The sequence below is a fragment of the Scyliorhinus canicula genome, chromosome 1 (genome assembly GCF_902713615.1).
Source record: "Scyliorhinus canicula chromosome 1, sScyCan1.1, whole genome shotgun sequence".
Taxonomy (NCBI): Eukaryota; Metazoa; Chordata; class Chondrichthyes; order Carcharhiniformes; family Scyliorhinidae; genus Scyliorhinus; species Scyliorhinus canicula.
Window position 1 is genome coordinate 293191516 of NC_052146.1, and position 72089 is coordinate 293263604.

Below are 72089 nucleotides of genomic sequence, written 5' to 3' on the forward strand. Positions count from 1 at the left end.
TTTTAAACAGTTGTGTCACGTTTGCTAATTTCCAATCCGGGGTAGAAATCTACCATGCGGTTTAAGTGTAGTCTCGTATACACTTTGAACTCAGTAGAAATTGAAGTTACACTTCTCGGGTGTGAAATAAAGATCTTTTATTGTTTCTTCTGATTATAATTGAGAGTTTGAGGTCATCTTGTGGTTACAAATCAAATGTTCTCAATAAGGCCTGCCAGCAGAAGACTTAAAGAGATATAATCGACTTAGTGGTTTACAAACAGATTTAACTTTCAAAATACAGTAATGGTTTCTTGCTTAAAGCAAAAATAGCTTGCGCAGACTTTAAGAGTTAGAGTGGAAATCTGAAAATACAAAATAAGGATAGCGAATAGTTAGGTAAAAGATTTAGAGTGATCCCGTAATGGAAAATGTCTGCCTGGACCTCTGTGTTTAAGGAGAATGTTATCAGTCTGACTCCATCTGTTCCTAACCCTGCAATGTGCTGATTGGCTTGGATGGGTCTCAAATGCATTTGGTTGGATAATCAGTTGTCAGTCATCAATATGCAACATACCTACAGATATGTTGCTTTTTAGATGTTTGTCGTGTGCTGGAATGTAATATATACTTTTAATCAATTCTGGTTTCTACTGGTTTTTCTGCTGACTGCATATTATCTATATTCTGAACAATGGTGGATTCATGTTGTCATGGTGCTTATTTTGACCTTGATCAGATTGTGGTATAGTTGAATAACCTCTGCAATTTTGTTCATTAGAACAATGGATAGTTTTATAATGTCAATTTAACCTTTCAGTAAAAATGTTGCATAAGCTGTAGCTGGCCTGCAGATGTTTCAAATTCTGTGCTTTTGTTACTGCAAGCTGTGTGTTTTTGTAATCTAAGTTGTGCTTGAAGTTTTATGATGAAATCCATTTTAAAATGGATTTCAATTTGGGCTTTCGCATTTACATTAAAATGGCTAAATCAATAACCCTTTTACCTATCAGAAATAGCTGGTTCCCTTCAGCCGGAACCACCCCAGAGTCTAGTGAATTTTGGTAAATTATCACAAGTGCATTTTCAATTTCCCTAGCCATCTCTTTTAGTACCCTGGGATATATTCCATCAGGGCCAGGAGACCTGTGTACCTTTAGCCCCATTAGCTTGCCCATCACTACCTCCTTAGTGATAACAATTGTCTCAAGGTCCTCACCTGTCACAGACTCATTTCCATCAGTCACTGGCATGTTATTTGTGTCTTCCACTGTGAAGACCGACCCAAAAAAACTGTTCCATTCCTCAGCCACTTCCTCATCTCCCATTATTAAATCTCCCTTCTCATCCTCTAAGGACCAAAATTTACCTTAGCCACTCTTTTTTGTTTTATATATTTGTAGAAACTTTTACTATCTGTTTTTATATTGTGAGCAAGTTTACTCTCATAATCTATCTTAGTCTTCTTTCTAGATTTTTTAGTAACATTCTGTTGCCCCCTAACGATTTTGCAATCCGAGGGCAGCACCTCACTGCGCGAGGTCCCAGGTTCGATCTCGGCTCTGGGTCACTGTCCGTGTGGAGTTTGACCGTTCTCCCTATGTTTGCGTGGGTTTCACCCGCTCAACCCAAAGATGTGGAGGCTAGGTGGATTGGCCATGCTAAATTGCCCCTTAATTGTAAAAAATGAATTGGGTATTCTTAATTTATTTTTAAAAAAATTCCCAATCCTCTAGTCTCCCACTAATCTTTGCCACTTTGTATGCTTTTTCCTTCAATTTGATACTCTCCCTTATTTCCTTCGATATCCACGGTCGATTTTCCCTCTTTCCAGCATCCTTTCTTTTTGTTGGTATAAACCTTTGCTGAGCACTATGAAAAATCGCTTGGAATGTTCTCCACTGTTCCTCAACTGTTTCACCATGAAGTCTTTGCTCCCAGTCTACTTTAGCCAGTTCTTCTCTCATCCCATTGTAATCTCCTTTGTTTAAGCACAAAATACTAGTGTATGATTTTACCTTCTCACCCTCCATCTGTATTTTAAATTCCACCATATTGTGATCGCTCCTTCCGAGAGGATCCCTAACTATGAGATCATTAATCAATCCTGTCTCATTTCACAGGACCAGATCTAGGATCGCTTGTTCCCTCGTAGGTTCCAAAACATACTGTTCTAGGAAACAATTGCGGATAAATTCTATAAACTTCTCCTCAAGGCTGCCTTGACCGACCTGGTTAAACCAATCGACACGTAAATTAAAATCCCCCATGATAACTGCTGTACCATTTCTACATGCATCAGTTATTTCTTTGTTTATTGCCCACCCCACCGTAATGTTAGTATTTGGTGGCCTATAGACTACTCCTATTAGTGACTTTTTCACCTTACTATTCCTGATTTCCATCCAAATGGATTCAACCTTATCCTCCATAGCACCGATGTCATCCCTCACTACTGCCCGGATGGCATCCTTGAAAACAGGCCCAACCTGCTCAACCTTGCCACATAAAACAACCCCATCATCCTGGGAATCAGTCTCGAAGTGAAGCTTCTCTGAACTTCTTACAATGCAAGCATATTTTCCTTGAAGCAAGGAGACCCAAAACTGTACACAGTACTCTTGGCGTGGTTTCACCAATGCCCTGTATAGTTGTAACGAAACTTCCCTGCTTTTATATTCCATTCCCCTTCCAATAAAGGTTAACATTCCATTTGCCTTCCTAATTACTTGCTGTACCTGCATGCTAACATATTGTGATTTCTGTACATGGGCGCCCAGATCCCTCTGTAACACAGCGTTCTGATGTCTTTCTCCATTTAAATACTATTGTTCTTCTTGCCAAAGTGAACAGCCTCACATTTTCCCCGCTATAAATTCCACCTGCCCCAAATCTCTGCCTACTCACCGTCTATTTTCATTCCTTTATACACGCTTTACATCCTCCTCGCAATTTCCTCTCCTATCTATCTTTATGTTATCACTAAATTTAGCCACAACACTAAGTCCCTTCATCTAAGTTGCTAATATGAATCGTAAATAGTTGAGACCCCTGTGGTATTACACTCATTAAGGTTTGCCAACCTGAAAATGATCCATTTATGCTGACTCTGTTTCCTGTTAATTATTCAATCCTCCATCCGTGCTAATATCTATTTCCAAACACCATGGGCTGGGTTTTCCGTCGGCGGGACCCTCCGCTTTGCCGGCAGCGCGCTCACACCCACGGATTTCCCAACAACGTGGGGCTGGCCGCAATGGGAAACCCCATTGGCCAGCTGCTGGGACGGAGGATCTTGCCACCGACGGGGAATTGCGTGCTGCACGAGAAAATGGGTGAGGTTGAACGGAGAATCCCGCCCCAGGAGTACCTTTTTATGTGGAACCTTGTTGAATGCTTTTTGGAAATCCAAATGCACTATAGGATATGTCTCCTGATGTCACCCTGCTTGTTACATCCTCAAAGAACTTAACAAGAACAGTTTCCTTTTCACAAAACATATTGACTGCCTGATTATATTATGGTTTTCTAAATGTCCTGCTGACACCTACTTAATAATGGATTCCAGCATTTTCAAAATGACAGATGTTAGGCTAACTGGCATATAGTTTTTATTTTCACAGTAACTTAATTGCAGTGTTAATGTAAGCCTACTTGTGACACTAATAAAGATTGTTATTATTCTGCTTTCTGTCTTCATTCTTTCTTGAAGAAGTATTACATTTACGGTTTTCCAATCAATCTGCTTGGACTTTTCCAGAAGTTCAAAGATGTTGGACATACAATCAATGAGGACATTTTGAAGACACTAGGATGGAGGTCCAGGGGTATTTGGAAGCCTTCATCCACGAGTTGTCCTATTCCTTTTCTCTAGTGGTTGTGATTGATTTAAATTCCTCACTCCCTTTTGCCCCCTTGCATTTTCTACTGTTCTTGGATGCAGTACTTCTGCAAAGTTTCTGCCTTGATTTCTATTTTTACTTTCCCACTCTCGCCCTCTAAAGGGACCAATGTTCACTTTAGCTACTCTTTTCTATATGCTTGCTGAAGCTTTCATTGCCTGGTTTGATACTGATTCGTAGTTTTTTTTCTTCTACTCTTACTTTTTTCCTCTTTATTATTTTTTAGTCATCCTTTTCTAAGGAGAATTCTAAAATAATTCTCCCAATCTTTGCAGCATGCATGTCCTTTTTTCAACTTGATACCATCCTTAACTTCCTTAGTTAGTCATGGGTGATGTACCTTTCTTGTATAGGTTTTCTTTCTCAATGGAATGTATCTTTGTTAAGAATCATGAAACATATCCTTCAATGCCTTTCACTGCTTCTCTACCATTTTTCTTTTTAACCATTTCCCCATTCCACTGCAGCCAACTGTCTTCATACTCTTGTAATTGCCTTTATTTAAGTTTATGACCCTAGTTTCAGACCCACATTTTTTTTTTTTTATTAAAAATTTACAGTAACTAATTCGTTTTTTCCAATTAAGGGGCAATTTAGCGTGGCCAATCCACCTACCCTGCACATCTTTGGGTTGTGGAGGCAAAACCCACGCAAACACGTGGAGAATGTGCAAACTCCACACGGACAGTGACCCAGAGCCGAGATCAAACCTAGGACCTCAGCACCGTGAGGCAGCAGTGCTAACCACTGTGCTGCCCTCGCCCACATTTTTCACCCTCATTCTGATATACTGTATGTTATGATCACTCTTACCAAGATAATCCTTTATCATGAGGTTAATTGATCCTACCTCATTACAAATTACCAGGTTTAAGATGGCTTGTTCCCTGTTTGGTTCCAGAACATATTATTCTGAGAGGTTGTCCAGAATACACTGACAGGATTGGCCAAGCTTTGGCTCATGAGTTAATTTTCAGGAATAAAAGAATGACTAGGGTAAGAGTAGGGCCAGTCAAGGACAGTGGTGGGAAGTTGTGTGTGGAGGCTGAGGAGATAAGCGAGATACTAAATGAATACTTTTCGTCAGTATTCACTCAAGAAAAAGATAATATTGTGGAGGAGAATGCTGAGACCCAGGCTATTAGAATAGATGGCATTGAGGTGCGTAGGGAAGAAGTGTTGGCAATTCTGGACAAGGTGAAAATAGATAAGTCCCCGGGGCCGGATGGGATTTATCCTAGGATTCTCTGGGAAGCCAGGGAAGAGATTGCTGAGCCTTTGGCTTTGATTTTTAGGTCATCATTGGCTACAGGAATAGTGCCAGAGGACTGGAGGATAGCAAATGTGGTCCCTTTGTTCAAGAAGGGGAGTAGAGATAACCCCGGTAACTATAGGCCGGTGAGCCTAACGTCTGTGGTGGGTAAAGTCTTGGAGAGGATTATAAAAGATACGATTTATAATCATCTAGATAGGAATAATATGATTAGGGATAGTCAGCATGGTTTTTGTGAAGGGTAGGTCATGCCTCACAAACCTTATCGAGTTCTTTGAGAAGGTGACTGAACAGGTAGACGAGGGTAGAGCAGTTGATGTGGTGTATATGGATTTCAGTAAAGCGTTTGATAAGGTTCCCCACGGTCGGCTATTGCAGAAAATACGGAGGCTGGGGATTGAGGGTGATTTAGAGATGTGGATCAGAAATTGGCTAGTTGAAAGAAGACAGAGAGTGGTAGTTGATGGGAAATGTTCAGAATGGAGTGAAGTTACGAGTGGCGTACCACAAGGATCTGTTCTGGGGCCGTTGCTGTTTGTCATTTTTATAAATGACCTAGAGGAGGGCGCAGAAGGATGGGTGAGTAAATTTGCAGACGACACTAAAGTCGGTGGAGTTGTAGACAGTGCGGAAGGATGTTGCAGGTTACAGAGGGACATAGATAAGCTGCAGAGCTGGGCTGAGAGGTGGCAAATGGAGTTTAATGTGGAGAAGTGTGAGGTGATTCACTTTGGAAAGAATAACAGGAATGCGGAATATTTGGCTAATGGTAAAATTCTTGGTAGTGTGGATGAGCAGAGGGATCTCGGTGTCCATGTACATAGATCCCTGAAAGTTGCCACCCAGGTTGATAGGGTTGTGAAGAAGGCCTATGGTGTGTTGGCCTTTATTGGTAGAGGGATTGAGTTCCGGAGCCATGAGGTCATGATGCAGCTGTACCAAACTCTGGTACGGCCGCATTTGGAGTATTGCGTACAGTTCTGGTCGCCTCATTATAGGAAGGACGTGGAAGCTTTGGAACGGGTGCAGAGGAGATTTACCAGGATGTTGCCTGGTATGGAGGGAAAATCTTATGAGGAAAGGCTGATGGACTTGAGGTTGTTTTCGTTAGAGAGAAGAAGGTTAAGAGGTGACTTAATAGAGGCATACAAAATGATCAGAGGGTTAGATAGGGTGGACAGCGAGAGCCTTCTCCCGCGGATGGAGGTGGCTAGCACGAGGGGACATAGCCTTAAATTGAGGGGTAATAGATATAGGACAGAGGTCAGAGGTGGGTTTTTTACGCAAAGAGTGGTGAGGCCGTGGAATGCCCTACCTGCAACAGTAGTGAACTCGCCAACATTGAGGGCATTTAAAAATTTATTGGACAAGCATATGGATGATAAGGGCATAGTGTAGGTTAGATGGCCTTTAGTTTTTTTTTCCATGTCGGTGCAACATCGAGGGCCGAAGGGCCTGTACTGCGCTGTATCGTTCTATGTTCTATGTTCTATGGCTCTTTGATAGAGTGCAGCGCATTCCTTATGCTGTGAAACCTGTTAAATCACGCATTGGAGGGAAGTAAACAGCCAGGTGCTGCCTCGGCCATGACCAGTTTCATAGAGGGAAAGAACTGAAGAGCAGGCAGCAGCAATTGGGAGGAGGGTTAACAGCAATGATTTGCTCAAATGCCATTGTGGGATTTCTTTCACAGTTTTCTGCCAGTTTTACCTAAAGCCATGTCATTTTTAATCCCTATATCAGAATGAGGCCATTTGGCCCATCATGTCTGCACCGATCCTCCGAGGGAACACCCCACCTGGGCCCACGCCACCAACCTATCCCTGCAACCCCACCTAATGTTTTTGGACACAAAGGGGAAATTTAGCATAGCCAATCCACTGAACCTGCACATCTTTGGACTGTAGGAGGAAACCGGAGCACCCGGCGGAAATCCACAGACACCCAAGGTGAGAGTTGAACCCGGGTCCCTGGTGCTGTGAGGCGGCAGTGCTAACCATTGTGTCATCACACTGCCCTAAAATCATTGTGATCCTCAGCACAATTTCCTCTAGGTGGGGGGGGATGCTGGTGATGTCTATCCCCCAAATTATTCATCCTTGCCTTCCTGCCTTTTAACTAGGTGGGTTAAAATAAAAGCACCTTCCCACTCCCACCTGCAAGCCCACACCGACCACTTTATTGCCACCCATTTAGAGCTCCAGGGAGTGTCTATTAGACAGCATGTTGATTTAAATTCATCGATATTGCTATAAAACACCCAGCGTCCCTAGATGAAAGCGTAGAATTTTGTTCAAATTAGGGCTGCTTCAACATTTTATTTTAGCATCTAAATACAAATAAAATAATTGCAGCTACAATTCAATTGAAAATACACAAGAGTCAACATTGAAATGGTTACATTCAACAAGTTTAATTACTATTAGAACAGAACACAAGAAAGTGTAATTTTGCTCTGAATCCTCAAGAGCTCTGAAACTATTTATCACTCTTGGTCATTATATTGCGATATGGGCACACTGCTGCTAAAAAGCTGTTAATTAAATGTTTGTTATTGAGTGCAACCCTGACATTGTCGTAAATAAGCAGGTCTGTGGAGCGCCACGCTCAACCGACTCAAAACACGTGGAACATTTACGCTTCAGGCTTGCTGATAACAGTAAACTCAATGCCATGTTTGTTCAGTCTTTCAATCAGGGTGGTCTTCGAGAATGCTGCTCCAGGCGAGTACACCCCACCCCTACATTAAAATAAGGTGGAAAATGGTAAGTTTGAAACAACAAATGACCCAAGCCTCATTCAGAACCTTCAATCTAAAGACACCACTTCTGTCCTCAAACCTACAGCAATTAGTGCATTTGCTGAAGAAGCAGGTAATTACTGGAAGACCGTGCAGTACTTTCTAGGAAACTACACAAATCAATGCAATATTTTATGTTTACGAGGGATAGTGCCAGTGATGCATTTTAAAAAAAAATTAGAGTACCCAATTCATTTTTTTCAATTAAGGGGCAATTTAGTGTGGCCAATCCACCTAGCCTGCACATGTTTGGGTTGTGGGGGCGAAACCCCCGCAAACATGGGAAGAATGTGCAAACTCCACACGGACAGTGACCCTGAGCCAGGATCGAACCTGGGACCTCGGCGTCGTGAGGCCGCAGTGTTAACCGCTGCGCCACCATGCTGCCCCTGCCAGTGATGCACATGTTGAGATTTTTTTTTATAGCACAGGCAAATATTATTTCATTTGTAGCTGACTTGGAGACGAATAATAAATTGCTGTTTGGTAGTTCAGAACTAGAACACTGCTCAAAGGAGAGACATGTTGCTGAAGCTTTTTATCTTGCACACATCTGAACAAATGCAAGAATGCTAAATTTCAAACAATCACAACAATTTATACTACCTGAGGAAAGGACACTAACTGCTTGGCAGGTCAACTGATTGGCTGCGATGTTGCCATGGAAGAAGGAACGGAGAAACTACAGGCTGTCCAAGCTCCCAGGTAATTCAGAACAGGCACAATGCCTGAACATATTCCCATTGTATAAATTGTGATTGTTTGAAATTTGACATTCCAGAGGTCGCCCTGATGATTGGAGTACAAAAAGCTTCAGCAACATGTCTCATTTTCCAGCAATAATAAAACAGTTGGAAAAAATACAAAAAGCATTTTCCCTTGGAAGAAATAAGCTGTGTCGTGCAGCCATTTCTCTTGAAGAAATACGCTGTGTCGTGCAGCCAAAATGGAAATGTTGCCAATGTGACACCAACACTATAAATCATTGCAAAGTGACACACAGCAGAGAAGGGAAGGGAATGGGTCGCAGTGGTTTAGACATTCTCAGTGCTGAACGATCAAATTATCAGGAACACCAGTTACAAATAAAGAAATACGGTGAAATATTTTCACCCAAAGGAAAATACACTGTGGACCATCAACAGGGAAGAGAGTCAAAGCAAGAGATATGTTTAGTCATTAAGGAGATAATTGGTATATTTCAAAAGGGAAGGAACTGAGGCACATATTGAGAAAGGTTAAGTGAAGTTGATGCACGGTGATGGGAGTGAAGTTGATGCACGGTGATGGGAGTGAAGTTGATACACGGTGATGGGAGTGAAGTTGATGCACGGTGATGGGAGTGAACTTATTTTTATTTGATGGACCTTCTCCAGTTCTCATCTCCTGGCTTTCTTTTGTTTATTATTTCATGAGATGTGGGCCTCTGTGACAAAGCCAGCATTTGTTGCCCATCCTTAATTGTCCTTGTACTGAGTGGCTTGCTAGGCCATTTTAGAGGACTGTTAAAGTCAACCACATTGCTGTGGACCTGGAGTCACATGCTGGTCAGGCCGGGTGAGGATGGCAGATTTCCTTTCCTAAAGGGGAATTAACAAACCTACTGAGACGAATTTGCTATTCAAGATTTTATTGGTTGAATGTAAATTCCACCAGCCAACGTCTCCCCGAACATTCTATTGGACAGGATTGAATTTACACAATTAACTAACAGTGCCCTTTTCTCGTAGAAGACCGACGTACAGAATCCATTTCTTGTACAGACAGAGTCATATGTAGCTATGCAGAGTAAGAGAAAGGGGAATGTTGTAAACATTGGCACCTTTTTCCCCCTTGATTGAGCTTTCACAATCAGCAAAAGCATGTCAAAACTTCAAATATTTCACTCTAGACGCAGTGCTGAAACTCACCGATTGGGCAGAGACTTGTGCTCCCAAAGTATTGTGACAGCTGCCTGCACCAGAGCTATCGGGGTAGCAATATAACCAGGTTCTGTGAAACAAAATAACATAACAGCAAGCTCTGAAATAAGGCCACCAAAAAAAGTAAGGCTGTGCACTACAGAAAGATAAGAATCATGCTCTTCAGCGGACGTACATTGTTTTCTTGAAAAACATACATTTGCCACATCATGTTCTAGTCACCAAAAAAATATATACTCCATGCAGAAAGGGAAACTGGCAAAGTCAATACAATCACCAGATCGGTGGAGCAATATTTTAGATGTGTAACTTCTACTCCAGCCTCTTATTTGTGGGATAATTTGCTGCATCTATTCTTGATCTCAAAAGTAGTTCAATTTTTTAAAAATCACCAAATAACAGAGAAACTTTCTTTTTAAAATAATCTCGTCATGTTTTAATCACTTTGAGATGGTATATTAAAAAAGTGCAAAATGTATTTATTTAGAACAAAACAAAATCATAAAAAGAAATTCCAGATCTACTTGAAAGGATTTACAAGAATTGATTGATCGATTTGTCACAAGTACCGAATTACAGTGAAAAGTACTTTTCCAGTGGCCAAGGGAACGTACACAGTACGTACATAGTAGACAAAAAGAATAATTGACAGAGTTCATTGACAAATAATACATCGACAAATAGTGATTGATTACAGTGTGGAGCAAGGGCCAAACAAAGCAAATACATGAGCAAGATTAACAGGTAGGAATTAACAGACTGGAGCCAATAAGCTCCATTGTGGTGGGTCATTTTTTCAATGTGTTACCAACTGAATTGCTGGATAATTAACCATAAATTTAAAGAGTATTTTTATCTAATGGTAAGGGCCATTAGTGAAGGGTGTCACAGATGCACACTTACAAAATTAAATATAGAAATAAAGAGTTTGCATTTCCAGCGCTATCACCTTCATGGAAATCTCAGTTTCTTCACTAGGGTAACCTCACTGATGCCTTAGTGTGGATCCCTGTCCCACCATGGAAAACAAGATATGCAGGTAAAGACTTCCCAAGATTGCCTCATCTGTGGATTGCCAGTGTCAAAGGCAACTGTTAAGAAAAGGGCCACTATTTATTGCCGTGAGATGCAGGCATCAGGAATGAAACAAAAAAGGTGAAAAATGATATAATGTTGGGACAAAAAGGACAAAGGCACAACAGAGAATTCCGGAGCAAAACTAACATATAAGAATCTAATAAGCAATGGGGAAGTAAACCATGGTAAATATGAATTCTTACATATTAAGGAATTCCCGAAGAGAGAGCATAAACTTTCATTTATGCTTTAACTCGTGAGAAATAAAAACACACAGGTAAAGGAAAATAATGTGCTGTGCAGAAAAGTCAAATTGGGTTACAGGAGCAATCATTCTACTTTCGTGAATCTATTCAGTTCCATCACTCATTTGACAGCCTGTTTTGATCTTGGAGCAGAGCTGCTTTCTACTGTAACAAGAAAGGAAGGCTTAGATTTGCAAAGTGGCCTCAAAGATTCCAAGACATTTCACTGACAGAGGGTTAGATTGAAGTGTACGTGTAAGCCTCTACAATTTAATGATAATTGATGTGTTTTCAATGGTGGTGCTTGGTGTGGCAGGATTGTTCACTAAGAGAATTCTCTGGGTGGATCAGCATCCCAGCTGTGTGCAGTTATTTTTTTAAATAAAAAACACATAGTTCCAGTGGGGGGCCCTGTACCCCAATTGTATTGATTAAGAAAATGCAAATTATCAACTATATTTGCGGCTGAGAGCTCATTCAACATAATCATATTTAAAATACATATTCTCATCTCCCTCTCTCCATCCTGTGGTCTGCCAAATTGTTGTCTTCTTTTGTCCTACTGCCTACAAGCTCACCACAAGCTACTGCAACCACCCGTATCAAGTTAAATTTATCATCCTCGTTTTCAAATCCCTCCATGGCCTCGGTCCTTCCCATCACTCATTTACTCCAGCCTCACAGTCCTCTACAATGTTTATGCCCCTTGAATTCTGGCCTCTCGGGCACCCCGATTTTTATTGTTCCGCCTGTTACCTGGCCACCAAGCTCTGAAATCCCTTCCCTTCATCTCTCAGCTTCTCTTTCTTCCTTGAAATTCCACCTTAGAACCTCTCCTCTTTAACCAAGCTTTTGACCCTGTGCCCAGATATCACCTCAAGGTGTGGCGTAAAACTTTGTTCGATCAGGTTTCTGTGAAACACCTTGGGAGATTTTTATTATGTTACGGGTGCTTTATAATCACAAGCTGCAATTGTTTTTGAATTTTGTTCGATTTACGCTCTGCACTGTGCCTACATCAGGAACAAACATCCCAATTCTCTGTAGTGGTAGTTACCTGATGCACACCCAAGTCAACTAACATTTCAAAGTCACGCGGCTGGTTTGAATTAAACATTACCCATACCTGGCCCTTTCACTTGAGTGCAGATTTTTACTGAAGGTTGGCCTTGTTGAGGATTTTGACCTTCCTGATACCCTTCACCAAAGAAGGTCATGCTGAAAGAGGTCCCTTCCATCTGCAAAATACAAAATCTTTTTAAACACCGTTTATTTCACTTCTCTGCAGATTTTCCTATTGTTACCAGAATCCAACAGCTGCTTCAGACTTCAATGTACTTTGCTGCTTTCTAAGAAGCCACTAGGGTAGCTTGGCTTAATTCATTTAAGTGCAATGGAGTGAAAATAAAACAAACACTATGGAGGGAAGTACTGGAGTCTGAATAATTTGCTAGGGCAGAGTCTGAAACAGTTTTTAACACAAATTACACCGACATAACACGTTCAAATTTTCACATGTAGCAGGGCGTCAGAGTTTCAACTTTATAAATCTTTGAAAGCGATAGAAGTTGATACAGCTGTTAAAAACATGGGATCCTAGATTTATAAATAGGGATACAAAGTATTAAAACAGAGCAAATGATAAATTTATATAAATCATTGATTTGGCCTCTGATAGAACAGTGCGTCTGGTTTTGGGTGCTTTATGACAAAGGTACAGAAAAGATTCATTATCACTGCTGCCTCACAGCGCCGAGGTCCCAGGTTCGATCCCGGCTCTGGGTCACTGTGTGTGGAGTTTGCACATTCTCCCTGTGTTTGTGTGGGTTTCGCCCCCACAACCCAAAGATGTGCAGGCTCGGTGGATTGGCCATGCTAAATTACCCCTTAATTTGAAAAAATTAATTGGATACTCTAAATTTGTTTAAAAAAAGATTCATTAGGATGATATCAGGATTAGAGGTTTCAATTATGTGGAGAGACTAGAAAAATGTTGGCTTTGTTATTCCATTACAACAAGGGAGTTAAGACAAGATTCTGAAAATTGCGAGATCTTGATGAAGAAAAATCATGTCTTCTGACCACTGAGCCAATAACTGAGGCACATAAATTTCTTGGCAAAAGACAAGGTTGCAGGAGGCTTTATTTCATAAAGATAGAGGGTTACAAGGACCTGGAATGGTCTAACGGTACCAGTAACAATGACAGGATAAAAATCCATAACAGCTTTTAAAAGTTAATTGGATAAAGGTTTCAAGATACTAAGTTGACAACTCTTTCGGAGACCAGGGTCATCAGCGTCAGTGGTAAAGGTTTCTTCTCCTGTTCAGAATTCTAATGTCAAACATCCTTTTTACTTCATTGAACATTTCATTTTTTTTCAGGAACTTGGATTTAATTTTAAGTAGATTAATAAAATAAGGTAGTATAATATGTTTTAATAGTGTCACAAGTAGGTTTACATTAACACTGCAATGAAGTTACTGTGCAAATCCCCTAGTCGCCACATTCCAGAGCCTGTTCGGGTACACAGAGGGAGAATTTAGAACGTCCAATTTACTTAACAAGCACGTCTTTCAGGACTTTTGGGAGGAAACAGGAACGCCTGGAGGAAACCCACGCAGACATGGGGAGAACATGCAGATTCCACACAGACAGTGACCCAAGCTGGGAATCGAACCCGGGGCCCTGGCACTGTGAAGTAACAGTGCTAACCACTGTGCTACCCTACCGACCAATACATACACACATTATCAGGATTTCGGGGTTGCACTGGGGTCTCCCTTGGTTGCAAAGTCTTGTGCTGTATGGGTAGCACGGTAGCAATGGGCAGTATGGTAGCACAGTGGTTAGCACTGTGGCTTCACAGCGCCAGGGTCCCAGGTTCAATTCTCGGCTTCAGTCACTGCCTGTGAAGTCTGCACGTTCTCCACGTGTCTGCGTGGGTTTCCTCTGGGTGCTCCGGTTTCCTCCCACAGTGCAAAGACATACAGGTTAGGTGGACTGGTCATGCTAAATTGCCCTTAGTGTCCAAAAAATGTTAGGAGGAGTTATTGGGTTACAGGGATAGGGTGGAAGTGAGGGCTTAAGTGGGTCGGTGCAGACTCGATGGGGCGAATTCCCTTCTTCTGCACTATGTGTTCTATGTCTATGTCTATTATGGGGGTGAATGTGCAATTTCTAGGGCAGCATGGTGCACAGTGGTTAGCACTGCTGCCTCCCGATGCCGAGGTCCCAGGTTTGATCCCAGCTCTGGGTCACTGTCCGTGGGGAGTTTGCACATTCTCCCCGTGTTTGCGTGGGTATCGCCCCCACAACCCAAAAGATGTGCATGCTAAATTGCCCCTTAATTTAAAAAAAAAGTGAAATTTCTCAGATGGCCTACACAATGGGTTTTCGCCTGCCATGACCCCTGTGCAACTTTACGGAAGCCCCGCCCACTCTTGCTCCAAATGAGACGCTTAAGTGGCCAATTACTGACCACCCAACCTCAATTTTCAGGCTAGCAGCAGTTTGGGGGCACGGAGAAAAGCCAAAAATTAACACTACTCAGTCCTCAGGCAGGAAGGGGAGTTGGGAGCCCTGCACCAGCAGCCTCGGTTTAACATCGAGTAACCTCCACGTCCTTAAGCTGTGGGAGTTCCCCCTGGCCTCCCCACCAACACCCCAAGCCCCTCTGCCCACCCTCCTGGGCCTCATGTCCGCACTCTGCCCCAAGACCCCCAAAACCTACCTGGGTCCTGCCTCCTGGGTCGAGAGCTCTAGGACCTGCGTGCAGTTCCAGTCCTGTCCACTGCAGCTTCTGGCGCTGCAAGGACTGTAGAATTGGGGGTCAATCCGATTGCCGTGCAGTTCTCTGACGCAGGTCTTTCTTGTGTGTGGGAGCCTGAAGCCAAATACACTCGTTGGAGCATGAAATGGCTGCAGTTCAGACAGTGCCTACAGGAGGTATTTCCCACTGACTCTTCTAATGGCGGGAAGGGAAATCCCACCGTCTGCAAAATCCTGGCTAGGGTTACACAAGCTTAATACAATAAGAAGCATAAAGGGAAGGGGAAAATTAACAAACCTGTTTTTTGGTTGGCCCTTGTCTTGTAAAATATCCAGCTGAGAAAAACTCTGGATACTACATGGTAAACAGAAGGCAATAAAAATTATTTGGAGCAGTACATTCCCAAAAGTTCAAAAGGTTACAAACGTTTTTTTAAAGAAGTTATAAATAGTACTATAATACTTTTGTGAAAATCATTGATCCAAGCCACTTACTTTGATGAGGAGTTTTCTTCCCAATCTACACCTTGTGAAGCACCAGAAGAATAAACCAGCTATCATCAGCAATATGACTGAGCCCATTCCACCCACAGCAGCATAGGCACCATATTGGACCTAGAGTTAAGCAAAGTCATCAAATGGGACTATAGCAACAAACTATAAAATATATTGAAGAAATTCCCAAAAGTTGAAAGGATGTATTCATGGGTATAACCATAAAGTTTTGGCACGCTGGCACAGTGGTTAGCACTGCTGCCTCACAGCGTCACGGACCTGTGTCTGCGTGGGTTTCCTCCGGGTGCTCCAGTTTCCTCCCACAGTGCAAAGATGCGCCGGTTAGGTGGATTGGCCATTCTGAATTGCCCCTTAGTGTCCAAAAGGTTAAGTGGATAGGGCGGAGGATTTGGCCCAGAATAGGGTGCTCTTTCATAGGGTCGTTGCAGGCTCGATGGGCCGAACGGCCTCCTTCTGCACTGTAGGGATTCTATTGGTCTAAAAAATTCTTTACTTTAGAAGTGCTGTCCATCAATTGAAAATAACTGCTGGAGTTTGCACATTCTTCCTGTGTCTGCATGGGTCTCACCCTAACCCAAAAGATGTGCAGAGAAGGTGTATTGGCCACGCTAAATTGCCCCTTAATTGGGGAAAAAAAAATTGGATACTCGAAATTTACTTTTAAAAATTGAAAATAGATGTGTTCAACCAAACAGATTAGACTCCAAATTGCTGCTGCAATCTGAAATTCCCTCAAGATCACGTTCTCCCTTTTCTCTTTTGTTCTCTCTCTCCAGTCGTGATACTGACAACACACAAGACAAATGAAATGGAGGTGGGCTGCCTATAGTAAGCTTTCTTGTAAAATAACATTAATGGTCTTCTTTAGTAACTTACAAATCATTTAATTTTTCTGACGTGTGTATGCGTGCGCATGTTCAGGTTTTCTCCATTGTATTCGTCAGTAATATCCTTTCTTTAATATTTTGATTCTTTTATCCATTATTGAATGGAGATGATCTTTTACATCACTACTGAGGAATCCTGCGTCATTATTCTCCTCCTCTCGCCCACCCCACTTTTGTATTAACATGCTTCCCACCTCTAACTTTTCACTGTTGAAGAGTCGTTTACACCCAGTGAACCTGACTGTTCCCTTCACAGATGCTTCTCGAACTGACAAATGTTTGCTGCAGTTTTTTTGTTTGGAGATCTACCCCCTTGTATTGGAGCCAGAAGTGCTCATACAGAGTCCACATAAGGCCATAAAGCTGAACGGGCATCTCTTTTTTTTTGGCAGCAGAGAAAAAATTCCAACAATATTACGCAGGTTCTGTAGCAACAGCCAACTCCACATGGTGAACTATTATAGCAAGTAAAACAGCCTCAGCTTTGCGGGTTGAAATCATGAGAATTGCATTTTACCTAATTTCTAAACATCTAAGCCATAGTCAATGAAAATTCAAGTATTAAGAAACAAAAAGCAAACAGACCAGGAACTCCAATGCAGAGATAGACGATTTAAGCAGACTAAAAATGTACTTACAGGACTTTCCTTTAAGTTCTCATGCAGGTAACGCTGTGTGCGTTTGACGACAGAAGCATCGGACCCCATGAATGGGATAGCATATTGATTCATTATATTACTGTAAAATACTGAACCTCTGTGGAGAAAAAATAGCATCAAGTTCAAGGAAGCCTTTGGCCAAGTATGTATGCTTACAGCACAGAATGAAAACCAATAGCTTTTCCAAACAAACATTTTTAAAAACTGCTTCATCACGGAGAATAGCCATCTTTTTGTACCTGTCCCCTATCGCTAACTAAATACACCTCTCTTCTCCCTCAAAAACACACGCACATACCATTGTACCTTTTATTCAGAACTTTTCATCACTGGCATACTCTTTATCTAGAAACGTAACATTTTATATTTTAAACACAGTTCATTTAAAAAAAGCACATTAGAATTAAGTAAATGATGAGTCAGATCTATAAATGACTCGCCATTTCGAATTCTGAACCAATAGTTTTCCTCGTGGTAAATCTAGATCCAGTCACACATTGTATAAAACATTCACTTTGTGTTCGTATAAACACAAGTGTGCACCCCAAAGAAAATTAGGGGACCAAAGTGAAAAAGATAAATACTGTTGCTAGCCAGAAATAAAAATATACACATTCAGGCATATTGTTCACTGTGGCAAAGGGAAGGCGAGGCGGAAACATCCAGAGCTTTTTCTGAAAGTGTTAGAGGCTCAAAATCAGGTAATATTTCTACAATTTAGAGAAATGGCTAACTTAAAGCTGTTACATATTTTTGTTCTCAAATGCACTATCGCTTTTGAAAGCAACATAACTGAAAGTTACTTGTATGCATTTACAGCTGTATCTTTTTTCAAAATTCATTATTTAGGGAATGTGAGCGTCGCTAGTTAGGCCAGCATTTATTGCCCATTCCTAGTTACCCTTCAGAAGGTGGCGGTGAGCTGCCTTCCTTCAGGTGTAGGTACACCCACTGTGCTGTGAGGGAGGGAGCTTCAGGATGTTGCCCCAGCGACAGTGAAGGAGCGTGATATATTTCCAAGTCCGTGTGGTGAGCAACTTGAAGGGGAACCTCCAGGCGTTGGGGTTCCCAGGTATCTGCTGCTCTTGTCCTCCTAGAAGGTAAAGGTCATGGGTTTGGAAGGTGCTGTCTCAGGAAACTTGGTGAGTTACTGCAGTGCATCTTGTAGATGGTACACACGGCTGCCATTGTTTGTTGGTGGTGGAGGGATTGAATGTTTGTGGAAGAGGGAGCAATCCTCAACTTGATGTTTGTGGAAGGGAGAGCAATCTTCAATTTAATCAAATGAAGCAACATTATAATTTGCTTCCATTGCGGGTATAATTTACAATCTGTATGCAAAATTGTAATGTACAACAGTCAACAGAGTACAAAGCGTAATCACCCACAGAAAGCACATTCTGCTGCAGTGCACAGTACTTCTGTTACTTCATCAACAGATTTTCAGAAGAATTTCTCTTTTCTCACCTTCGTCTCAGTTTGGTCCCGATAACTGGGAGGGGTTTATGTCCAAGCTGCCTCCTTAGTTTCCTCAGATTGTCCTGATCAGACATTCCATGGACGGCCGACTGCCAAGTTCCATCATGAAAACTGGCCCCCTATTAAAATAGAAACTGTTCTCACCAGCGGAAAACACAAACTAAAGAGCTCTGAAACAATGAAAACCTTTTCTTAATCAGCCTGCCCAATTCATATTGAAAATACAATGCATTCCTTTATCAAATATTTGCCAAGGCCCATTGTCACCTGCCATATAATTACTGGAAAATTCATATAGAATAACATCCACGAAGGGGGCAGAAACTATCTGAAAATGAAATGAAATGAAAATCGCTTATTGTCACAAGTAGGCTTCAAATGAAGTTACAGTGAAAAGCCCCTAGTCGCCACATTCCGGCGCCTGTTCGGGAATTGAACCGGCCTGCCTTGGTCTGCTTTCAAAGCCAGCGATTTAGCCCACTGTGCTAAACCAGCCCCTGCTATAAGGACTTGTTGTGCACAAGTTGTATGCTGTATTTATTTACTTAACAGTGAATACATTTCAAAAGTAATTCATTCATAGAACATAGAACAGTACAGCACAGAACAGGCCCTTCAGCCCTCGATGTTGTGCCGAGCAATGATCACCCTACTCAAACCCACGTATCCACCCTATACCCGTAACCCAACAACCCCCCCCTTAACCTTACTTTTTTTTTAGGACACTACGGGCAATTTAGCATGGCCAATCCACCTAACCCGCACATCTTTGGACTGTGGGAGGAAACCGGAGCACCCGGAGGAAACCCACGCACACACGGGGAGGACGTACAGACTCCGCACAGGCAGTGACCCAGCCAGGAATCGAACCTGGGACCCTGGAGCTGTGAAGCATTTATGCTAACCACCATGCTACCGTGCTGCTCAAGAGATGCGATGCATTGGCCGGGAATCGAACCCGGGCCTCCCGCGTGGCAGGCGAGAATTCTACCACTGAACCACCAATGCAAAGTACTTCACTGTGAAGATTTTGAGGATGATTCAGGTTGGAAAGTGGAAAAGCAATAAATTAACTAAAAACTTCTCAAAGCGCATTCCTCCATCAAAATCATCCTAAAATGAATAGTTTTTAAATAAAGAGATCCAGGTTGGGGGGTTAAAAGATTAAAAACCAGGGCAGCACGGTGGCGCAGTGGTTAGCAGTGCTGACTACGGCGCTGAGGACCCGGGTTCGAATCACGGCCCTGGGTCACTGTCCGTGTGGAGTTTGCACATTCTCCCAGTGTCTGCGTGGGTTTCACCCCCACAACCCAAAAATGTGCAGGGTAGGTGGATTGGCCATGCTAAGTTGCCCCTTAATTGGAAAAAAAACAATTGGGTACTCTAATTTAAAAAAAAAGAAATTTAAAAAAAAGATTAAAAACGTAATAAATGATGAAAATGTACCCGAAACTCTGTGGGGGGTGGTGGTAGTGATGTGGCAATGTCACTGGACTGGCAATCCAGATGCTCGGAGGACACGGGTTCAAATTCCACCACAGTAGCTGGTAGAATGTACTTGAGGGAAGAAAATCTGCGATCCTTGCATGGGTCTGGCTTACATGTGATTGTAGACCCACAGCAATGTGGCTGACTCTTAACTCCCTGGTGAAGTGGTCAAGTCACTCACTTCAAGGGCAATTAGGGATCAGCCAAAAAATGCTAGCCTTACCAGCGAGATACCCACTTCCCACAAAATAAGTTTTAAAAATCACAAGTGCATGTTTAAACGCCAGAACAAGGAGTTAATTTGATACAAAAAATTCAGAAAGTAAGATGGTTAATAGTCAGCGATGATAATTGAAGTTGTGCACATACATGCACCTCCAGCAAGTGTAATGTACCATTCTCCCCAGCATTGTCCGAAAGCACCAGATCCTGACTCAACCACAAGCAACACAAAGCTAACATAACAGCTGTTTTTTACCATTGGTTAATTGGATGGATACAAATCTCCAATAGTACAAATGCCAGAATTGACCATTTCAAGAACATTGTGACTCAGAAAAACACGGTCACTATTCAAAAGAGACAAACCTCAGGTCCAGTTTTTATTAATACGAAGCTTTCAACAGCAGTCAGAGTACCTAGAAGGTAACAAAATAAATGCATGGATGAATAAAAATTCTCTAATGCCCCCGCCTTGGAAAAGAATCCCAAATCACTGTTCAATTATACCCTAAAAGATTTTGTGAACCATCAACTAAAGTTAGGTTGCACTTGAGGCTGTTAAACCATAAGTGTTCAAAACTATATATTTTTTCCAATTAAGGGGCAAATGTAGCGTGGCCAATCTACCTAGCCTGCACATATTTGGGTTGTGGGGGCGAGATCCACGCAGACACAGGGAGAATGTGCAAACTCCACACGGACAGTGACCCGGGCCGGGATTGAACCCGGGTCCTCGGCGCCGTGAGGAAGCATTGCTAACCACTGTGCCGTGCCCACCATTTGAACTATAAACAGAGTTTGATGAACTTACAATTTCTCAATCTGGAGACAAAAAGGCGAGAAAGAGCAAATATTCAAGGTTCTTAAAGAGAACAGAGAAGCTGAACCCGGATAATTGCCACATGGTCTAAAACCAGTGGACATAGCCCATGGTTTATAAAAGAGTAGATGGCAGAAACTGGTTAGATTTAACTACACAGAGACTTGTTAATGTCTGGAATTAACTGACCAGGCAGATAAATGTACAAAAAAAGGGGAAAGTGGACATATAGTTAAGGAAATGAACAATTGAGAGTATGTTTTTCAGCTATATATAAAAATGTACAGCAGAGGGCAGCAGAGCAGAGCTACTGATCAGCTGTTCTGGGGAAATTTGCATACGTGCAGTGCGGTCAGCCTAAGTTGAAGGTGAACCTGCGAAGAAGACCCAAGGAGTTTGAGTAAAGGCAAGCAACCAGCAGAGGGCAGCAGAGCAGAGCTACTGATCAGCTGTTCTGGGGAAATTTGCATACGTGCAGTGCGGTCAGCCTAAGTTGAAGGTGAACCTGCGAAGAAGACCCAAGGAGTTTGAGTAAAGGCAAGCAACCAGCAGAGGGCAGCAGAGCAGAGCTACTGATCAGCTGTTCTGGGGAAATTTGCATACGTGCAGTGCGGTCAGCCTAAGTTGAAGGTGAACCTGCGAAGAAGACCCAAGGAGTTTGAGTAAAGGCAAGCAACCAGCAGAGGGCAGCAGAGCAGAGCTACTGATCAGCTGTTCTGGGGAAATTTGCATACGTGCAGTGCGGTCAGCCTAAGTTGAAGGTGAACCTGCGAAGAAGACCCAAGGAGTTTGAGTAAAGGCAAGCAACCAGCAGAGGGCAGCAGAGCAGAGCTACTGATCAGCTGTTCTGGGGAAATTTGCATACGTGCAGTGCGGTCAGCCTAAGTTGAAGGTGAACCTGCGAAGAAGACCCAAGGAGTTTGAGTAAAGGCAAGCAACCAGCAGAGGGCAGCAGAGCAGAGCTACTGATCAGCTGTTCTGGGGAAATTTGCATACGTGCAGTGCGGTCAGCCTAAGTTGAAGGTGAACCTGCGAAGAAGACCCAAGGAGTTTGAGTAAAGGCAAGCAACCAGCAGAGGGCAGCAGAGCAGAGCTACTGATCAGCTGTTCTGGGGAAATTTGCATACGTGCAGTGCGGTCAGCCTAAGTTGAAGGTGAACCTGCGAAGAAGACCCAAGGAGTTTGAGTAAAGGCAAGCAACCAGCAGAGGGCAGCAGAGCAGAGCTACTGATCAGCTGTTCTGGGGAAATTTGCATACGTGCAGTGCGGTCAGCCTAAGTTGAAGGTGAACCTGCGAAGAAGACCCAAGGAGTTTGAGTAAAGGCAAGCAACCAGCAGAGGGCAGCAGAGCAGAGCTACTGATCAGCTGTTCTGGGGAAATTTGCATACGTGCAGTGCGGTCAGCCTAAGTTGAAGGTGAACCTGCGAAGAAGACCCAAGGAGTTTGAGTAAAGGCAAGCAACCAGCAGAGGGCAGCAGAGCAGAGCTACTGATCAGCTGTTCTGGGGAAATTTGCATACGTGCAGTGCGGTCAGCCTAAGTTGAAGGTGAACCTGCGAAGAAGACCCAAGGAGTTTGAGTAAAGGCAAGCAACCAGCAGAGGGCAGCAGAGCAGAGCTACTGATCAGCTGTTCTGGGGAAATTTGCATACGTGCAGTGCGGTCAGCCTAAGTTGAAGGTGAACCTGCGAAGAAGACCCAAGGAGTTTGAGTAAAGGCAAGCAACCAGCAGAGGGCAGCAGAGCAGAGCTACTGATCAGCTGTTCTGGGGAAATTTGCATACGTGCAGTGCGGTCAGCCTAAGTTGAAGGTGAACCTGCGAAGAAGACCCAAGGAGTTTGAGTAAAGGCAAGCAACCAGCAGAGGGCAGCAGAGCAGAGCTACTGATCAGCTGTTCTGGGGAAATTTGCATACGTGCAGTGCGGTCAGCCTAAGTTGAAGGTGAACCTGCGAAGAAGACCCAAGGAGTTTGAGTAAAGGCAAGCAACCAGCAGAGGGCAGCAGAGCAGAGCTACTGATCAGCTGTTCTGGGGAAATTTGCATACGTGCAGTGCGGTCAGCCTAAGTTGAAGGTGGTTTGTGGAGGGGCTGTTGGCAACTGACAGTTAAACCCGAAACACTTTGTGAGTGTTTCCCACCCTACCTCCTCCTCTAACCAACCCCCCCCCACCCCACGGTGGTTGGGAAGCGGGAGCAGGGGCCTGTCGTGAAGGTGAGTGAGTGCCTTTAAATTTGCTTACCTTTCAGCAGGATCAGGGTTTGAGGTAATATCAGGTAAGCTCTTCCTTTCTTTTTCTTTTTCTTGTTTTTTTTTTTTTTTAATCTAGAGGGGATGTCAGGGAAGGCAGTACAATGCTCCTCCTGCAGAATGTTTGAGGTGAGGGACGCCGTCAGTGTCCCTGCTGATTTCATCTGTGGGAAGTGCACCCAACTCCAGCTCCTCAAAAACCGTGTTAGGGACCTGGAGCTTGAGCTGGATGAACTTCGGATCATTCGGGAGGCAGAGGGGGTCATAGATAGGAGCTTCAGGGAAGTAGTTACACCAAAGACTGGAGATAGATGGGTAACTGTAAGAGGGACTGGGAAGAAGCAGTCAGTGCAGGGACCCCCTGCGGTCGTTCCCCTGAGTAACAAGTATACCGTTTTGGATACTTGTGGGGGGGACGACTTACCAGGGGTAAGCCATGGGGTACGGGCCTCTGGCACGGAGTCTGTCCCTGTTGCTCAGAAGGGAAGGGGGGAAAGGAGTAGAACATTAGTAATTGGGGACTCAATAGTCAGGGGCACAGATAGGAGATTTTGTGGGAGCGAGAGAGACTCACGTTTGGTATGTTGCCTCCCAGGTGCAAGGGTACGTGATGTCTCGGATCGTGTTTTCCGGGTCCTTAAGGGGGAGGGGGAGCAGCCCCAAGTCGTAGTCCACATTGGCACTAACGACATAGGTAGGAAAGGGGACAAGGATGTCAGGCAGGCCTTTAGGGAGCTAGGATGGAAGCTCAGAGCGAGAACAAACAGAGTTGTTATCTCTGGGTTGTTGCCCGTGCCACGTGATAGTGAGATGAGGAATAGGGAGAGAGAGCAATTAAACACGTGGCTACAGGGATGGTGCAGGCGGGAGGGATTCAGATTTCTGGATAACTGGGGCTCTTTCTGGGGAAGGTGGGACCTCTATAGACAGGATGGTCTACATCTGAACCTGAGGGGCACCAATATCCTGGGGGGGAGATTTGTTAGTACTCTTTGGGGGGGTTTAAACTAATTCAGCAGGGGCATGGGAACCTGGATTGTAGTTTTGGGGTGCGAGAGATTGAGAGTAGAGAGGTCAGGAGCACAGTTTTGACTTCGCAGGAGGGCGGCAGTGTTCAGGTCTGTGGTTTGAAGTGTGTCTATTTCAATGCCAGGAGTATACGAAATAAGGTAGGGGAACTGGCAGCATGGGTTGGTACCTGGGACTTCGATGTTGTGGCCATTTCAGAGACATGGATAGAGCAGGGACAGGAATGGTTGTTGCAGGTTCCGGGGTTTAGGTGCTTTAGTAAGGTCAGAGAAGGGGGCAAAAGAGGGGGAGGTGTGGCGCTGCTAGTCAAGGACAGTATTACGGTGGTAGAAAGGATGCAAGATGGGGACTCTTCTTCCGAGGTAGTATGGGCTGAGGTTAGAAACAGGAAAGGAGAGGTCACCCTGTTGGGAGTTTTCTATAGGCCACCTAATAGTTCTAGAGATGTAGAGGAAAGGATGGCGAAGATGATTCTGGAAAAGAGCGAAAGTAACAGGGTAGTTGTTATGGGAGACTTTAACTTTCCTAATATTGACTGGAAAAGATATAGTTCGAGTACATTGGATGGGTCGTTCTTTGTACAATGTGTGCAGGAGGGTTTTCTGACACAATATGTTGACAGGCCAACAAGAGGTGAGGCCACTTTGGATTTGGTTTTGGGTAATGAACCAGGCCAGGTGTTAGATCTGGAGGTAGGTGAACACTTTGGAGACAGTGACCACAATTCGGTGACCTTTACGTTAGTGATGGAAAGGGATAAGTATACCCCGCAGAGCAAGAGTTATAGCTGGGGGAAGGGCAATTATGATGCCATTAGACATGACTTAGGATGTGTTGGTTGGAGAAGTAGGCTGCAAGGGTTGGGCACACTGGATATGTGGAGCTTGTTCAAGGAACAGCTATTGCATGTTCTTGATAAGTACGTACCAGTCAGGCAGGGAGGAAGGGGTCGAGCGAGGGAACCGTGGTTTACCAAAGAAGTGGAATCTCTTGTTAAGAGGAAGAAGGAGGCCTATGTGAAGATGAGGCGTGAAGTTTCAGTTGGGGCGCTTGATAGTTACAAGGAAGCGAGGAAGGATCTAAAGAGAGAGCTGAGACGAGCAAGGAGGGGACATGAGAAGTCTTTGGCAGGTAGGATCAAGGAAAACCCAAAAGCTTTCTATAGGTATGTCAGGAATAAAAGAATGACTAGGGTAAGAGTAGGGCCAGTCAAGGACAGTGGTGGGAAGTTGTGTGTGGAGGCTGAGGAGATAAGCGAGATACTAAATGAATACTTTTCGTCAGTATTCACTCAGGAAAAAGATAATATTGTGGAGGAGAATGCTGAGACCCAGGCTATTAGAATAGATGGCATTGAGGTGCGTAGGGAAGAAGTGTTGGCAATTCTGGACAAGGTGAAAATAGATAAGTCCCCGGGGCCGGATGGGATTTATCCTAGGATTCTCTGGGAAGCCAGGGAAGAGATTGCTGAGCCTTTGGCTTTGATTTTTAGGTCATCATTGGCTACAGGAATAGTGCCAGAGGACTGGAGGATAGCAAATGTGGTCCCTTTGTTCAAGAAGGGGAGTAGAGATAACCCCGGTAACTATAGGCCGGTGAGCCTAACGTCTGTGGTGGGTAAAGTCTTGGAGATGATTATAAAAGATACGATTTATAATCATCTAGATAGGAATAATATGATTAGGGATAGTCAGCATGGTTTTGTGAAGGGTAGGTCATGCCTCACAAACCTTATCGAGTTCTTTGAGAAGGTGACTGAACAGGTAGACGAGGGTAGAGCAGTTGATGTGGTGTATATGGATTTCAGTAAAGCGTTTGATAAGGTTCCCCATGGTCGGCTATTGCAGAAAATACGGAGGCTGGGGATTGAGGGTGATTTAGAGATGTGGATCAGAAATTGGCTAGTTGAAAGAAGACAGAGAGTGGTAGTTGATGGGAAATGTTCAGAATGGAGTTCAGTTACGAGTGGCGTACCACAAGGATCTGTTCTGGGGCCGTTGCTGTTTGTCATTTTTATAAATGACCTAGAGGAGGGCGCAGAAGGATGGGTGAGTAAATTTGCAGACGACACTAAAGTCGGTGGAGTTGTAGACAGTGCGGAAGGATGTTGCAGGTTACAGAGGGACATAGATAAGCTGCAGAGCTGGGCTGAGAGGTGGCAAATGGAGTTTAATGTGGAGAAGTGTGAGGTGATTCACTTTGGAAAGAATAACAGGAATGCGGAATATTTGGCTAATGGTAAAATTCTTGGTAGTGTGGATGAGCAGAGGGATCTCGGTGTCCATGTACATAGATCCCTGAAAGTTGCCACCCAGGTTGATAGGGTTGTGAAGAAGGCCTATGGTGTGTTGGCCTTTATTGGTAGAGGGATTGAGTTCCGGAGCCATGAGGTCATGATGCAGCTGTACCAAACTCTGGTACGGCCGCATTTGGAGTATTGCGTACAGTTCTGGTCGCCTCATTATAGGAAGGACGTGGAAGCTTTGGAACGGGTGCAGAGGAGATTTACCAGGATGTTGCCTGGTATGGAGGGAAAATCTTATGAGGAAAGGCTGATGGACTTGAGGTTGTTTTCTTTAGAGAGAAGAAGGTTAAGAGGTGACTTAATAGAGGCATACAAAATGATCAGAGGGTTAGATAGGGTGGACAGCGAGAGCCTTCTCCCGCGGATGGAGGTGGCTAGCACGAGGGGACATAGCCTTAAATTGAGGGGTAATAGATATAGGACAGAGGTCAGAGGTGGGTTTTTTACGCAAAGAGTGGTGAGGCCGTGGAATGCCCTACCTGCAACAGTAGTGAACTCGCCAACATTGAGGGCATTTAAAAATTTATTGGATAAGCATATGGATGATAAGGGCATAGTGCAGGTTAGATGGCCTTTAGTTTTTTTTTTTTCCATGTCGGTGCAACATCGAGGGCCGAAGGGCCTGTACTGCGCTGTATCGTTCTATGTTCTATGTTCTATGTTATATAAACGAATAATAAAAGAATTGAATAAGACACAGTTTAATAAGTCAATTATTGGATTTAACATAAAAACATAGAAGAAGCAGGAGGAGGCCATTCGGCCTTTCGAGCCTGCTCTGCCATTCATTATGATCATGGCTGATCAAGTTCAATACCCTGATTCCACCTTCACCCCCCATATTCTTCTAGCCCCAAGAGCTATATCTAATTCCTTCTTGAAATTACACAACCTGGTCTCAGCTATTTTCTGTGGTAGAGAATTCCACAGATTCACCACTCTGAGTGAAGAAAGTTCTCCTCAACTTAGTCCTAAAACATTGACCCCCCTCATCCTCAAACTATGATCCCTAGTTCTGGACTCTCCCACCATCAGGAACGTTCTTTCTGAATCTACTCTGTCTAATCCTGTCCGAAATTTGTAAGTTTCTATGAGATCCCCTCTCACTCTTCTAAAGCCTGTCATGGGAATGTCACTTTTAGAAATATTTGTCTGCTCAAGTGGCTGTCGTGATGTCAGAGTGTGGGTGGAGCGGAGCTTTGGCTTTGCTTTTTAGTTTCACTTTGAGGACAAGCTTGGGTGTGTCTGTTTTTTGGTTTTGTTTTAGTGTTGGAGTTGCAACCAACCAATTTTGATCTCTTTCATCTAGAGACTATCTCTAGATCATTTGGTGAATTTTGAGTGATAACTGCTTTCAGTAGAGAATTTAAACCAGATGTACTTCTGTAAAAAGGATTTTTGTCTTATGGATGTTAAAAGGAAAGTCTAAGGATTACTTAGAGTGTTGTATTCTTTGGGGGGTGTATTTGAATTGATGGTTGCTAAGATGTTCACTGTATGTTTTAAAAAGGTTAACTGAGTTCATAGAATAAACATTGTTTTGCTTTAAAAATTACTTTTAGATTTTCTGCTGCACCACACCTGTAGTGGGCCGTATGCTCCCCATAACCGCAATCTATTAAAAGTTGTGGGTCAGGTGAACTCCATGATACACTTTGGGGTTCTCTAAACCCGGGTCCATAACAAATTGGGGGCTCGAGCGGGATAAAAGTCTATCTATTGGATTGGCTTAGTGAACTTAAAGACAGTGAGGGGTGAGCATATTGTGGGTGCTTTTAAGGTGTGGTATTTCAGTTTAAGTAGGGAGTGTGTTATGGACAATGGCTCTTTCAGAGGCTTTGAAGTTTTTGGGGGTGAAGACGGTGTGGAGGTCAACTGTTGCCTGACACACCTAATAGGTAGAGGATAGTTATTTAGGATAAATATTAAGCCCCAGTTTTCATCTCAAAACATAATAGTTTACAAAACAGCATGACACAGCATAACACTTTAACTGATTTAATGAATACATTTTTAAAGACAGTGTCCAAGGACAGAGCAGGATCCATAGCAACAGCATGGCATGACAAGGTAACATGAAGGCTCTATTGTTATAACAGCTAAGCCAGCAAAAGACCAGTTCAAACTGGCCTTGATAACAGCACAATATCGCATTCTTTAACATATATAAGTATGCAGATACGAAACAATTAGAACTAAGTTGCATATTAAAGATGGACAGCTTGCTGTCAAATTTAACCCAAACCAATTAGGATTATATTGGGGTGTGATTAGATGGCTTAAGACAGATATGAAACAGTATAGATGTAAGTTTTGTTCGGCCATTTTTAGGTGTTGAAGCTGGAGCTGGATCATTAGCTGGATTTATTTCTCTCTCTCTTTCTTGAATCATTCATACTTTGATCTGAACTATTCACTGTCTCCCTGTATTCATATTTCATTTTTAGACTTTGACTTTTAAAAGTTATGCGAGCTGTTTGCCTAAGCAAGAAGATAATTTCTATGATTCTTTGAAAGCTTCAAATTGTTTATGAATTGCCTTTTAAATGACTTTCAAATTGTAATCAATAGGTTTGGGTTAAATTTGACAGCAAGCTGTCCATCTTTAATATGCAACTTAGTTCTAATTGTTTCGTATCTGCATACTTATGGACAGAGACTAAAAACAGGCTTTCAGAGTTGGCAAAAACATTGCACTTAACATTACCTGACAAAATGTGAAAAGGTGAGGTAATTATAGCGGTGGCTAAGCATTTAAAATTGCCCGAGATACAGTTTGACTCATTGGAAATAGCAAAAATTCAGTTACAAATTAAACAAATGAAACATGAGAAAAAATTTAAAGCAGCTTGAATAAGAAAGAGAGAGAGAGGAAAAAGAAAAAGAGAAGAAAGGAAAACAGAAAGAATAGCCCTAGCAGAACAAAAAGAAAGTGAAAGGGAGATACAGATCAGGGAAAAAGATAAAGAGAGAGAGTTTGAACTTCAGAAAATGTCCATGAAACATGACAGTCAGTTAAAATTGGCGGACATAAAGGGAAACGTACAGTTGGATGATAGTAATGAGGATAGTGAGAAAGAGCGTCATAATCGAAGGCTTGGTGGGAATCTATTTAAATATATCCACGCAGTGCCAAGGTTTGATGAGAAGGAGGTAGAAGCGTTTTTCATTTCATTTGAGAAGGTAGCTAAACAAATAAAATGGCCACAGGACATGTGGGTTTTACTGATTCAAAAAAAGCTGGTAGGTAGGGCTAGTGAAGTGTTTGCATCACTATTGGAGGAGGTATCTGGGACGTATGAGCAGGTGATAAAATCCATCTTAGGTGCATATGAACTAGTGCCTGATGCTTACAGACAAAGGTTTAGAAATTTAAGGAAAGAATTTGGTCAAACATACATGGAGTTTGAAAGGATCAAACAGAGTAATTTTGATAGGTGGATAAGGGCTTTGAAAATAGACCAAACGTATGAAGCTCTCAGAGAACTTATGCTTTTGGAGGAGTTTAAAAATTCAATTCCTGATGTTGTGAGAACTCATGTTGAAAAGCAGACGGTTAAAACTGCAAGGTTAGCAGCAGAAATGACAGATGATTATGAATTAGTTCATAAATCAAAGCTTGGTTTCCGACATCAGTTTCAGCCTACGAGGGATAGAAACTGGGGACATGAGAAATACTTAAGTGGTAAAGGTGAAGGTAATCTGATGGGAGATAATAAGGAGAGTGTACCTTAGATTACAAAAGAAATCCAGGAGGGTGGAAGAGACATGAAAAGTTTAAAATGTTTTCACTGTAATAAACTAGGCTTTGTAAAGTCAGTGGTGGAAGAAAAGCACTGGGAAGGCTGATATGGTAAAACAGGATAAGACAGTAGGGTTTGTTAAAGTGGTAAATGAAAGCCCACGTGAAGCGAAGGAGATGCAAAAGATTGTACAGCCTGATCAAGAGATGATTGATAAGAAGGTGCCAGATCTCTTTAAAGAATTTACTTGTGTGGGTAAAGTTTACTTATGTGTATCAGGAGGAGCAGGTAAAGAAGTCACAATTTTAAGAGATACGGGTAAGAGATCTTTAATGGTAAGAGATGAGGAGTTATGTAGTTTGGGAAAAATATTGCCAGAAAAGGTGGTAATATGTGGAATTCAGGGTGAGAAGAGTAGTGTTCCATTATATAAGGGTAAAGTTGGAAAGTCCAGTGAAGAGTGGTGAAGTGGTAGTAGGAGTAATAGAGAAACTACGTTGTCCAGGAATACAGTTTATCTTGGGTAATGATATAGCTGGATCGCAGGTGGGAGTGATGCCTACTGTGATTGATAAGCCAGTGGAAAATCAGACAACTGCACTCTCACCATAGCAAGAACATAATTTCTTAGATAAGGACACTAAAACTGTTTACAATACTCCAGATGTGGCATCACCAATGCTCGATACAATTGTAGTAAAACACTCTATTCCTATAATCAAGTTCTCTCGCTATGAAGGTCAGCAGACTATTTGTCTTCTTTACTGCCTGCACACTTACTTTCAGCGACTGATGCACGAGGACATCAAGGTCTCGCTGAGTATCCACCTCTCTCAATTTACACCGTTCAAATAATAATCCGCCTTCCTATTTTTGCTGCTGAAGCGAATAACCTCACATTTATCCACATTATACTGCATCTAGCAAGCATGAGCCCACGCACTCGACCTCTCCAAATCCCGCTGAAGAATCTCTGCATCCTCCTCACAGCTCACCCTCCCGCCCAACTTTGTACCAGCTGCAAATTTGGAGATAATACATTTAGTTCCCTCGTTAAATCATTAATACACAATATGAAGAGTTGGGGTCCTAGCACAGATCTTTGCGGTACCCCACTAGTCACTGCCTGCCAATCAGAAAAAGACCCACTTATTCCAACTTTTTGCTTCCCGTCTGCTAACCAGCTTTCTATCCATCTCAAGACACTACCCGCCATCCCATTCCCTTTTCCAATGATGGAAGGAATTCTATATCCCAGTTATCCAAATAATCTTACCTGGGTGCCTAACAGAATTCCGCGCATCTCCAGAAGTGGATTTTTATGCAATGTAGAACTAGAACCAAGTGATTAAGAAATCATTGGAAATTAAAGGTTACATTAATTTTTAATTTAAACTAATGATTAAACTATTCTCCAGGTGTCCACAGAAATTAGATCAGCTTGGTTTGCCTGAACTGGGATCTTTCATCTGGACATACATCAGATTATTTAAAAAGTAGATAGATTAATATTGGATTACACTGTGGTAGTCCAAACAGATACCAAGTTGGGTACTGGCTTCTTCAGAAGGTTACCCTAGTTGTACGTTTCAGGTTACTCTCCCAGGGAACCCGGTTGAAGGCTGGCAGATACATGTTACCATTACAGCCTTTGCCAAAAGATGCTCAGCATCCAGATGGTTCCCTGTGTTGAAGTACAACTCAAGTTGGCACATCAGCAATGTTTTTTGCCAGCTGAATACCTTTCTTCTTTCACCACTGGGCTCATCTTCCTTCAGCAACTAATTACCTGATGTACACTCAAGTCAACTATCATTTGCATTTGAACATGGGACTCAAAAATCTCCAACGGGCAATTTGGCACTATTACGCTACGTTATTGATTAACACCATGATTTTAAAAGAACATCCATGTGTGCACATGTGGTTACATTCCAGCAAGCGGAAGATTACACTTGACACTTAGAATTGTTCATTACCAGAAAAGTCTACCTTGTTTCTGGCATTTGTCTTAGAAATTAATTTGACACTGAATATAGAAGCAGCATTCAGTTGAGATATACAATGCATTGGTGCATCAACAAAATACATTATAAAATGATATATGGTTCAAAATTCACAAATGGTGTAAGGATCAAAATGTGTTTAAATGACATTGAAGAATTTGGGTGCTCTATAATATTTGGATTGCCAAAGTTGTAGAGTTTATCATCTGTAAATTACTGATTGCAAATTACCTTTCAACTGGTTCCTGGTATACAGTATACCCATATCGGCTGGAATTGAATCAAACCCACAGCTTCCAACTATATATACTCCTTTTTCAGCAGCTTGATGGTCATATTTCAGTTGCATGCCTTCCAAAAACTGTGAATGACAAAACATTGCAAGTTTTGCTTTTGTTTTATTTGGAAAGTTACTCCGCGAGATTAGTCATGAGACACATCAACTCCATACTTCCAAACTGCTTTGATTCACTGCAATTCACATACCACCACAACCGGTCAGGCGCTATCTCCCTGGTCCTACACTCATCCCTGGAGCATCTCGACAACAAGGACTCCTACGTCACACTCCTATTTATTGACTCAGCTCCATTTTCAACACCATAATCCCAGCCAAGCTCATATCAAAGCTCCAAAACCTAGGACTTGGCTCCTCCCTCTGCAACTGGATCCTCGGCTTCCTGACCCATAGACCACAATCAATAAGAATAAACAACAACATCTCCTCCATGATAGTCCTCAATACCGGGGCCCAGCAAGGCTGCGTACGTAGCCCCCTACTATACTCCTTATGATGTGGAGATGCCGGCGTTGGACTGGGGTGAGCACAGTAAGAAGTCTTACAACACCAGGTTGACAAGCAGACAAGATCCCGAAAGGACCTCTCTCTCTGCATCTTTGATGATTTGATTGCCTGCAGGTGCTCGCATTCCGGGGCATCTCTGACTGTGTCTATATAAACATTTCTGGAACAAGCCTTTCCATTCACCTGAAGAAGGAGCCGTGCTCCGAAAGCTCGTGTTTGAAACAAACCTGTTGGACTTTAACCTGGTGTTGTAAGACTTCTTACTGTGCTCACCCCAGTCCAACGCCGGCATCTCCACATCATGGCTACCATTGACACCGCAAACTGCCGGCTCAAAGTGGAGAGGATCTCCAGGAAGATCGCGCATATAGACACTGACATTCAGTTTCTACAAAGATGCAAAAAAGCAGACAAGATCCCGAAAGGACCTCTCTCTCTGCATCTTTGATGATTTGATTGCCTGCAGGTGCTCGCATTCCGGGGCATCTCTGACTGTGTCTATATAAACATTTCTGGAACAAGCCTTTCCATTCACCTGAAGAAGGAGCCGTGCTCCGAAAGCTCGTGTTTGAAACAAACCTGTTGGACTTTAACCTGGTGTTGTAAGACTTCTTACTGTGCTCACCCCAGTCCAACGCCGGCATCTCCACATCATGGCTACCATTGACACCGCAAACTGCCGGCTCAAAGTGGAGAGGATCTCCAGGAAGATCGCGCATATAGACACTGACATTCAGTTTCTACAAAGATTCAAAAAAGCAGACAAGATCCCGAAAGGACCTCTCTCTCTGCATCTTTGATGATTTGATTGCCTGCAGGTGCTCGCATTCCGGGGCATCTCTGACTGTGTCTATATAAACATTTCTGGAACAAGCCTTTCCATTCACCTGAAGAAGGAGCCGTGCTCCGAAAGCTCGTGTTTGAAACAAACCTGTTGGACTTTAACCTGGTGTTGTAAGACTTCTTACTATACTCCTTATACGCATACAACTGTGTGGCAAAATTCGACTCCTACAAGTTTGATGATGGCACTGCCATAGTGGGTGAGATCTCAAACAGGAGGGAGATAGAAAACCTAATGGCATGGTGCAACGACAACAATCTCTCCCTAAATGTTTGCAAAACTAAGAAGCTGGTCATTGACTTCAGGAAGCAAAGTGTAGTAGTCGCTCCTGTCTACATCAATGGTGCCGCGGTGGAGATGGGTGACAGCTTCAAATTCCTAGGTGTAAGCATCACCAACAATTTGTTCTAGTCCACCCATATCGACATTACTACCATGAAAGCACAACAGCGCCTATACTTCCTCAGGAAATTCGGCATGTCCATGTTGACTCTTACCAATTTTTACAGATGCACCATAGAAAGCATCCTATTTGGCATCATAACTTGGCGTGGCAACTGCTTCGCCCAACTACAGAGTCATGAACACAGCCCAGTCCATCACACAAACCCGCCTCCCATCCATTGACTCTGTCTACACCTCACGCTGCCTTGGGAAAGTGGGCAGACCACTCCCACCTGGGTTATTCTCTCTTCCAATCTTTTCCTTCAGGTAGGAGATACAATGTCTGAGAACATGCACCAACAGATTCAAAAACAGCTTCTTCCCTGCTGTTACCAGACTTCCGAATTATCCTATTATCGACTGAAGTGATCTCTCCACACATCTTCTCTACTGTGTAGCGTCATTTGAGAGTACCTTTAAGAAATGGGTGTTTAAGATATGTACCTTAAAGAAATGGGTGTTTATCAGTGATGTCAGAGTGTGGGTGGAGCTGGGCTGTCTGTCAGCTTTTTACTTTCGTTTTAGGCTGTTTGCTGCAGGGTGTGTTTTAGTTTCGTTTTCAGTGTTGGAGCTGAAGCCAGACAGAGCAGGTGTACTGTTGATCTCTCTGCCATGAAAAGACTATCTCTTGATCATTTGGTGAATTCAGAATTAGAAATGTTTTCAGTAGTGAATGTAAACCCAATATGCTTCTGTTAAAAGGTGCTTCTTTTGTCTTCTGGATGTTGTTTGGAAAGTTATTAAGGATTACTTAGTGTTGTATTCTTTGGGGGTTGTATTTGAATTGATGGTTGCTAAGATGTTCACTGTATGTTTTAAAAAGGTTAACTTGAGTTCATAGAATAAACATTGCTTTGCTTTAAAAAATACCTTTCCATTTCTGCTGTACCACACCTGTAGAGTGGGCCGTATGCTCCCCATACCACAATCGATTAAAAGTTGAGGGTCAGGTGAACTCCATGGTACACTTTGGGGTTCTCTAAACCCTGGCCCATAACAGTAGCACTACATTCCGTATGCTTCACTCGATGTCTATGTATTTACATTTGTGTATTTATCATGCGTCCTATGTTTCGCATATATGGAACCATCTGCCTGGATTGTACGCAGACCAATACTTCTCACTGTACCTCGGTACATGCGACAAATCTAAATTAAATCTACTCTCAGCTATATCATTTCATTGAAGATTCTGGAAATGCACAGTATTTGAAAGAGAAACACAAGTTAACATTTCAAGAGGGGCCAAATTAGAATTCTGATGAAGGGTCCCACCCAAAATGTTATTCCAATGCTTTTCTGTACTGACTGGCCTGCTTTATGAGAAAGTGGTTTTGTTTTCAATCTTACCTGCTAATGGACAACATCACGCAGCTTCAATAGACATCCAGACAAGCTACTGAAACCACAGAGCATCTCTACACCAAACGTAATTAATGTTCAAGCAAACAAAACATTTTCATTATAGTTTCTCAACTAATGATATATCACTGCCCATGTGTGAGGAAATATTAGAAACACACAACGGTTTTCCCTCGATTTGATTTGTCTACGGGTCTCAAGTTTCTAACATGGGTCTCCATGTGACTAAACAAGCCGATTTTCAACCCACAGATCTTTGGATACATGGGGCAGGACGCCCCACGAGATAGTGGTTTCGGAGTGCAGGATTTGCTTCCTTTTCTTTCCTATTTCACCCCCTGCTCTGCCATTTCAGTGTTGAGAAAACAAGACCTGCTTTTTGGACATCCAGATAGCGTCCAGTCCACCGAAATTGGTTTTGCAGGAATGCACACTTGGCCAATGTCTGAGGAGTGAAAGGAACAAGTTGTTTTGGGTACAATCTCCATCAGAACTGGGCATTCTGATGAAGGGTTCCTACACAAATAGCTAATCCACTTTCATTCTTTAAGTGTACATTTCCAGCATTTTCTATTTTATTTATGATTTTCAGTACTCTTTCTATAAAATACTGTTCCACAGTCACAAGGTGAGCAATAATACATCAGATTTTGAGCTATTACAAACATTATACCTCCGATAACCACAGCAAAGGTAACTGATCACATGGGCATTTGGCTGGTCAAAGTTTGTGTACCTTAATCAGTTTGGAAGATTTTTGTCATTAAGTCCAACCAGTACTTCAGATTTTCACTTTCAATTAACTAATGTGAAATATAATAACTGATGAAGTTCAAAGGAATTGTAACCTTTAATCATACATGGTAACTAACATCTGTAATGTCTGCAGATTTATGATGGCGAAAGATACAAAAATTCAACGGCGTATTTGGAAAATATTGAAACCTTTCTGAGAAACGCATATAAAACAGCTTTTTACTAGAAAATTATGCAATTACTATCTGGCCATTTCTTAAAAGAGAAAAGTATCAATACCTGGGGTTCACCACTAACATCAACACAGTGGGTTCCATTTTCAATGCAGGCCTTCACCACTGGCTCACCAAAAAACCTGTACTAATAACAAGACAGTCTGGGTTCAGTTACCAGCAACTTCAGCTTTTTAAGTGTGCTTCATGTGCAAAATGACAGATTTTATTCTGAGCTATTAGAAACGACGGTGTATATGTTAAAAATAGTTTAACTTCCATACAAGTGCGGGCTCCACGCTATTTCCTGCTGGTTATGTTACATAATGATTAAATTATCAATCTTCGGGCTAAGATCGAACCCATTAAATCTAATTAAAACACACATTTTGTTTAATTTGGCTTTTAATGGAACCAGCACGGAGTAATATCATACTGATTTTCTAATACAAGACAATTTAGTTCTACTCTTTAGTTTTTATTAAGCAAATCTTATCCAAATGAGAGTGTAACATATATTGAGATATTAAGATTTAACTGCGCTTAAAGTCTAGACACTGCATTATCTTGCTGTCTATATCTATGAGATTTTACGCATTATTTCAGTACCCATGAATTCTAACAAACTTTACCTAAACTTGTGTAAATGTTAAGTTGGCTACATATGTACTGGAATGTACAAATTATAGTTTTTGCTGACAATATTTTAAATACTATCAAACTTCAGAAAAATGTCACCTCCCTCTAGAGTAAAACATTTGGTATTTTAAATATTGCGCAACAATACTTAATTGATTACTCTGAAACGATCTGCAAATACATTCTTAAAATTGACAGGACTATACTGCTCCAAAAGACGAGACAGATTTCCTGCTTCTGTCCTCAAATGTATACATACTGGTCCCACGCAGTTCAGGATCACCGACCCCTGCTGGCACATTGCATCAAGCGAGAGTGGATCATTTATATCACAGATAATATATTCTTTAGACTTTAGTTCTGGAATTCCTGAAACAAGAACATTATTATTTTACAAATGAGACAAAAGTAATATTTCTCTCTGTAACTAAATGTTGTATACTTAATTTTACTGGAACATATCAAGTATTAGTCCCCCTTAGAAATGTACTGCACTGATAGAGGACAAATGCGCTAGGTGCGCGTCAGGACCAGCGAACCACGTTCACATGTTTTGGGCATGCCCTAAGCTGAGGGGGTACTGGGAGGGTTTTGCGGGGGTCATGTACCGGGTGCTAAAAACAAGGGTGGTGATGAGTCCAGGGGTGGCAATTTTTGGGGTTTCGGAAGACCCGGGGGTCCAGGGGGAGAAAGAGGCCGATGTTTTGGCCTTTGCTTCCCTGATAGCCCGGCGACGAATACTATTGGCGTGGAGGGACTCAAAGCCCCCGAAGACTGAGTGGTGGCTTGCGGACATGTCGAGTTTCCTGGGTATGGAAAAAATTAAGTTCGCCTTGAGGGGATCTGTGCAGGGATTCGCCCGGAGGTGGCAACCATTTATTGACTTCTTTGCGGGAGAGTGAGCGTTGGGGGGGGGGGGGGGGGGGGTAGAGTAGAGTAGGAGGGAAAATATGGTGGGTAGTACCGGTGGGAGAGGAGCGGGCTTGTGCAATATGTTACGATGGAAGTATTGAAAGTACGTGGATGTTTGCACATTTTTGCCTTTTTTGCTTTCTTTCTGATGATGTCTGTAACTGTTTATAAAGCCAAAAACTACCTCAATAAAATTGTTTATTAAAAAAAAAAGAAAGAAATGTACTGCACTGGCGCAGTGGGTTAGCACTGCTGCCTCACGGCGCCGAGTCCCAGGTTCGATCCCGGCTCTGGGTCACTGACCGTATCAAGTTTGCACATTCTCCCCGTGTTTGGGTGGTTTCGCCCCATAACCCAAAAATGTGCAGGGTAGGTGGATTGGCCATGCTAAATTGCCCCTTAAATGGAAAAAATTAATTGGGTACTCTAAATTTTATAAAAAGAAATGTACTGCACAACTTTGCTTTGTTGGTGTATTCTTACATACTTTGACCATAAGTAAGAAGTCTTACAACACCAGGTTAAAGTCCAGCAGGTTTGTTTCGAATCACTAGCTTTTGGAGCGCAGCTCCTTCCTCAGATGAATGATTCACCTAAGTAGCTGTGCTCTGAAAGCTAGTGATTCAAAACAAATCTTTTGGACTTTAACCTGGTGTTGTAAGACTTCTTACTGTGCTCACCCCAGTCCAACGCCAGTATCTCCACATCATTGAGCATAAGATGTAGGAGTAAAGTAGGCTCGACCATTGGGCTGGTTTAGCACACTGGGCTAAATCGCTGGCTTTGAAAGCAGACCAAGGCAGGCCAGTAGCATGGTTCAATTCCCGTACCAGCCTCCCCGAACAGGCACCGGAATGTGGCAACTAGGGGCTTTTCACAGTAACTTCATTGAAGCCTACTTGTGACAATAAGTGATTTTCATTTCATTCAGCAAATCGATTATGCTCCACCATTCAATGAGGTTGTGTCTGATCTGCTATGATAATCCTCAACTCCACTTTCCTGCCTTATCCCACATAAACCTCGATTCCATTACTGATTAAAAATCTGTCTATCTCAGCCTTGAACAAACTTAACCACGCAACCTCTACAGTCCTCTGTGGTAAAGAATCCCGCAGATGGGACCTGTTTATTGGCGGGAGGTTTGCGGGCCTGGGGGAACTGGAAGATAAATTTGGCCTTCCCCAGGGGAACATGTTCAGATACCTGCAGGTAAAGGCGTTTGCTAGGCGACAGGTAGAGGGATTCACCTTTGCTGCCCTCGCAGGGGACGATGGACAGAGTGCTTTCGGGGGTGTGGGTAGGAGAGGGGAAGGTGTCTGACATCTATAAGGTAATGCAGGAGGTGGAGGAGTCGTCAGTGGAGGAGCTGAAGGCTAAATGGGAGGAGGAACTCGGGGAGCAGATAGAGGACGGGACTTGGGCGGAGGCCTTGGAGAGAGTCAACTCTTCCTCCTCATGTGCGAGGCTTAGTCTCATCCAATTTAAGGTGCTGCACCGGGCCCACATGTCCGGGACTAGGATGAGTAGGTTCTTCGGGGGTGAGGACAGGTGCACCAGATGTTCGGGGAGTCCTGCGAACCACGCCCATATGTTCTGGGCATGCCCAGCACTGGAAGAATTCTGGAAGGGGGTGGCGGGGACGGTGTCGAGGGTGGTTGGATCCAGGGTCAAGCCAGGGTGGGGACTCGCGATTTTTGGGGTTGGGGTGGAGCCGGGAGTGCAGGAGGCGAAAGAGGCCGGGGTCCTGGCCTTTGCGTCCCTAGTAGCCCGTCGAAGGATTCTGCTACAGTGGAAGGATGCGAGGCCCCCAAGCGTGGAGACCTGGATCAGTGACATGGCGGGATTTATAAAATTGGAAAAGGTCAAATTTGCCCTGAGAGGATCAGTACAAGGGTTCTATAAACGATGGCAGCCTTTTCTGGACTTCCTGGCTCAGAGATAGGTAACTGGGTCAATAGCAGCAGCAACCCGGGGGGGGGTTGCATTATTGTAGTGTTTATTCTGTAACTTTATAGTGTGTTAATTTGCGTTGTTGTTAAAATGCTGGGTTGTTCATGGGGATGGGGCGAATGTATATGATTGTTAATATTGTTATTTTCGGTATTTTACTAAGGTGCGTTATTGTTGTATAAAATCAAAATTTCTCAATAAAAATTATTTTAAAAAAAAGAATCCCGCAGATTGGGGCAGCACGGTAGCACAATGGTTAGCACAATTGCTTCACAGCTCCAGGGTCCCAGGTTCGATTCCCGGCTTGGGTCACTGTCTGTGTGGAGTCTGCATGTTCTCCCTGTGTCTGCGTGGGTTTCCTCCGGGTGCTCCGGTTCCTCCCACAGTCCAAAGATGTGCAGGTTAGGTGGATTGGCCATGCTAAATTGCCCTTAAGTGTCCAAAATTGCCCTTAGTGTTGGGTGGGGTTACTGGGTTATGGGGACAGGGTGGAAGTGTGGGCTTCGGTAGGGTGAGTCGGTGCAGACTCGATGGGCCGAATGGCACTGTAAATTCTATGATTCTATGAGAAAATCCACTACCCTCAGAGAAGAAATTCCTCCTGATCTCTGACTTAACTGGGTGATCCCTTACTCTGAGATTATGCCCTCTGGTCCTATACTGTCCCACAAGGGGTAACATCCTCTCAGCATCCACACTGTCAAGTCCCCAGAGAATCCTATGTGTCTCAATAAGGTCACCTCTCATTCTTCTAAACTCCAATAAGTACAGGCCCAACCTACTCAACCTCTCCTCATAAGAAAATCCCTCCATACTCGGGATCAACGCAGTGAACCTTCTTTGACTGCCTCCAATGACTGTATATCTTTCCTTAGATAAGGGGACACAGTAGTCTAACCAGTCTAACTAGCACCTTGTGTAGTTTTAACAAGACGTTCCTATTTTATACTCCATTCCCTTTGAAATAAATGCATACACCCGTTATAATGTTAAACCAGCAAAACATTTTCTTTACTAATTCAAGGGTGGGGAATAAGCAATCCATAATTAAAACAGGTTTGAAAGAACAAGACAGGACACAACAAGCAAGCTTATTATTCTACACTATTGCATTTCTAAATTCAGTCTTTTTTGTGCATTGGTTGACACCCTATGACATGGGGAGGCAAGCTCCCCTAGACTTGAAAAACATCCAAGTGGATGTAAAACAACTCTGGCTGTGGCCTTTGACACAGTCCTCCACCCTACTCCAGAATATAAATGCATACAAAATAACAATTTGCAGCTGGGAATTATAAATTAATCTAATTATATCTAAAACCAAAATGGTTATTTATGATTTGGCATTACTGCCAATAAAAGAATATTTCAACTGTATTGCAGACAACACAACTATTGTTTTAAAAATGAGGATAACAAGTCCAGTTATCCTTCTGCTATGCGATCATGCCGAAATTATGAATTTCAAAGACTGCAGCTGCGGGCCACAGAGAAAGAGCAACGCTATGTTTTTAAAACACATTCTTTTATGTGTTGTGGGCATCGCTGGCTGGGTCAGCATTTATTGCCCTTGTAAAGGAAGTGGTGAGCTGCCTTCTTGAACTACTGCAGCCCATTCGTTGTAGGAATGCCCACATTGCTGCTAGAATGGGAATTTGAGGAATGTGACCCAGCAACAGTGTAGGAACGGCGATAGTCATATTTATTGTTGAACTTGGAGGGCATACATGAAGGTTCCCATACAATTATGACTGAAATTATTAGATAGTTTCGTTCATATATGTCAAACTCAAGGCCCGCGGGCCAAATCCGGCCCGCGGTGGAATTATCTTTGGCCCGCAAGATAATATCTAATTACTTTTTTTTAAAATTTAGATTAGCCAATTATTTTTTCCAATTAAGGGGCAATTTAGCATGGCCAATCCACCTACTCTGCACATTTTTGGGTTGTGGGGGCGAAACCCACGCAGACACGGGGAGAACGTGCAAACTCCACACGGACAGTGACCCAGAGCCGGGATCGAACCTGGGACCTCAGCGCTGTGAGGCGGTTGTGCTAACCACTAGGCCACCGTGCTGCCCTAATAATATCTAATTACTATTAAAGCTGGCCCCAGCAATTGAAGCGCCTATGGCGTATGATATGGCTGATGCCGAGTTTATTCAGGTATAGTGTGAATCACAAAGTGTTGGCCTGTGGAAAAATGTTTTCATTAGAAATTACTCTGGAAAAGCTCCAGATAAAGCAATAAGAAATAAATGCAACTAATTTTTTTATTTATTTAATATTTAATGTTGTTTTTATAGGCAATAACCTAAGCTTTATTAGTTCCAGGTTCAATAAGTTCATTTCAATAAGTTTTGCAAAAAAACATTGAACCAGTCCGGCCCTCGACTTGTCACGATTTTTTAATTTTGGCCCACGGTGTATTTGAGTTTGATACCCCTGGTTTAGTTCATTAGCTTCTTAAAGATTTTTTTTAATAAAAGAATTTTATTATAAATTTAGAGTATCCAATTCGTTTTTTCCAATTAAGGGCCAATTTAGCATGGCCAACTCACCTACCCTGCACATCGTTTTGGGTTGTGGGGGTGAGACCCACGTAGAAACAGGGAGAATGTGCAAACTCCACACCGACCGTGACCCGGGTCCTCAGCGGCGTGAGGCAGCAGTGCTAACCTCTGCACCACTATGCCACCCGTTAATTTCTTTAAGGTAAACAAACGACCTGGCTGACGCTCTCCTACTTAGATCCAGCCTGGGATTTCATTCCCCATACCGTGATCAAACCAGGAGACACAGAATTAAGAGAGTTAGCAAAAATTCAGAGGGGAAATGAGAAATGTTTAATATAGCAAGATATTTTTATAACACTTACTTACTTTTTGAAATAAATTTAGAGTACCCAATTCATTTTTTTCCAATTAAGGGGCAAATTAAAGTGGCCAATTCACCTACCCTGCACATCTTTTGAGTTGTGGGGGTAAGATCCACACAGACATGGGGAGAATGTACAAACCCCACACAGTGACCCAGAGCCGGGATCGAACCTAGATCCTCAGTGCCGTGTGGCAGCAGTGCTACCCACTGCACCACCGTTCTGCCCATTATAATATTTACCTGTACCTGTGGAATCCTTTCATGTTATCCATTAAAGATCCCAAATAGTGGGGAATTGGGATTGAGGAGTTGTTTAGGTAAGTCATGTTGGCTGGGTTTTGTTGGTGGTTGGATGTGTGTTGTTCATCTTGCTCTTTTGATATCTTGTTATTAAAATTGTTAAAATTATTAATGCCTTAATAAAAATACTTTTTAAATAAAACAATCCCAAATAGTGTGATTACATGTAATGTAGAGAATAGGGTTGTGGCAATGGATCACCTCAGTCTAAAAAGCCTGTTCACAAGGCACAAAGCAGACCACAATGGAATATTCTCAGTTGCTGGAATGGTGCAGCTGCAACAAAAAAAATAGGCACCCCTTCCATCAGCTCCAATATTCACTCCTTCCACCATTATCCTACCATGGCAACATCATCAGCTAACTACAGAATGCAATGCAGCAAGCAGCCACAGCCTTCGGCAGCATCTCCCTAACACATGACCTCCTTCAATTAGAAGTACAAGGCTCCACATGCTAGAAGTACAAGGACAGCCGGTGGATAGGAACACCATTACCTTCAAGTTCCCTCCCAAGTCACACAGCATTTCGATTTGGATATATACTGTTCTGCTCTATTTGTGCGAGGGAAAATATCTGTATTCCACAACATTTATACAGGCAGCTTTAACTAACTAAACAAGGCATCACCTGCTAAAATGCTGGTCCTGATAATGAAAACTTTAAATAGAAATAATCTAAAAGTCGATCTTCAAGATTTCCAGTGATGGGGCTGTGACTATTTCCTTTGGTAGCTTTTTCCACTGTAGGATTGTCCTTAGGGAGAAAGATTGTTGATACACAGAAATAAATGGTCTTTGTAGTTTGTGTGGATGGCTACCTCGTGTTTTGTCATTCCCAGAGGGCGCCAGGTACATATTTCTGTCAATTCCCAGATGTCCATTTACATTTTGTAGAGAATAGTCGGTCTATTTTTCTCCCACCTTTGCTATTGTGATTCCCATTCCAAATCTTTGACCAAGGACGTGACACCGGTGTATTTCCCATACTGATTCGGGCAGAGTCATGCAGCACATCTTTGGATTGCTTCAATCATATTTTTCTCTTCCTTTGACGTCACTGGTTCAAAGTCCTGGATCTTCCTATCAAACAGCACCCATTGGGGCAGCACGGTGGCACAGTGGGTTAGCCCTGTTTTTCATGGCGCCGAGGTCCCAGGTTCGAATCTCGGCTCTGGGCCAGTGTCCATGTGGAGTTTGCACATTCTCCCCATGTTTGCGTGGGTTTCGCCCCCACAACCCAAAGATGTGCAGGCTAGGTGGATTGGCCATGCTAAATTGCCCCTTAATTGGAAAAAATGAATTGGGTACTCTAAATTTTTTTTTAAAACAGCACCCATCGTAGGAGTATCTCCATCATAATGACTGCAGCGTTTCAAGAAAGTTAGCAGACCACTTCTTAAAGGCAACTCGAAATTGGCAATAAACATCCATTTTGTGAACAATGTCTGTACCTCTATTTTGTATCTGTTGCTTCCCTTTTTGCAGCCTCCTTGAGTCCCTACATCCTTAACCGCAGACTCCGTTTTTGCACCCTACTGCATCATCTTTCCTCTTTCATTAGAACGATCTACTTCAACCACTTGTCTCCACACTGAAAATTCCACCCACCTCTCCCCACTGTTAATCTGCTGAAGGAAGAATTGCATTTATATGGCACTTTTCATAGCCTACGTCTTCAACAGTGAGTGACCTTTGGTCACCTCTCCCAGTCCACCAACTATTCTTACTTAGATCTGGCTCCGAACTGTTTTAAGTGCCTCGGGATCTTTGCTCCACACGAAATATATTAAAAATAAATGTAACTTTGCCCAGTTGCTCAAGGTACAGAAATCAATGGCCAGTCCAATATTGGGAGTCCAGTAGCTCAAAAAAAAACTACTAAAAGGAAAATTTACAATGTGTTTCACTCCATTCTCCCCATGTCTGCGTGGGTCTCACCCCCACAACCCAAAGATGTGCCTGGTAGGTGAATTGGGCACGTAATTTGTCCCTTAATTGGGGAAAAAAAAGAACTGGGTGCTCTAAATTTATTTATTTATTGAACAATGGTGTCAGTGCTGGGATGTGGGGGGAAGGGAGCAGAAAACTGACTCAAAACATCAGCTCTGACAGAAACAAATGTGCAAATTAACTTTGCCAGTGGATAGAGCAGTGGGTCAGACATTTCCCATTGCTGCTGCCAGGGAGAGGCCTTTGTCCATTTTAAAATAATCCGAGTGTCCAGCTTTCTGTCACGGGCCTGCCAAGAGGGTGAAGTGATTTTCCCCCTCCAGCAAACCCGGGGCCTGGCTGCGGCCCTCCCAAGCCTGAGACTCACCCAGGGCGCTGGCCGCTCGCCCCAGCACCTCTTCCAGCTTGGTGCGGTTCCTGCCGGCCACGGTCCAGCTCAGCGCCCGCCGGGCGGCCGCCTCCGACGCCACCCGGGCCGTCTCCTCCACCACGAACTGGCCGGTGAAGCCGGAGGCGCCGAAGATGATCAGGTCGTAGGGCCGGCCGGCCGCCATGGTCAGGGAGCCTTCTCGGCCGGGAGGGGTGGGAGTTGGGGAAGAGACCGGAGAGGCAGCCGTGCGGGGGTGGGAGAGGCGGCCGTGCGGGGGTGGGAGAGGCGGCCGTGCGGGGTCGGATAGCCTTCAAACTCCACCCTTCACCCCCCCTCCGCTCGGCTCCACTTCACACCAGCCTCCTCCCAGCACCAACAGTGCGAGCAATCCTCGGCACACAGCCCACTCAGCTCTGCCTCAACATGCCAGCAGCTGCCAGAGCCAAACACACAATAAGCTGCACCCCAGTCTTCTCTGTCTTATTTTCCCTTTTAGTTTAAAGTTTTAGTTTCCCCTTTGTATATAAAGCGCAAAAAAAAAATTGACTGATCTTGGCAACTTGGTTCTCCAACAAAAAGGGATTTTGAAAAAAAAAAATAACATTTTCCAGTTTTAAAAACAAAGCATCTTCCCCAAATATTGAAATGAAAATCGCTTATTGTCACAAGTAGGCTTCAATGAAGTTACTGTGAAAAGCCCCTAGTCGCCACATTCCGGAGCCTGTTCGGCGAGGTTGGTACAGGAAAATTAAATGAAAATTGCTTATTGTCACGAGTAGGCTTCAACGAAGTTACTGTGAAAAGCCCCTAGTCGCCACATTCCGGCGCCTGTCTGGGGATGCTGGTACGGGAATTGAACCGTGCTGCTGGCCTGCCTTGGTCTGCTTTCAAAGCCAGCGATTTAGCCCGGTGTGCTAAACAGGAACAGATGGTCAATTTTATGAGAAGTATTAACATGTGGAGTTAATACATAGGATGAATAGATCGAGCCCCAGGTAAATGGGTAGGATATGAATGGCAAAGGAGCTGGGCTGGTTTTTTGTGCAGAAGATGGGTATGGTGGACCCGTGGTATTTCCAGCGCCCAAGGGGAAGGGAGTATTCATTTTTTTTGTTGCATGTGTGCAGGGTATATTCCAGAATTGATTTTTTTTGTGGTGAGCCGGGAGATTTTGGTCAGGGTGGAGGGGGCAGAGTACACGGGGATAGTAATGTCGGACCATGCACCCCATTGGCTGGAGATTCAGCTTAGATCGGGCTGGGAGCAGAGGCCTGGGTGGAGGCTTGATTCAAGGTTGTTGGCACCGGGTTTTGTGACTAAGTATGGGCTGTGATTAAAGATTATGTAGAATTAAACCAAAACGGGGAAGGGTCGGCGGCCACTTTTTGGGAAGCGCTAAAATTTGGTGGTCCGAGGGGAGATTATCTCGTTTGAGGTTCATGCGGATAGGAAAAGGAGGGAGGAATATGAGCGGCTACGAAGGGTAAATGCGACCTCCTGGTGCCACAGGATATATATGATGCTGGCAAGAATGAGTGGGTTCTTTCAGGTGGCGGCAGAGGAGTGTGAGAAGTGTGGGCGAGGACCAGCAAATCACGCACATATGTTCTGGGTCTGTGAAAGTTGGAGAGATTCTGGGTGGGGTGTACGCGGTGCTGGCAAGAATAGCGGGGGAGGAGGTTGAGCCAGACCCTTTAGTGGCACTATTTGGGATATCGGAGAAGCCGGAGCTGATGGAGGGGAGGAAGGCCAATATTGCGGCATTCGTCTTTCTGATCGCCCGGTGAAGAATTTTATTGGAGTGGTGGTCAGCAATGCCACCCAGGGTAGCGGCCTGGTTGGGTAACTTATATGACTTTCTTCAGCTGGAAAAGATCAAATACGAGTTAAGGAATTTGGCAGAGGGTTTCGAGGCAAGGCGTGGGAAGTTTGTGACCATGTTTGAGGAGTTGTTTGTCGCAGGAGGGAGGGAGGGGGAGGGTGAAAAAGGGGAAAATTTCTACAAATTGTTTAGTTGTATGTTGGGAAGTTTGTTTCCCCAAATTGTTTATATGTTGTAACTTTTCATATCCATTTGGAATAAAATACAAATTTTATTTATATAAATTTATATAACCAAATTTTATATAATCTATTTATTTATTTAATTTGAATCGTTTAGGGAGGACCTGGGGACAGAAATACCATATAAATTGTAGAATGGAACAGGGTTAGATATCACGGGTATTTCAAAGGTTATTGCGGAAGATAAAAGCTCATAGTGGAGGGGGTAAGATATTGGCATGGATAGAAGATTGGCTAACTAACAACAAACCAAGGGTAGCCATAAAAGGGTCATTTTTTAGCTGGCAAGCTGTAACAAGTGACGTGCCACAGGGATCAGTGATGGGGCCTCAACCTTTGGCAATGTGCATAAATGACTCAGAGGAAGGGACCAAAGGTATGGTTGCTAACTTTGCTGATGCTACAAGTAAGAAAGTACGTTATGAAAAGGACAGGAGGCTGCAAAGTGTGTGAGCGAAGATCTGGCAAATGAAGTAGAATGTTGGAAACTGAAATTGCCCATTTTGGCAGGAATAATAATAATAATCTTTATTATTGCCACAAGTAGGCTCACATTAACACTGCAATGAAGTTACTGTGAAAATCCTCTAGTCGCCACACACCAGCGCCTGTTCGCATACACTGAGGGAGAATTCAGAATATCCAATTCACCTAACAAGCACGTCTTTCGGGACTTGTGGGAGGAAACCCACGCAGACACAGGGAGAACGTGCAGATTCCGCACAGACAGTGACCCAAGCTGGGAAATGAACCTGGTAGAAGAAAAATATATTGCCAAGCCAGGAGCGCATAGGAATACTCAAATTTGCAAATAATAGAGTGGACAAGGCTTTCAGTAGTAGATGAGCTGAGGTGAGGCAGAGACAGGCAATGTTACAGAGGTGGAGACAGTCAGTTTTGATGACAAAGAGCATATTGAGCCAGAAGTTGCACTCAGAGTCAAATAAAACAAAATTATTTTGAAGCAGAGAAAAGAATGGAATTGGTGGCAAGGACATAGAATGCATGTTGGGAGCTACGGGTTTGATCTTCACAATATTTCTTCTCACCCAATAATAGATATCAAACAAGGAGTGTGACAAATTAGATGCATAGGTCACATCCACTCCTCCCCACCTACCAATCACACAAATTCCTGGGGGAAGCAGAAAAAAACAAAATGTTAGACCAATTTGAGAAAAAATACTGAAACCTTTCTGACCGTTCACCCATTATGGAGACTCATTGGCCTACATTGATTCCTGGCTCAAACACCACGGGCAGAATCCTCCCATGCTGCGCCGTATGGGAGAATCACCGTTCGCGCCATTTTTTCCCGCGGAGCCGGCACACGATTCTCCGAGGAGTGGAGAATCGGCGCCATTTGCGCCAGCGCGTTTGGGAAGCCAGAGGCACTCTTCCTATTGGTCAAGAGTTAGGTGTTTGGCCCCGTGTCACTGTCCGTGTTGGGTTTGCGCATTCTCCTCGTGTTTGCGTAGGTCTCACCCGACAACCAAAAGATGTGCAGGGTAGGTGGATTGGCCACGCTAAATTGCCCCTTAATTGAAAAAAAATAATTGGGTACTTTAAATTTATTTTTTAAAAAGAGTTAGAAGTTATTAGTTTGTAGTCTGCACAGCTTGAGTTAAATGTTTAAAAAAACTGTTGCAAAAAGAGTCTAAAAAGAGGATACTTGTATTTGGCAGGGGATAGATAGCATCTGTCAGAGGACATTTGTTAAGGGAGCTTGTGCCAGGACTGAAAGTTAGGAGTTAGTAGTGGGACACTGGGTACTTGCAGGAAAGTTAGGATTTTTGTAAGACATTGTCAGTCAATGGGTAACTGTGATAGGTACCCATAAATAATTGTCACTGGGTTGGGGAATTCCATAAGTGTCCAGATCAGTGATAGTCCCCACAGATGCCAGTTTTCAGCCAATTCATTTTTCTCCTTGTGATATCAATGGCTGATGGCACCGGATACTGCAAAGTCTATGAGCCCTGACAATATTCTGCTAATAGCACTCAAGACCTGTGCTCCAGAACTAGCCGTGCCTCTATTCAAACTGTTCCAATACAGCTACAACACTGGCATCTATCTGGCAATGTGAAAAGTTGCCCAGGTACGTCCAGTACACAAATAGCAAGACAAATCCAACCCGACCAATTACCGTCCTATCAGTCCACTGTCAATCATCAGCAAAGTGATGGAAAGCATTGTCAACAATGTTATTAGGTGGCACTTACTCAGAAAGAACACTCATTTTAGGTTCCACTAGGGCCCCTTAACTCCTGACCTCATTACAGCCTTGGTCTAAACATGGACAAAAGAGCTGAACTCTCGAGGTGATGTGGGAGTGACACCAAGGGAGCATTTGACCGAGTGTAGCATCAAGGACCCCTAGCAAAACTAGAGCCAATGGGAATCGGGGAATACTGTTCACTGGTTGGAGTCATGTGAAGTGAGGGTTGTGTAAAACTGGAAAATGAGACCAGAATCTCGTTTCCGATTCTCGCGGCATTTTGCACCCACGTTGCTGTTTGTGCTCATGGCGAACCTGGGTGCAATGTCACCCTTCGTGTTTTCAGATTCTCCCTGGGGCAGTGCCAGGGGGCAGTTCCAGAGTGCCCAGGGCAGTGTCAGGGTGCCAGTGCCAGGGGGAAATTCAGTGTTTAGCCCTGAAATGTCCCTTTCCCCTCTGGGGCTATACTTACCTGTGGGCCCCCGGCAGGTTCCCTTCACTTAATTCTCGTTTTTAGAAACTAGTTGTACTACCTCATAGGCGTGACATCACAAGGGAGCCCCCTCTGCCCGCCCCCACAGATATGGAGAACCACACGGCCAATGGAGCATCCCAGAGGGCCTTCCGGCACTGCCTCTGGAGACGTTGCTGGGGCAATACCAGGATGCCAGAGGCAATGTTAGGATTGGTGCCTGGGTGCCAGGGGTAGTACCAAGAGCAGCGCCAGGAGGGGTCACTCTGGGAGCACCATGGGGGGGGGGGGGGGGGGTCCCCTTATCCCTTGGTGGGTTCCCCTTGTGTGTTTGTATGTGGGGGGTGTACTCCGTGTACATGCGGTGTGGGGGGAGTTCTTTGGTTCCTATCGGAGATCAGGGCATCCTTTAAAAGCGGCACCCTGATCCCAGGATTCCCAGCTGCCAGTTATTCCTGGTCCTGCCAGCAGACGGTGTGGGCCACACTTGCAGATTCGTTCTGCACAGAGAGCTGGATTAACTGGCAAGAAAAGCTGGCTGTGCAGGCAGCAAGCTGCATGCCGGTTTTCTCGCCAGAGCCAGCACTCTGCAAAAAAAAATAAAACCACGCCTTTTCAAGGTTCAAAGAGCGAAATAGGAGAGAAGGCCCCAGAAGTCCTGGGATGCACGGGAAAGGCAATGTATAATGAAATGTTAAGCATTCATCTTTATTGTCCAATAAGCCTTGAATTGCATCTTATGATGTCTTGCCCCACCAGAAGTGAAGTTGGCATGGAGCCAACTATGTTACGGCACGGGCAGCATGTTATCAGGGCTGAAAGAGAAAATGCTGCAAAATCTCAGCAAGTCTGGCAGCGTCTGTAGTGAGAGAAAAGAGCCAACGTTTCGAATCCGATTACTCTTTGTCAAAGCTAACAGACAGAGAAAGTGGGAAATATTTATACTGTGGAGTGAGAATGAAAGATGAGTCATAGTTACAGAAACCCAGGGAAACAATTAGCCCTGATAACTCATCGGCATTTATTTAAATATGGTGGGAGACTGCCGATTTTGGCACTATGTTTTGGGAGTTAGCTTAGGGGTGAGCAGGAAGGTGGTGGGGTTGGCACCTATCCTATTGCCCATCGACTGAAAATATGCCCGCTGGGGGAGCGTAAAATCCAGAACCTTGTTAGTTTGCATTCTAAATAATGATTGTCCTTTTTGCCAACAGGTAATTCCATGGTGAGGATTTTCTTGCCATGGGTTTTGTATAGTGCTAAATTTCAACACCGCACACAACTTGCTTACTCCATGCTCAAGATCCGAGGAAGTGGCGGCGAATGCTCCCCTGCCAATGCTGGCTAGCCCATCCTTGGCCTTGCCCATCCCGCCATAAAATTGCACAGGGGCGGGACAGGCGGGAGCCCAGCAGGAAGGCCATTGCAGATATTTACAGCTCCACCCGCCTCCAAACCCACTGGTGACGTAAGGTAAAATCTGTCCCAGAATTGGACAAGCAAATTTTTGATAAGCTATAACTCTGATATTTTTAATGAAATATGTTCCTGTGCTGTAATTTTCCTTGTTCTTTTTGTTCTTTATACCAAAGATTCCTCCTCAGAAATCCAAGAACGCTGTTTGCTTTGTATGTTATCTGCTGAACATAGAATCTCCATTGGGGATTGTTTTTAAGATGAACCTCAAAGTATGGTTGTGTATTGACCTATTGGAGAATTTGATTACAGAACTTAAAGCCATCTGTTGAACCCTGCTTGAGTCCTGTTGGAGCTGCACTCATCCAGGTAAGGGCAGCACAGTAGCACAGTGGTTTGCACTGTTGCTTCACAGCTCCAGGGTCCCAGGTTTGATTCCCAGCTTGGGTCACTGTCTGTGTGGAGTCTGCACGTTCTCCCCGTGTCTGCGTGGGTTTCCTCCGGGTGCTCCGGTTTCCTCCCACAGTCCAAAGACGTGCTGTTAGGTAATTTGGACATTCTGAATTCTCCCTCTGTTTATCCGAACAGGCGCCGGAATGTGGCAACCAGGGGCTTTTCACAGCAACTTCTTTGCAGTGTTGATGTAAGCCTACTTTTTTTTTTAATAAATGTTTTTATTGGGTTTTTAGGAACAAAGTATAATTACCGTTATGTACACGGAATAAGAAACACATATATATATATATATATATATATACACATTTAGAGGAGAAGGGCACACCCCAACATAAAAAAAAATACAATAACATATGAAATGGAATAACTGGTGGGGTATTGTGCACCAGCGCGACAGCGGCAGCTCTGTACATCTGGCAAATTTACCCACACCACATAAGTAGGCGACTGCCTGCGGGGGGGGGGGGGGGGGGGGGGGGGGGGGACTGGGGGGGGGCAAACACTCCTTTGGGTGCCGGGGAGAAAATCACAGTGTGCGATATTTGGCTATGCTATGTGTTGCTGTCGCCCGCCCTTCCCGGACGGGTCTCGCTGCCATCCCACGCTCGCCCCCGCTTCTGCCGCTCCTCCCATCCCCCATCTCCAGTTTCCTCGTTCCCCGCTCCTGGAAATGTCATGCACGTTTTGGCATCCTGTGTCCTCCCTCCGGCTCCCGCTTCCCGGCTCCCGCTTCCCTGCCCCCCGCCGGCCCTCCTCCACGGTTTGCCTCCCTCTCCCCAGGTTTAGCTGCCTCCCCCCCCCCCCCGTGGTTCGCCCCTCCCTCCTCAGGTTTTTTTTTTTTTTTTTTTTATAAATTTAGATTACCCAATTATTTTTTCCAATTAAGGGGCAATTTAGCGTGGCCAATCCACCTACTCTGCACATTTCCGGGTTGTGGGGGCGAAACCCACGCAAACACGGGGAGAACGTGCAAACTCCACACGGACAGTGACCCAGAGCCGGGATCGAACCTGGGACCTCAGCGCCGTGAGGCGGTTGTGCTAACCACTAGGCCACCGTGCTGCCCTGTCCCTCCTCAGGTTTAGCCGTCCCCCCCCCCCCGTCCCCCCCCCCGCCCCCCCCCTCCCAGTCCATCTCTCCCCTCCATGCCCCGGCTACCTTCCCCCGCCTCCCGACCATTTTCCCCTGATTCTTGATTCTTGGCCACCCGGCTATTCTTCCTCTTGTACGTTGGCCACAAACAGGTCCCGGAACAGTTGCATGAATGGCTCCCACGTTCTGTGGAAGCCGTCGTATGACCCTCGGATGGCGAATTTGATTTTCTCCATTTGGAGAGATTCCGAGAGGTCGGACAGCCAGCCTGCAGCTCTGGGTGGTGCTGCTGACCGCCAGCCAAACAGTATTCTACGGCTGGCGAATAGGGAGGCAAAGGCAAGGGCGTCCGCCCTCCTCCCCAGGAATAGATCTGGCTGGTCTGAAACCCCGAAGACCGCCACACTATCGGGCATGGCTCCACCCTCACCCCCACCACTTTGGACATAGCCTCGAAGAAGGCTGTCCAGTACTCCACAAGTCTGGGGCAAGACCAGAACATGTGGGCGTAGTTGGCCGGGCCTCTTTGGCACTGTTCACATCTGTCCTCCACCTCCGGGAAGAACCTACTCATATGGGTTCCTGTTAAGTGGGCTCTCTGTACCACTTTTAGTTGTGTCAGGCTGAGCCTTGCGCACATGGCAGTGGAGTTGACCCTATGCAGTGCCTCGCTCCAGAGTCCCCACCCTATCTCAATCACCAGGTCCTCCTCCCATTTCTTTCTTGTTGCGTCCAGTACGGTGTCGGCCCTTTCTACCAGTCAGTCATACATGTCGCTACAGTTCCCTTTATCTCAGATACTTGCGTCCAGTAGGTCTTCCAGTAGTGTCTGTTGTGGTGGTTGTGGGTACGTCCTTGTCTCCTTTCGTAAGAAGTTTTTGAGCTGCAGATACCGTAGCTCGTTCCCCCGGCTAGCCAAAATTTCTCTGTCAGTTCGTCCAGTGTTGCGATCCTGCTGTCCGTGTATAGGTCCCTGACTGTCAGTGTCCCTCCGTCCTGCCTCCACCTTTTGAAGGTGGCGTCAGTCAGTGCTGGTGTGAACCTATGGTTGTTGCAGATGGGAGCCTTGTCCGACATTTTGGTCAGGGATGTAAGCCTACTTGTGACAACTATTAAAGAATATTATTATACCGTATTTTATTAATCTATTGTCATCTGAGAGTACCTTTAAGAAATGGGTGTTTATGAATGGGTGTGTATATAAATATCTGCAGTGAGAGTACCTTTAAGAAATGGGTGTTCACTACTGCAGTGATGTCAGACAGTGGGTGGAGCTGGGCTGTCTGTCAGCTTTTTACTTTTGTTTTAGGCTGTTTGCTGCAGGGTGTGTTATAGTTTCGTTTTTTCAGTGTTAGAGCTGAAGCCAGACCAAGCATGTATACTGCTGTTCTCTCTGCCATCAAAAGACTATCTCTGGATCATTTGGTGAATTCAGAATTATAAATATTCTCAGTCGTGAAGTTAAGCCTGATGTCTTTCTGTTTTGAAGGTTTTTTAAGTCTTATGGATTTTAAAAGGACAGCTTAATCATTACTTAGTGTTGTATTCTTTGGGGTTGTATTTGAATTAATGGTTGCTCAGATGTTCACTGTATGTTTTAAAAAGGTTAATTTGAGTTCATAGAATAAACATTGTTTTGCTTTAAAAAATACTTTTCCATTTCTGCTGTACCACACCTGTAGAGTGGGCCGTATGCTCCCCATATCACAATGTATTAAAAGTTGTGGGTCAGGTGAACTCCATGATACACTTTGGGGTTCTCTTAACTCTGGCCCGTAACAAATTGGGGGCTCGAGGGGGATAGAAACTGGAGAAGTGAGAAATACTGAAGTGGTAAAGGTAAAGGTGGTCTGATGGGAGATAATAAGGAGAGAGTACCTCAGATTAAAAAATAAATCCAGGAGGGTGGAAAAGAAAAGGTTCAAATGTTTTCTCTGTAATAATCTAGGCCATGTAAAGTCACAGTGTTGGTGGTTGAATAAAAGCACTGGGGAGTCTGATGGGTAAAACGGGATAAGACAGTGGGGTTTGTGAAAGTGTTAAACGAAAGCCCTAGTGAAGCGAAGGAGGTGCAAAAGATTGTACAGCCTGACCAAGAGGTGATAAGAAGGTGCCAGATCTCTTTGAAGAATTTACTTGTGTGGGTAAAGTTTACTCATGTGTATCAGGAGGAGCAGGTAAAGAAGTCACAATTTTAAGAGATACAGGAGCTAGTCAATCTTTAATGGTGGGAGATGAGGAGTTATGTAGTTTGGGGGGAATGTTACCAGAAAAGGTGGTAATGTGTGGAATTCTGAGTGAGAGGAGTAGTGGAAAGTCCAGTGAAGAGTGGCAAAGTGGTAGTAGGAGTAATAGAGAAACTACCTTGTCCAGGAATACAGTTTATCTTGGGTAATGAGATAGCTGGATCGCAGGTGGGAGTGATGCCTGCGGTTGATAAGCCAGTGGAGAATCAGACAACTGAAGTGTTGAAGGACGAGTATCCTGGGTTTTTTCCGGATTGTGCAAAGGTCGCAAAGTCACAGGTTAAGACAAGAGGAGAAATCAAAGAGTGAAGATGAAGTTGAAGTGCAATTATCAGAAACGATTTGATCAGATGGTTGAAAAAGAACAAGAACAGGTGGAGGATGAGGCGGATATTTTTAGTTCAGGAAAATTGGCGGAGTTACAACAGAAAGATGTAGAAATAAAACGGATGTATCAGAAAGCATACACGGAAGATGAATCTGAGTGTATACCAGAGGGTTTTTACCATAAAAGTGATGTCTTGATGAGAAAATGGAGACCTTTACATATGCAGGCGGATGAAAAGTGGGCAGAAGTTCATCATGGTAGCATGGTAGCATGGTGGTTAGCATAAATGCTTCACAGCTCCAGGGTCCCAGGTTCAATTCCCGGCTGGGTCACTGTCTGTGCGGAGTCTGCACGTCCTCCCCGTGTGTGCGTGGGTTTCCTCCGGGTGCTCCGGTTTCCTCCCACAGTCCAAAGATGTGCGGGTTAGGTGGATTGGCCATGCTAAATTGCCCGTAGTGTCCTAAAAAAAGTAAGGTTAAGGGGGGGGTTGTTGGGTTACAGGTATAGGGTGGATACGTGGGTTTGAGTAGGGTGATCATTGCTCGGCACAACATCGAGGGCCGAAGGGCCTGTTCTGTGCTGTACTGTTCTATGTTCTATGTTCTAAGTAGTATTGCCCTTAAGGTATAGAAAGGAGGTGTTGCGAGTTGCACATGAGGTACCAGTGGGAGGTCATTTGGGAATAAGGCAAACTCAAGCTAAAATCCAAAAACATTTTTATTGGCCTGGACTGCATAAAGATGTAGTTAAATAGCTCATAAGGTCCATCCATACCACTAGTCTTGTGGCATTAAAATTAGGCCAATGTGGTCAATGGTATCATGGTAGCATGGTGGTTAGCATCAATGCTTCACAGCTCCAGTGGTCCCAGGTTCGATTCCCGGCTGGGTCACTGTCTGTGTGGAGTCTGCACGTCCTCCCCGTTTGTGCGTGGGTTTCCTCCGGGTGCTCCGGTTTCCTCCCACAGTCCAAAGATGTGCGGGTTAGGTGGATTGGCCATGCTAAATTGCCCGTAGTGTAAGGTTAATGGGGGGATTGTTGGGTTACGGGTATACGGGTTACGTGGGTTTAAGTAGGGTGATCATTGCTCGGCACAACATCGAGGGCCGAAGGGCCTGTTCTGTGCTGTACTGTTCTATGTTCTATGTTCTATGAAAAGGACCCACTCTGGGACTCTACCAGAGAAATTAAACGGAGGACTGCTCCGAGAAATGTATTCAATGAATAGTTAAACCACAGAGGGCAGAACAGTTCCACTCATTGCAGTTAATAGATCTCATTAATGAAGACTCTTGCGGTACTACAATCAGTGGTTCTGAAATTTAGAAGGAAAAAAAGCAGCTAAAAATATCGAAATTTCCAAAGTAGAAAATGAGAAGGCCTTTTAAAGTAACACATATACATTCCACCACTCATGGATTATTTGAACAAGTTCTTTTTAAGGGGCAATTTAGTGTGGCCAATCCACCTACCATGCACATCTTTGGATTGTGGGGGCAAAACCCACGCAAACACAGGGAGAATATGCAAACTCCACACAGACAGTGACCCAGAGCCGGGATCGAACCTGGGACCTCAGCGTCATGAGGCAGCAGTGCTATCCACTGCGCCACCGTGCTGCCCTCAAACAAGTCCTTCAAACAGAAAAGATATACTCCTGTTATGATCCTGTAAGGGACCATGGACATTTAAAGAAGAAATCCGAACACCCAACAATTAACCAACAGAACAAAGCCACAAGATTTCATATTTTAAAGCAAAAACAAACTTTATGGTGCATGAAGAGAAATTAAACAAAGTAAGCACTATTAACATTATAGTTTACAACGATGTGTACTGTGAACTTGGTTTTATTTATTTCCTCAAGAATTCCCATATATATTGCAACAATTTTGAAAATGTATTCCCTTCTGTAAGGACCAACTGAAAGGTATGCCACAGCCCTCCAGAATTCACCTGAATTATTATCAAGTGTTCCAGCTATCCTCTGAGGTAAGATTTCATGGGAGTGCTTCCATTAGCTCTTTTTGGCTAGTCAACCCGCCAGCATTTCTTCACAAATCACATGACAAATCATAGCACCAGGGACCAGGGTTCAATTCTGGCCTTGGGTGGCTGTCTGTGTGGAGTTTGCATGTTCTCCCCATGTCTATGTGGGTTTCCTCTGAGTTCTCCAGGTTCCTCCCTCAGTCTAAAAATGTGCAGGTTAGGTGGATTGGCCATGCTAAATGTTCCTTAGTGTCCAAAGATGTGTAGGTTAGGCAGACTGACCCTGCTAAGTTGTCCTTTAGTGTCCAAAGATGTGTAGGTTAGGTGGATTGACCATAATCAATGTGCAGGTTATGATGCTACGGCGGAGGAGTGGGCCGAAGTAGAGTGCTCTTTCGGATGGGTGCTGACTCGATGGGCTGAGTTGCCTCCTTCTGCACTGTAGGGATTCTATGGACTGCCTCAGGTCCTTGTTTGGCTTGCCGGCAGAATCCCAACGGCATATCCATAACTTTCCAAGCTATTTCTGTTGATTGATTTCTATCCCAAGGCTCTATGAGAACTACTCTAGATTTCTTCCAATAGTTGTGAAACCAGAGAAACTCTTTCAGCTGTTTCTTCCACACGGAATCCAAACTGAGATAGAACATGGTGAATGATTAAGTTAGTATTTCTTGGACGCAAGGCCTAACTGACTACCATCTCCTGTTGGCTCTCTCAGTCGAATGAGATGCAGTCTATACCATCTTCTGTCAACAAACACACACACACATAAATGAAACAAAGGAACCTTCCACCTCCAGAGCTCATCTCTTTGACAATATGGCATGCTTTTGGATGATCTCAAACAGAAAGGTTATCAAATTATTTGAACTTCAACACAGCTCTTTGATTACCTAACCCATATGAATAAATTATATTTCAAATGAATGTAATTACTTTCTCTCCAGACTCCCAGGGTTCACACAGGATCCAGAGATGGGTCACTAGTTTAAGTTTTGTTTTTCTCTATCATATCTGACATTGTAAGGTAAAGATAGGTTAAGTAAACCTAGAATAAAAGCAAAATATTACAGATATTGAATCTGAAACAAAGACAGTGAATACTGGAAAAACTCAGCAGGTCTGGCAGCACCTGTAGGGAGTGAAGACGGGATTAATGTTTTGAGTCTGTGAGACTTTTCTTTAGAACTAAAGAGCAGAAAAAATGCGTTGGATTATACATCGTATAAGAGTAGGTGGAACGGAGATTCATGGGGGCTGGGACAGATTGCAACAAAGATGCAGCAAAGCTTAAGAACAAGTGACAGATGGTTTGGTGGAGGAGGGGGAGGAAGAGTTTTTGAACAGGAACAAGAAATGTTTGGGATATAAAAGGTCAAGATGGAGGAAAACGGTCACAGTCTAAAGTTGTTGAACTCAATGTTGAAGTCCTGAGGGCTGTAAGGTGCCGAACTGAAAGATGAGGTGCTGCTCCTCTAGCTTGCGTTGGGCTTCACTGGAGCATTGCAGCAGGCCAAGGATTGACATGTGGGCATGAGAGCAAGATACTGAGTTGAAATGGCAAGCCACAGGAAGGTTGGGTCATGCTTTCAGGCGGAGCGATGGTGTCCCACAAGGCGGTCACCCAGTCTGCATTTAGTCTCCACAATGTAGTGGAGACTGCATTGGGAGCAGTGAATATAATAGACTAGTGAAATACTGCTTCACCTGAAATGAATATTTTGGGCCTTGAATGGTGAGGAGGGAGGAGGTAAAGGGGCAAGTGGTGTACCTTCTGCGATTACAATGGAAGGTGCCGTGGGAAGAGTATTGCGAGTTGGGCATGATGGAGGAGTGGACAAGGGGTCACGAGGAAGCGGTCCCTGTGGAATTCTGATGGGAGAGAGGGGGGGCAGTGAAGGTGTGTTTAGTAGTGGCATCATGCTGGAGTTGGCGGAGGATGATCCTTTGAATGCAGAGGCTAGTGGGGTGGAAAGTGAGGACAATTGGGACCCCATCATGATTCTGGGAGGTTGGGAAAGGGATGAAGGCTGAGGTGCAGGAAATGGGTCGAACTCAGTTGAGTGCCCTGTTAATCACAGGTGAGGGGAATCTCAGTTAAGGAAACAAGCAGACATGTCAGAAGCACCATTTTTAAAGGTGACATAATCAGAACAGATGCAACAGAGACAGAGAAACTGGGAGATTGGGATGGAGCCTTTAAAGGGAACAGGTTGTGAGGAGCTGTAGTCGAGGTAGTTATGGGAATCGGTGGGCTTGTAATGAATATTGGTAGTCAGTCTATCACTGGAAATGGATACAGAGGTCAAGCTCGGGAAGGGAGGTGTCGGAGATGGATCATGTTAGGGTGAGTGAGAGGTGGAAATTGGAAGCAAAATCTATAAATTTTTCCAGGAGCATGAAGCGGCACTGATACAGTCATCAATGTAACCGAAAAAGCGAGAGCAGGCCTGAGTAGGACTGGAACAAGGGGTTTTCCACGCCTAGGCATGACTAGGGCCCATGTGGGTACCCATGGCCACCAGCGCCGGCCCGAGGGTTGCTGGCGCCCCGGGCAAGCTGAACTTCGGCGCCCTTCGGGGGGGGGGGTCGGGTTGGGGGGGGGGCGGGTCGGGTTGGGGGGTGTCGGGTCGGGGACGGGGGTCGGGTCGGGGGCGGGGGGGCTCGGGTCGGGTCGGGGGGGGGTCGGGTCGGGGGGGGTCGGGTCGGGTCCGGGGGGGGGGGGGTCGGGGGGGGTCGGGTCGGGTCGGGAGGGGGGTCGGGGTCGGGTCGGGTCCGGGGGGGGGGTCGGGTCCGGGGGGGGGTCGTGTCCGGGGGGGGTCGGGTCCGGGGGGGGTCGGGTCCGGGGGGGGGGGTCGTGTCCGGGGGGGGTCGGGTCGGGGGCGGGGGGGCGGGTCGGGGGCGGGGTCGGGGGCGGGGGGGGGGGGGGGGTCGGGTCCGGGGGGGGGTCGGGTCGGGGGCTGGGGGGACGGGTCGGGGGCGGGAGACGGGGGCGGGGGGGTCGGGGGCGGTGGGGGGGGGGGGCAGAGTGACCTGGTATATGATTGGGACTCACCGATCGGCGGGCCGGTCTCTCTGTCGGCAGGTCTCTGACGCCGGTCACGCACTCGTTGATGGCGCCCCCTAGCACATGGCGCCCCGGGCGACTGCCCGAGTTGCCGGTACCTTGAGCTGGCCCTGATGGCCACGCCTTTTATTTGCAGGGAGTGAGTCAAGTTAAAGGAGAAATTAATGAGTGACAGAACTTCAGCGAGGCGGAAGAGAGTGATGATGGGTGGGATTCTTCGGGCCTCTGCTCAAGGAAGAAGCAGAGAACGAGGAGCTCCTGTTGATCACCGGAAGACACAAGTGTTCCCACCATGTCAAGGTGGCAATCCAGGGAGAAGGATAGTACCTGGACTCCAAGCATTAAGCATGAGGAAAGGTTAAACAAAGTAGACTTGTTTTGCCTGGAATTTGGAAAGGTAACGGGTGATTTAATTAAAGTATGTAAGATAATAGAGGGGAACAGATAGGATGGAGTGGAAGGAATTCTGCCAACTGGGCAGTCGGGAACTAATGGGCATCGTCTAAAAATTAGAGCAAGGCCTTCCAACTGTGAAATTAGGAAAGAGATCTGCACAGAAAAGGTGGTGCAAACAGCAACTGATGCTGGATCAATTGTTAATGTTAGATGTTGAAAAATGTGCATTTATAACAGGCTCAAGAGGCTGAATGGCATAATCCTGTTCCTGTGTTCCTTTTTGTAAGTTTATATGAATTTATTTCCATGCATTTACTTGCAACTGAGATTGGTAATTTTTTTGTTGACAGAGCTATTAACATACGAATTAGAAGCAGGAATAGGCCATTTGGCCCGGCTCCACCATTCAAAACGTTCATGGCTGATCAGATTGTAACTTCAGCTCCACGATCTGTTACGGGCCAGGGTTTAGAGAATCCCAAAGTGTATCATGGAGTTCACCTGACCCACAACTTTTAATAGGTTGTGGTATGGGGAGCAGACAGCTCACTCTACAGGTGTGGTACAGCAGAAATGGACCAGTGTTTTTTTTAAACAAAACAATGTTTATTCTATGAACTCAAGTTAACCTTTTTAAAACAAACAGTGAATATTTCAGCAACCAGTAAACCAAATACACCCCCCAAAGACTACAACACTAAGTAACCTGTATGCTGTCCTTTTACACCCAAAAGACTTAACAAACCTTCAAACAGGAACACATTAGGTTTACATTTAATACTGAGACCTTTTACAATTCTGAGGTCGCCAAATGATCCATAGAAAGTATTTGAATGGCAGAGATCAACTGTTGATGCAGCTCACTGAAAAACACATCCACACCCAAGCTTTCTCAAACTGAAACTAAAAAGCAGAAGTAGAGCTCAGCTCCACCCACACTCTGACATCACTCCAGTAAAATGAGCAGCTCCATTTCTTAAAGGTACATTTCTTAAAGGGTACTCTGACATGACAAATCCTAACCCCTCATAGCCTTTCACCTCCTTGCTTTATCTTACCTCTGCCTTAAAAATGTTCAAAGACTCCGCTTCCACCACCTTTTGAGGAAAAGGGTTCCAAAGACTTGAGACCTCTGCCGATCTCGCCGGCCCGCTACTCCTCCAGTCCGGTGGTGGTGGCAGCATTAAAGATCTGGGGTCAGTGGAGAAGGCACAGGGGGATGGAGGGAGCCTCAGTTTGGACCCCGATACGCAACAACCACAGATTTGTCCCGGGCAAGATAGACGTAGGGTTTCAAAGCTGGCATAGGGCAGGTATTAAAAGGATGGGGCACCTGTTCATCGACGGGACCTTTCCCAGATAGGGTAGTCTCCGGCTAGGGGAGGGGAAGGTGTTGGACATTTGCCAAGGACTTCAGGAGGCGGAGGAAGCCCCAGTGGAGGAACTTAAGGGCAAATGGGAGGAGGAGCTAGGCGGGGTGCTGGATGCGGGCCTGTGGGCGGATGCCATAAGATAGGGTCAATTCCTTCTCATCATGTGCCAGGATTAGCTTAATCCAGTTTAAGGTGGTCCACCGGGCACACATGATGGCAACCAGGATGAGCAGGCTCTTTGGGTTTGAGAATAAGTATGCGAGGTGTGCGGGAAGCCCTGCAGACCATGTTCTGGGCATGCCTGGCTCTTAAGGGATTCTGGCAGGGATTCGCTAAGGCAATGTCCAAGATCCTAGACACGCGGGTAGTGCTGAGTCCAGAGATAGCGATCTTTGGTGTGTCAGACAATCCGGGTATTCAGGAAGTGAAAGAGGCCGATGTGTTGGCCTTTGCCTCCCTGGTAGCCCGGAGACGGATTAATGTGGAGGGACTCAAAGCCCTCCAGTGTAGAGACCTGGGTTAGTGACATGGCTGGGTTTCTCAGTCTCAAGAAAATGAAGTTTGCCTTGAGAGGGTCCATGACGGGTTTCTCTCGGAGGTGGCAGCCGTTCCTCGACTTTCTAGGAGAGCAGTAAAGATCAGCAGCAGCAGCATCCGAGAGGAGGGGGGGGGGGGGGGGTAATGGTTACGTAGTATTGTTCTTTTCTTTGTATATATGGTTACATTTATTTTGTTATGTTAATTGTTGCGTACGGTTATGCAAAAAACTATGTTTTTGACAAACATTCGAATAAAAATATATTTTTTTTAAAACCTCCAGTAACATGAGCAGCTGCATTTCTTAAAGGTGCATTTCTTAAACAACCATTTCTTAAAGAGTACTCTCACATGACACCTCCACCCCCAAAAAAAACCCATCAACTTCAAGATGGTTTCATTTTTCACCTTTTCACAATCCTTTAAGAAATGCACACAGTAAATATACTTTTTGTTTCAAAAAACAACACACGCAAACAGGTATAATAATATAGTCCATTTTTTCCCCTTCTTCTTCCTCCAACTGAAATTGCTTCCGTTCATCACATTCGTGACAAAGATTCAGCTATCACGTTTTCTCGTCCTGCCACATGTACTATTTTAAAATGAAATGGCTGTAACAGTAAACTCCAGCGAAGCAGCCTTGCATTGTCATTCCGGAATCACTCCAAAAACGTCAACGGATTATGATCAGTATATATAACGGTGTCAGACGGATTGCTGGTTACATAAATGTGAAAATGTTGCAAAGCCAGCACCAAACTCAGTCTCCTTCTCAATCGTAGAATATTTTTTCTGGTGAGAATTCAATTTCTTTGAAAAATAACCAATATGCCACTCTAGCCCTTTGTCGTCATCCTGTAGAAGCACCGCACCTACCCCCACATCACTCGCATCAACCGCCACTTTGAATGGTTTGGTGTAATTTGGGATGGCTAACACAGGAGCAGTGGTTAACATCGCCTTCAGGCCGTCAAATGCCTGTTGTCACTCCGCTGTCCAATGGAATTTGTTACGCTTCTTGAGCAAGTCCATCAGTGGAGCGACTACACTCCTAAAATTGGGTACAAATTTCCAGTAAAATCCTCTCATACCAAGAAATCGCATTATTTCCCGTCGTGTCGAGGGTATCGGAAACTCCCCAATAACTTTTGTTTTCACATCCTGTGGGGCCATTCGACCCTGTCCGATTGTATGGCCAAGGAAAGTGACTTGGGCTTTTCCAAATTCACTTTTGGCTAGGTTTATCACAAAACCCGCCTCCTGAAGACGATCGAATAACTCCATCAGATGTTTCAAATGTTCTGTCCATGTCTGGCTGAAAATTACCAGATCGTCAATGTATACCGCACAATTGGGTAATCCTGAAACAACTTTGTTAGTTAATCGTTCAAATGTTTGCTGGGGCGTTTTTCATGCCAAATGGCATAACTTTGAATTGGTATATACCATCTGGAGTCACAAAAGCTGAAATCTCCTTCGCCCTTTCGGATAAAGGTACCTGCCAGTAACCTGTAAGTAAATCCAGTTTGGAAATAAAAACTGATTGTCCCACTTTCTCAAGATGTGGAGATGCCGGCGTTGGTCTGGGGTGAGCACAGTAAGAAGTCTTACAACACCAGGTTAAAGTCCAACATGTTTGTTTCAAACACAAGCTTTCGGAGCACTGCTCCTTCCTCAGGTGAAGGAGCATCGCTCCGAAAGCTAGTGTTTGAAACAAACATGTTGGACTTTAACCTGGTGTTGTAAGCATTCTTACTGTGTCCACTTTCACAATGCAGTCCTCCAAACGTGGGACAGGATAAGAGTCCGTTCTTGTAACTACATTAACCTTTCTATAGTCCACACACAACCGTTGGGTACCATCTGGTTTTGGTATCATCACTATGGGTGAGCTCCATTGGCTGCAACCCACTTCAATTATGCTATTTTTAAGCATACTCTCAATCTCTTTGTTAACCTGTGCCAATTTTAACGGGTTAAGTCTGTATGGATGTTGTTTGATCGGAACATCATTTCCCACATCTACATCATGTATAGCCATTTTAGTACTTCCGAATTTATCTCCACAAACTTGCCCATGTAATATCAATAACTCTTTCAGGTCAGGTCGTTTTTGCTCTGGAAGGTAACTCACCAATTTATCCCAATTTTTAAGAACATCCTCATTTTCCAATTTAATTTGAGGTATGCCGAAATCACAGACATCTGGATTTGGTTCATCACTTTGAGTTAGAATCATTAAAACCTCCTCCTTTTGCTCTTCTTCCCTTTCAAAGTACCTTTTAAGCATATTCACATGGCACACTCAGTGATTCTTCCTTCTAACTGGTATTTTTACCATATAATTCACCTCACTTAATTTCCTTTCAATTTGATAAGGTAGGTTCACCTACCACTGGTAACAATACTAAAATTTTATCTCCACTGGCAAAACTACAATCTTTGGATTTCTTGTCCGCTACCCGTTTCATCACATTTTGTGCAACTTTTAAATGTTGTCTAGCTAATTCACCTGCTCTATTTCATCATTCCCTCAAATTTGACACACAATCCAATAATGTAATTTCTGATTTCTCACTCACCAATTTTTCCTTAATCAATTTAAGTGGTCCTCTTATCTCATGACCAAAAATTAGTTCAAAAGGACTAAATTTGGTTGACTCATTAGGAGCATCCCTAATTGCAAACAGTACGAATGGAATTCCTTTATCCCAATCCTCCTGATAATCTTGACAATAAGCCCTCAACATTGTCTTTTATGTCTGATGCCACTTTTCTAACGCTACCTGCGATTCTGGATGGTATGCAGTTGATTTAAATTGTTTTATTCCTAAGCTATCCATTACTTCTTTGAATAACCTTGAGGTAAAATTTGATCCTTGATCCGATTGTGTTTCTGTGGGTAGTCCATATGTCATAAAGAATTTAAGTAACTCCTCCACATTCTTTTTAGCTGTAACATGCTGGAATGGCCTCTGGAAACCTAGTAGACACATCCATTATCGTCAAACGATATTGATTCCCACTTTTCGTTTTAGGAAGCGGCCCTAGGCAATCAATTAGGACCCTTGTGAAAGGTTCCTCAAATGCTGGGATGGGTATTAAGGGTGCTGGTTTTATCACTGCTTGAGGTTTCCCTATCACTTGACATGTGTGACATGATTGACAAAATTTAACTACATCTTTATGTAGTCCAGACTAATAAAAATGTTTCTGGATTTTAGCTTGAGTTTTCCTTATTCCCAAATGACATCCCACTGGTACCTCATGTGCAACTCGCAACACCTCCTTTCTATACCGTACGGGCAATACTACTTGATGAACTTCTGCCCACTTTTCATCTGTCTGCCTACGTAAAGGTCTCCATTTTCTCATCAAGACATCACTTTCACGGTAATAACACCTCTGGTATACACTCAGATTCCTCTTCCGTGTATGCTTTCTGATACATCAGTTTTTTTTCGATATCTTTTTGTTGTAACTCCGCCAATTTTCCTGAACTAAAAATATCCGCCTCATCCTCCACCTGTTCTTATTCTTTTTCAACCATCTGATCAAAAATCGTTTCTGATAATTGAACATCATCTTCACTCTTTGATTTCTCCTCTTGTCTTAACCTGTGACTTTGCGACCTTGTTACGACACAGTCCAGAAAAATCCCAGGATATTCGTCCTTCAACGCTTCAGTTGTCTAATTTTCCACTGGCTTATCAACCACAGTAGGCATCATTCCCACCTGCGATCCAGCTATATCATTACCCAAGATAAACTGTATTCCTGGACAAGATAGATTCTCTATTACTCCTACTACCACTTCACCACTCTTCACTGGACTTTCCAACCTTACCTTAGATAATGGAACACTACTCCTCTCACCCTGAATTCCACATATTACCACCTTTTCTGGCAACATTCTTCCCAAACTACACAACTCCTCATCTCTTCCCATTAAATATTGACTAGCTCCCATATCTCTTAAAATTGTGACTTCTTTACCTACTCCTCCTGATACACATGAATAAACTTTACCCACACAAGTAAATTCTTTAAAGAGATCTGGCACCTTCTTATCAATTATCTCTTGATCAGGCTGTACATTCTTTTACACCTCTTTCGCTTCACTTGGGCTTTCCTTTACCACTTTAACAAACCCCACTGTCTTATCCTGTTTTACCACATCAGCCTTCCCAGTGCTTTTCTTCAACCACCAACACTGTGACTTTACATGGCCTAGTTTATTACAGTGAAAACATTTGAAACTTTTCATTTCTTTTCCACCCTCCTGGATTTATTTTTTAATCTGAGGTACACTCTCCTTATTGTCTCCCATCAGATTACCTTCACCGTTACCACTTAAGTATTTCTCATGTCCCCAGTTTCTATCCCTCACAGGCTGAAACTGATGTCGGAAACCAATCTTTGATTTATGAACTAATTCATAATCATCTGCCATTTCTGCTGCTAACCTTGCAGTTTTAACCCTCTGTTCTTCCACATGAATTCTCACTACATCAGGAATTGAATTTATAAACTCATCCAAAAGTATAATTTCTCTGACAGCTTCATACGTTTGGTCTATTTTCAAAGCCCTTATCCACCTATCAAAATTACTCTGTTTGAGCCTTTCAAACTCCATGTATGTTTGACCAAATTCCTTCCTTAAATTTCTAAACCTTTGTCTGTAGGCTTCAGGCACTAGTTCATTTGCACCCAAGATGGATTTTTTCACCTCCTCATACGTCTCAGATACCTCCTCCGGTATAGACGCAAACACTTCACTAGCTCTACCTACCGGCTTTGTTTGAATCAGTAATACCCACATTTCTTGTGGCCATTTCATTTGTTTACTTACCTTCTCAAATGAAATGAAAAACCTTCCACTTCCTTCCATCAAACCGTGGCAATGCTTGGACATATTTAAATAGATCCCCACCAAGCCTTCGACTATGACGTTCTTTCTCACTATCCTCATCACTATCCTCTAACTGCACGTTTCCCTTTACGTCTGCCAATTTTAACTGACTGTCTTGTTTCATGGCCATTTTCTGTAATTCAAACTCTCTCTTTTTCCCTTTCCTCTCTATCGCTTTATTTTTGTTGTGCTAGGGCTATTCTTTCTTTGTTTCTTTCTTTGCTCTCCTTTTCTTTTTCTCTCATTTCATATTCAAGCTGCTTTCATTCTTTTTCATGTTCAAGTTGCTTAATCTGTAACTGGATCTTTGCCATTTCTAATGAGTCAGACTGCATCTCAGGCAACTTTTTGCATTTCATCAGGTAATGTTAACTGCAACGTTTTTGCCAAATCTAATCTTTAGTCTCTGTCCATATGTTCTTATGTTAAAGGTGAAGGTGGGATTATTATTTAAACAATAAAATATTAAAGCATGCTGCTGTGCAGAGAGACCTGGATGTGCTAGTGCATGAGTCACAGAAAGTTGGTTTATAGGTGCAACAGGTGATTAAGAACGCAAATGGAATTTTGTCCTTCATTGCTAGAGGGATGGAGTTTAAGACTAAGGAGGTCATGTTGCAATTGTATACGGTGTTAGTGAGGCCACACCTGGAGGATTGTGTTCAGTTTTGGTCTCCTTACTTGAGAAAGGACATACTGGCACTGGAGGGTGTGCAGAGGAGATTCACGAGGTTAATCCCAGAGTTGAAGGGGTTGGATTACGAGGAGAGCTTGAGTAGACTGGGACTGTACTCGTTGGAATTTAGAAGGATGAGGGGGGATCTTATAGAAACATTTAAAATTATGAAGGGAATAGATATAATAGAATGCAGGCAGGTTGTTTCCACTGGCAGGTGAAAGCAGAACTAGGGGGCATAGCCTCAAAATAAGGGGAAGTAGATTTAGGACTGAGTTTAGGAGGAACTTCTTCACCCAAAGGGTTGTGAATCTATGGAATTCCTTGCCCAGTGAAGCAGTTGAGGCTCCTTCATTAAATGTTTTTACGGTAAAGATAGATAGTTTTTTTTAAAGAAAAAAGGGATTAAGGTTTATGGTGTTCGGGCCGGAAAGTGGAGCTGAGTCCACAAAAGATCAGCCATGATCTCATTGAATGGCGGAGCAGGCTCGAGGGGCCAGATGGCCTACTCCTGCTCCTAGTTCTTATGTTCTTATGTTCTTATAAGGTACTGCATGTGACCGTCTCCACCCCCCAAAAACGTCTGAGCCTCTGAAAGACCCATTATCCACAACATACAGCCCACTTAAACTAAAATACCACACCTGAAAAGCAACCACAACATGCTCACCCCTCACAGTCTTTAAGTTCACTAAGCCAATCCAATAGATAGACTTTGATCCCGAACAAGCCCCCCAATTGTTATGGGTCAGGGTTTAGAGAATCCCAAAGCGTATCATGGAGTTCACCTGACCCACAACTTTTAATAGGTTGTGGTATGGTGAGCACATGGCTCACTCTACAGGTGTGGTACAGCAGAAAATGGACCAGTGGTTTTTTAAAACAAAACAATGTTTATTCTATGAACTCAAGTTAACCTTTTTAAAACAAACAGTGAATATCTTAGCAACCAGTAAATCAAATACACCACCAAAGACTACAACACTAAGTAACCTGTGGGCTGTTCTTTTACACCCAAAAGTCTAAACAAACCTTCAAACAGGAACACATTAGGCTTACATTTAATACTGAGACCTTTTACAATTCTGAGTTCACCAAATGATCCGTAGATAGTCTTTGGATGGCAGAGATCAACAGCAGATGCAGCTCACTGAAAAACACAGACACACCCAAGCTTTCTCAAACTGAAACTAAAAAGCAGAAGTAGAGCTCAGCTCCACCCACACTGTGACATCACTCCAGTAAAATGAGCAGCTCCATTTCTTAAAGGTACATTTCTTAAAGGGTACTCTGACATGACAAATCCTAACCCCTCATAGCCTTTCACCTCTTTGCTTTATCTTACCTCTGCCTTAAAAATGTTCAAAGACTCCGCTTCCACCACCTTTTGAGGAAAAGGGTTCCAAAGACTTGAGACCCTCTGTCTTGAATGGGTGACCCTTTAGTTTTAAACAGTGTCCCCGGGTTCGAGATTCTCCAAAGAGAGGAAACATTCTCTCCACACCCACCCCTCAGATCTCATATGTCTTAATCAAGTCACCTCTGGGCGGCACGGGGATGCAGTGGTTAGCACTGCTGCCTCACAGCGCCGAGGACCCGGGTTCAATCCCGACCCGGGGCACTGTCCGTGTGGAGATTACACATTCTCCCCGTGTCAGCGTGGGCTTCACCCCCACAACACAAAAAGATGTGCAGGGTAGGTGAATTGGCCATGCTAAATTGCCCCTTAATTGGAAACAAAATTGGGCACTTTAAATTTATATTTTAAAAAATCAAGTCGCCTCTTACTCTTATAAACCCCATTGGATACAAGCCTCGCCTTCTAACCTTTCCTCATAAGACAACTCGCCCAATCCAGGTATTAGTTCAGTAAACCTTCTCTGAACTGCGTCCACTCAATTTACATTGTTTCTGAAGTAAACAGACCAATACTGTAGTACTTCAGATGTGGTCTCACTAGTGCCCTGTGTATCGAAAGCATCAGTTCCCTATTTTTGTATTCAATTCTCTTTCCAATAAATGAAAACATTCTATTAGCTTTCCTAATTACTTGCTGTACCTACAAACTAACCTTTTGCAAATCATGCACTCGGACATCCCGATCCCTCCATATCTCAGAGCTCTGTAATCTCTCAACATTTAGATAATAAATTTATTTTTTAGTCTTCGTGCCAAAAATTGACAATTTCATATTTTTCCACATCATACTCCATTTGTCAGATCTTTGCCACTCACTTAACGTATTTCTATCCCTCTGTGGCCTACTTTTGTCCTCTTCATAACTTACTTTCTTGCTTATTTTGTGTCATCAGCAAATTTAGCAACCATACTTCCAGTCTCTTCATCCAAGTAATTTATATAAATGGCAAAACGTTGAGGCCCCAGCACTGAGACCTGTGGCACACCACTTGTTATATTTTGCCAACCAGCAAATGACCCATTTACATCTACTCTCTGTTCACTGTTAGCTAGCCAATCTTCAATCTATCGCAATAATTAATTTAATAATCTTTATTGTCACAAGTAGGCTTACATTGCAATGAAGTTACTGTGAAAAGCCCCTAATCGCCACATTCCGGCGTCTGTTCGGATACACAGAGGGAGAATTCAGAATGTCCAAATTACCTAACAAGCACATCTTTCGTGACTTGTGGGAGGAAACCGGGGCACCTGGAGGAAACCCACACAGACACGGGGAAAACGTGCAGACTCCGCACAGACAGTGACCCAGCCGGGAATCGAACCTGGGACCCTGGCACTCTGAAGCCACAGTGCTAACCACTGTGCCACCACGTTGTCCTGTGTTAATATGTTAATCCCCTATACCGCAAGCTTTTATTTTCCACAATAACCTTTGATATTTACGGGAAATGGGACAAAGTTGGGTATTAGTGGATAGACTGCAGATCAGCCGTTGGTTGGTTGGCGGAAAGGACCCGAGGGGCTGAATGGCCACTTCCTGATGATATATACATGTGCATTTAAATGAGGGTGTACATGTCTCCTTCTGTTGCTATGCACTGCACCTTTTAATGAGT

At 44.0% G+C, this 72089-nt stretch overlaps 1 protein-coding gene and 1 non-coding gene across 2 annotated transcripts; both read right to left on the minus strand.

Moving 5' to 3' along the window:
- Nucleotides 1-7538: 7538 nt before the first annotated feature.
- Nucleotides 7539-46241, minus strand: sccpdha.1 (saccharopine dehydrogenase a, tandem duplicate 1). Its single transcript, XM_038815418.1, has 13 exons — nt 46100-46241; nt 45798-46053; nt 37692-37801; nt 36861-36941; nt 32602-32731; nt 20587-20636; nt 18499-18629; nt 17011-17128; nt 15465-15584; nt 15268-15324; nt 12325-12436; nt 9865-9946; nt 7539-7894 (listed from the first exon to the last, which is right to left on the minus strand). Exons 2-13 carry the CDS (start codon nt 45982-45984, stop codon nt 7789-7791), a joined length of 1284 nt encoding a protein of 427 aa, XP_038671346.1. The 5' UTR covers nt 45985-46053; nt 46100-46241; the 3' UTR covers nt 7539-7788.
- On the minus strand, nt 19448-19518 carry trnag-gcc. The gene has a single exon. It is a non-coding gene; the product is annotated as a tRNA-Gly (tRNA).
- Nucleotides 46242-72089: the final 25848 nt, after the last annotated feature.

Bases quoted from the DNA above. Each gene is read 5' to 3' on its own strand.
- sccpdha.1 (XM_038815418.1), bottom strand. From the start codon at position 45,984: ATGGCGGCCGGCCGGCCCTACGACCTGATCATCTTCGGCGCCTCCGGC. The intron at 15,585-17,010 runs GTAAGTACATTT...GCTTAACTCTAG, and splicing joins AGAACTTAAAGGAAAGTCCT to GTCCAATATGGTGCCTATGC. The intron at 9,947-12,324 runs GTATGGGTAATG...TTTGTTTCACAG, and splicing joins CACTCAAGTGAAAGGGCCAG to AACCTGGTTATATTGCTACC.